This window comes from Aquarana catesbeiana, linkage group LG02 (assembly GCF_042186555.1).
Source record: "Aquarana catesbeiana isolate 2022-GZ linkage group LG02, ASM4218655v1, whole genome shotgun sequence".
Lineage (NCBI taxonomy): Eukaryota > Metazoa > Chordata > Amphibia > Anura > Ranidae > Aquarana > Aquarana catesbeiana.
Genome location: NC_133325.1, coordinates 55,289,721 through 55,361,809, shown reverse-complemented (window position 1 = coordinate 55,361,809; position 72,089 = coordinate 55,289,721). Strand labels below are relative to the sequence as shown.

At 44.4% G+C, this 72,089-nt stretch overlaps 1 protein-coding gene across 1 annotated transcript; it reads left to right on the top strand.

Annotated features, from left to right (window-relative positions):
- The first annotated feature begins 16,076 nt into the window (after positions 1-16,076).
- Positions 16,077-64,736, top strand: WDR73 (WD repeat domain 73). The gene is made up of 8 exons (XM_073612924.1): positions 16,077-16,287; positions 21,862-21,929; positions 23,400-23,488; positions 31,811-31,899; positions 42,477-42,544; positions 54,222-54,383; positions 56,559-56,912; positions 63,730-64,736. The coding sequence occupies exons 1-8, from the start codon at positions 16,241-16,243 to the stop codon at positions 63,963-63,965; spliced, it is 1,113 nt and encodes a 370-aa protein (XP_073469025.1). The 5' UTR covers positions 16,077-16,240; the 3' UTR covers positions 63,966-64,736.
- Positions 64,737-72,089: the final 7,353 nt, after the last annotated feature.

Below are 72,089 nucleotides of genomic sequence, written 5' to 3'. Positions count from 1 at the left end.
AAAATTGATGACATTAACTAAAAAGTCAAATATAAAATACAATTACACACACACACACACACACACACACACAATATATATATAAAAATAAATATTTAAAAAAACAAAAAAACAAAACTAATTTTCAGCCAAGTGCATCCTGCATTTTTGGTTTCGGCACATAGATCTCCATTCGGTGAACCTCTAGTTATAACCTGTCAGGTTTTTTTTTTTGTTCACTCCGTGTCCCATTGGGGGAGATTTCCGTTCACTCCGTGTCCCATTGGGGGAGATTTCCGTTCACTCCGTGTCCCATTGGGGGAGATTTCCGTTCACTCCGTGTCCCATTGGGGGAGATTTCCGTTCACTCCGTGTCCCATTGGGGGAGATTTCCGTTCACTCCGTGTCCCATTGGGGGAGATTTCCGTTCACTCCGTGTCCCATTGGGGGAGATTTCCGTTCACTCCGTGTCCCATTGGGGGAGATTTCCGTTCACTCCGTGTCCCATTGGGGGAGATTTCCGTTCACTCCGTGTCCCATTGGGGGAGATTTCCGTTCACTCCGTGTCCCATTGGGGGAGATTTCCGTTCACTCCGTGTCCCATTGGGGGAGATTTCCGTTCACTCCGTGTCCCATTGGGGGAGATTTCCGTTCACTCCGTGTCCCATTGGGGGAGATTTCCGTTCACTCCGTGTCCCATTGGGGGAGATTTCCGTTCACTCCGTGTCCCATTGGGGGAGATTTCCGTTCACTCCGTGTCCCATTGGGGGAGATTTCCGTTCACTCCGTGTCCCATTGGGGGAGATTTCCGTTCACTCCGTGTCCCATTGGGGGAGATTTCCGTTCACTCCGTGTCCCATTGGGGGAGATTTCCGTTCACTCCGTGTCCCATTGGGGGAGATTTCCGTTCACTCCGTGTCCCATTGGGGGAGATTTCCGTTCACTCCGTGTCCCATTGGGGGAGATTTCCGTTCACTCCGTGTCCCATTGGGGGAGATTTCCGTTCACTCCGTGTCCCATAGTCACAGCAGGAAGGTAAAGGAAATCCCTGCAAATTAAGGAATCCATTGGGCTCCCCACGGTCACCAGAACTAGTGTCCCCATTGGAAGATTTCACCTCTATTACTGTTCTGTTGACAACCCAAATTTTGGTATTTTTAATACAACTTTCACTTTTGATGAAACATGTTAACCAACTCTGCATCCACAACCAGGAGGGCATTTGGAATCATAGGGGAATAGTTACCAGGTGCCCTATAGGCACCTTAAGCACTAATATTTTGAAGCCATGCAGACAGGACCACTTTAGTTGCCCCTCATTTAATGCCTGTGATCCCATTTACAAAATAGTTTTCTCTCTAAATCACTGGATGAAGAGAGGGTGTCAAGATCAGCAGCAATAAGTCAATACGTTTTTTTACCACCCCACCAAATGCCCCAATTTGAGCTTAATCAAATGCATAACCAAAAATGTAATATATTGCAGCTTAGCAATCATTAGATTTGGTGGCTGCATTCCTCCCCCCCCCTTCTGTTTATATATACATACACATTGTATTCAGTTTAGCTAGATCCTGTTCTTCTCTTCCTAATATACTGACAGGCAGGCGTTTTTACAGTATTTCCAGTTACTGTACTGTGTACCCTGCACAGTTGCACCTACAGTATAGCTACCTGAAGACAAATGAAGGTGTTCTCTATCTAAATCTATATCTACACACACACACACACACACACACACACATCCCAGTTTTGTGCAGCTACATCTCACTGCAGGCCATTAGCATGTCTGGAAGGCCAACAAGGAGAGGCAGGCAGACCGCCACAAGCCAATAAAAAGAGGGCAAGCAGGCTCTGTGTCTAGAGGCAACAGTGCTGGTCGTGGACACGGTGCATCCTCATCAGCACGTGGCCGTGGGACATGCTTGGCCTTCTTTTCGGCAGCTGGCCGTGTTGAGCCCCAACATGCGGAAGACTTGGTCGAGTGGATGACCAAGCCGTCCTCATCCTCTCTCACCCAGGCTCAGGGTACTTTGGCAAAGCAGCTGTCAACGCGGCCTCTTCCCTCGGCTCAATGGCATCAGTGACTCCTTCCCTAGCCCCACCATGTCCTCCTGAGGAGTCCCCCGAACTGTTTGACCACAGTGTTGGGTACATGCTCCAGGGGGACGCCCAGCGTTTTGAAGGCTCCGATGATGGTACTCAGCTAGAGGAAAGCAGTAACGTGAGCCCAGACAGAGGGGGTGCCTAGGAAGGACAGCAATCTGGCAGTCATGTTCCCCCTGCTGCAGCATACTGCCAGGTTTGCTCCAGTGATGAGGAGGGAGGGGATGATGAGGTCACTGACTTCACATGGGTGCCTGATAGAGAGGAAGAACATCACCAACGAGGCAGGATGCCCTCCAGGGGCCAGCCTAAGGGCAGCACACTGACTGCATCACACCGCAGAGCTCCGCATGTGCAGGGCGCTGCTGTCTCTGCACGTTATTCCAAAAGTTCTTTGGTGTGGGCCTTTTTTTGAGACGAGTGCATCAGATCCCACCGCTGCCATTTACAACATATGTCTTAAGCGTATCTCGCGTGGCCAAAACATCTCCCGCTTGGGCACCACATGCTTGACCAGACACATGTTGACCTGCCATGCAGTTCATTGGCAAGCGTGCCTAAAAGACCCACACCAAAGAACAAAGAGGACCTCTCCTTGCTCCTCATCAGCTGGGATCTCCAACCCCACTATACCTTCAGTCCTCTCTGAGACCTGCACTGAGAGGAATGAAGGTATAGAATTAGGTGTGTCACAGCCAAGTACTTGCGGGCAATCTACTATCAGTACACCGACGTCAGATTGTACCAGGCAAATTTCCTTGCCCCAGCTGCTGCACCACCGAAAGAAGTTCGCTCCCAGCCAGCCACATGCCCAGCGGTTGAATGCTAGCTTGGCAAAATTGCTAGCACTTCAACTGCTGCCTTTTCAGTTGGTAGACTCTGCCCCCTTCCGTGAGTTTGTGGAATTTGCGGTTCCTCAGTGGCTGGTTCCCGAACGCCACTTTTTCCTCACGGAAGGCGATTCCGGCTCTCTACTGGCATGTGGAAGGCAATGTCTTGGCCTCGCTGGACAGGACGGTCAGTGGTAAGGTGCATATTACTGCTGACTCATGGTCCAGCAGGCATGGACAGAGACGTTACTTAAGTTTCACGGCGCGTTTGGTCACTCTGCTGGCAGCTAGGAAGGATGCAGGACAAGGTGCAGTAGAGTTGGAGGTTGTTCCGCCACCACGCCTCCAAAACGCCACTACTGGTGATTCTGACTCACCTCTCACCCCCTCCTCCTCCTCCTCCTCTTCTTCCTCCATGGCCTCTTCCTGTGCTTTGTCCTCGGAACCAGCGGTGCTCCGTAGGCATGCAAGGGGCTACGCAAGTACGCGGGCCAAAAGATGCCATGCGGTGCTTGAGCTGGTTTGCTTGGGGGACAAGAGCCACACTGGGGCAGAGATTCTGTCAGCTCTGCAGGGGCAGGTTCAGAGGTGGTTGATGCCACCTTAAGGTAGGAATGGTGGTTTGCAACAATGGCACCAACCTCCTCTCCGCCCTCCGACAGGGACAACTGACCCATGTGCCCTGTTTGGCTCATGTCCTTAACTTGGTGGTGCAGCAGGTTCTTGGGCAGGTACCCGGGCTTACAGGATGTCCTGAGGCAGGCCAGGAAAGTCTGTGTGCATTTCCGCCGGTCATAGAATGCCAGTGCTCGGCTGGCAGACCTCCAAAAAGGAATTTAACCTGCCCAAGTACCACCTAATCTGTGACATGCCCACCAGGTAGAACTCAACATTGGCCATGCTGCAGTGGCTGTGCACGCAGCAGAGGGCCATCAATGAGTACCTGTGCGACTATGGCACCAGGACAGGGTCAGGGGAGCTTGTTTTTTTCCCTTACGCCAGTGGGCCATGATCAGGGATGCATGCACTGTCCTGTCACCATTTGAGGAGGCCACGAGGATGGTGAGCAGTGACAGTGCATGCATCAGTGACACTGTCCCCCTTGTCCACCTGTTGGAGCACGCGCTGCGTGGAATAATGGACAGGGCACTTGAGGCAGAACAGAGGCAGGAAGAGGAGAACTTCCTTACCTCTCAAGGCCCCCTTTATCCAGACAGTGTTTCTGCGTGCCCGCCGATCACAGAGGACGAGGAAGAGGATTGTGTCAGCATGGAGGTGGAGCCTGGCACTCAGCATCAGCAGCAGTCTTTAAGGGATCATTTACAGTCCCAAGAAACCCATGGACTTGTACATGGCTGGGAGGAGGTGGCTGCGGATCATGTCGTCCTTAGTGACCCAGAGGACTCTGAACCGAATGCCTCAGCAAACCTACGCTGCATGGCCTCCCTGATCCTGCAAAGCCTGCGGAAGGATCGTCGTATTCGTGGAATCAAGGAGAGGGATCAATACTGGCTGGCAACCCTCCTTGATCCACGTTACAAGGGTAAGGTTGCGGACCTTATCTTTACCGCCGCAGAGGGAGCAGAGGATGAAACATCTTTGGGAGGCCTTGCAGAAAGGTCTGTGCAACGCATTCCCAGAGACTGGGAGGTTACAAACTCCTGTTTCTGGACAACGTGTTGCTGAGGCTTCGGTCAGTCAAAGAAGGAGCGGTGGAGAAGGTGGCTGTCTGACTGATGCATTCAGACAATTTTTTAGTCCGCAGCCCCAAGGTATGATTGGTTCCAGCAACCATCGCCAGCGTCTGTTTTACATGGTGCAGGAATACCTAGGGGCAAGATCTGACTTGGACACCTTTCCCACCGAAAATCCTCTGGGTTACTGGGTCTTGAGGATGGATCACTGGCCAGAGCTTGCACAGTATGCAATTGAGCTACTGGCCTGTCCGCATCCAGCGTTCTTTCGGAACGCACATTCAGCGCTGTTGGAGGCTTTGTAACCAATCACAGGGTGCGTCTGTCCACCAACTCGGTCGATCGACTGACCTTCATAAAAATGAATCAGTCTTGGATCACCACCAGCTACCAAGCACCTGATGCTGATGTAACCGAATAATTCTCCTGTAAGTTAATATGGGAAAAAAGTTTCTCCTTTCCACTGATGCTTTATCACCAATCCTTGTTTCACTAAAAACCCCAAATTTTCTAAAAAACATTTGTCATTGGGACAGAAAGTGAGGTGAAATCTTCTGAAAAGGAGCAGACAGCAAAACAAATGTCACAGGGGTGATAACCCTTCTCTATGTTTTCCAAAAAGCTTAAAATTGATTTTTTGGCTGGAGCTACACTTTAAAAATGTACCAGTTCAAAATTACAAAGAGATTCTACTTAACAACAATCCTACAGTCCCTGTCTTGTTTGCACCGCCTGTATACTGCTGTTCAGAGTATATAGGGCCTGGTGGCCCCACGCCTTTCCTTTTTTAATTTGGGTGCGGGGTTCCCCTTAATATCCATACAAGACCCAAAGGGTTTGGTAATGGACTGGGGGGTACCCATGCCGTTTGTCTCACTGATTTTCATCCATATTGCCAGGACCCGACATTACATTAAACCCGCAAGCCGTTTTTAATGACTTTTATTCCTTTAAAAAATGTCATTTTGTGCAGGGTCTGTTCTAAGCACAGGAAACACGCGCCACTTTACAGGCATACTATAGACACCCCCCAGGGACAATATTTAAAGGAATATTTCACTTTTTTTTTTTTTTTTACTTTAAGCATCATTAAAATCACTGCTCCCGAAGAAACGGCTGTTTTTAAAACTTTTTTTTGCATTGATACATGTCCCCTGGGGCAGGACCCGGGTCCCCAAACCCTTTTTAGGACAATACCATGCAAATTAGCACCTTTGATTTCAAACGTTCGAGACCCATAGACATCAATGGGGTTCTAACGTTCGTGCAAATTTTTGGTCCGTTCACAGGTTCTGGTGCGAACCAAACGGGGGGGGGGGGGTGGGGGGTGTTCGGCTTATCCCTAATCTACGCACATCTGTACATGATCATCTGCGTACATATGTCAGTGATCATACAAACCAATTACCATACGCTTAACAGGATTTTTTTTTTTTTTTACCAAAGACATGTAGCAGAATACATTTTGGCTTAAATTTATGACAAAATTAGATTTTATTGGATTTCTTTTAAAACAGAAAGTAGAAAATATAGTTTTTTTTTCAAAATTTCCGCTCTTTTTCTTGCTTATATCGCAAAAAAATAAAAAAAATTGATTTGTGAATAAAATACCACCAAAAGAAAGCTCTATTTGTGTGAACAAAATGATAAAAATTTCATTTGGGTACAGTGTTGCATGGCCGCGCAATTCTTCTTATTCAAAAGTGCAAGAGCGCTGAAAGCTGAAAATTGGCCTGGGAAGGAAAGGGGGTGAAAGTGCCAAGTATTGAAGTTCAAAACTAACAAACTGAAGCCAAATGCGAGCTGAGAATTTAAGCAGTTACAGAAGAAGTTATTTCTTTTGAGATAAAGGTTTTACTCAAATTAAACTGATCATGGTAAGCACCATTGTCAGTCGTAAATGGTCTGTCTAATCCCTGTAAACCAATACATCTGAAAGTGGCTCTAAACCCTTAGAGACCACTTTTACCTACAGGTAAGGCTAGATTAAGGCTTACCTGTAGGTGCAAGAAATCTCTCCTAAACCTACACGGTTTAGGAGATATTTGCAAAAGACAGGCACTGATGTCTACGGCGCATGCGCACTGAGCATGCCGTTTCTAATGGCGATCATGCCGTTAGTGGCGGCTCCCGCACGCATGCATGGGAGTGACGTCATCGCGGCTCCAGTCAATCACAGAGCCGGAGCCGCGATACCTGGAAGGAAGATGGACGCTTCGTGGAAGAGTGGACAGCGGTGACATTGCAGGCTCCTGTGTCAGGTAAGTGACACATAATGGGCTACTATACTACTACTTCTACCCCCCAGCATGTGAAGAGTGACAAAAAGCGTGTTTCTTCCAGAGTGATCTAGAACAGTGGTTCTCAACCCCGTCCTCAAGAAGTACTCCCAACTTTTTGAGATAGGATTGAGGGACACATATTAGCAAAAGTATACACCCCCTGCCACGAGGAAAAAAAAAAAAAAAAAAAAAAAAATTATATATATATATATATATATATATATATATATATACACACACACACACAATTTTTTTTTTTTTAACCACTACTATTCCTTTTATACTGGCTTTTGAAATGTACAAAATGCAGCAATTTAGAAATCGGATGAAAGGTTTAGCACTGGGAAACACTTTTTGAAAGATAAAAAGTGCATTTTATATACAGCTATATAGATCAGACCAAAATGAGGGACAAATGAGGAGGAAAGAGGGACATTGCTCCCAATCAGGGACAGTTGGGAGCTATGCCCAACAGGCCATGTTTGCAGGTTTTCCTTAATCTTGCACAGGTGCTTTAAATCAGAGTCAATGACTTTGTATTTTGGACAGCCATTTTATCTAAAGGCCCCTTTCACACTGGGGCGGGAGGTGCGTCGGCGGTAAAGCGCCGCTATTTTTAGCGGCGTTTTAACTGAGGTATTTGCCCGCTAGCGGGGCCGTTTTAACCCCCGCTAGCGGCCGAGAAAGGGTTAAAAACCACTGCAAAGCGCCTCTGCAGAGTCGCTTTGCCGGCAGTATAGCCGCGGTGCCTATTGATTTCAATGGGCAGGTTCGGTATACACACCGCTACAAAGATGCTGCTAGCAGGACTTTTTTTCCCCCCCATCTTGCCAGTGCACCGCTCCAGTGTGAAAGCCCTTGGGGCTTTCACATTGGAGACAAAGCAGCGGCACTTTCAGGACGCTTTGCAGGTGCTATTTGTAGCGCCTCAGTGCGAAAGGGGTCTAAGAGAAATTCCCAAAACATGTCCTGTTGGGGGTACTTGCGGACAGGGTTGAGAACTACTGATCTATAAAACACAATCTCCTGCAATAGTGGAGAACGATCGTCACTGATTTTTGGATCTCACTGATCAGATCAAAATGCTGCCTGAAATGCTCAGGCCTTGTTCACATGTGCGCCAGCCTATAGAAAGAGGTGGAATGTGCAACAAGCTTTTGCAAAGCATTTTAAATACTTTGGACATTCCCTTGTTAAAGGGCGATAAAATGATTCCCCCCCCCCAATCATCAAATCCATCCATACAGTACTTACTGTAGTTCTCTTTGTGGAGACAACTGATGGAGTGGCTGCAGAGTAATGGTGATAGTTTCCTGATCTCTCTAACACTCTTGGGTGTGTCTTGGACTTCTGATTACTGACCACCCGCAGCTGCTCCGTCTTCTACTGGCACCAGTATATGGCTGAGGGGGGGGGGGGTAGGTGGGACTTTAATGGCCCATACACACAATCCAAAAATCGGATGAAAAATACCACTTTTGACGCTATTGTACGATAATCCGATCGTTAGTACAGAGCTTTTGAGAGCCGATCACGACAGTTCATCTGATATTTTATCGGACAAGCACGAAAAATTTTTCTCGTGTGATACCAGATCGTACGATTTTCGTTTAATCAGTACAGTTGTCGTCCGAAAATACAATACAAATACATTACAACACATGACATGACTTCCCATTTTCTATTCTGTCGTATGAGAATTTTCGTAACTTTAGTAAACTCTTCATGTTCGATATACAACTAGCATGCATAAAAAAAAAAAACAAATAAAAAAAAAACTGGACAATCTGTTGTCCGATTTTCGGATCGTGTGTACGGGGCATAAGGCTGGGTTTACACTATCTTTCACATGCGGCTCACAGCAGGGGTCCGGTGTGTCCCCATTCACCGTTTCAGGTCCGTTTTCAGCCTGAATTTTTGGCTGAATTCGGACCTGAAAACAGACCAAAAGACGCACAGGGCTCCGGTGCAAATCGCACCGGAGCCGCACCAGGTATATGTGAACCGGCTTCATAGAGAGCCGGTCAAAATCTCCTGATATTGCGAATTGGATGCGGTAAATCCGCATCCATAGTGTGAACCCAGCCTGAATGAGGCAGTGAATGGGTAGAGTCATATGCCTCCATCCCTGGTACAGATAAAAGAGAAGGGACATTTGGGACTTTAAGCCCTTCAGATCCGCGTTATAGCCGAATGAGCGCCGAACAGCGCGGACCTACTTTGCCAGGAGGCCGTCAATAGACGTCCTCCCCTTTGCACGCTCCCCGCGCGTCCCCTGCAGAGCGCGCGCTGTGATCACCGAGTCAATGAGACTCGGGTGATCACAGATCGGAAAAAGGGGCCGCTTCCGGCCCCTTACCACGTGATCAGCTGTCAGCGAATGACAGCTGATCATGTGATGTAAACAGAAGATCAGTAATCGATAAATAATGAAGAAACTCCTGCGCTGTCAGAAATACCTATGCTAAGGGGCACTGCTGCAACACCTAAATGGCTGATCCAAACAGACAAAAGTGGTGTGAATAAATTAAGTGGTGATTGCGCTGTGATAAGAGGGGAAGGGAGGAAGAGGAAGGGGAAGGGGCTAGCTCAAATGTATAGAGAGGTGAATGAAAAATGAAAAAAATTATACAAAATATAAAGGTATAATGAGCATGAGGGCTAGTATCATACTAGCACATAAAAAATATATTTTGTAAATACTGAAACAGAAGAAAAGAAAAATCTCAGTGCAAAAGGGCTAGTATCATACTAGCACATATGTGGTAACTCAGCAAATACTTATTAGTGACTCCAAGAAAATAAATAAATGGTGAACAGTCCCACCACCTTGTAGTACAAAGTGCTCAAACAATGAGTCATCAGTTCCAAAAAGGCAAGTCCACAAGCCACAGGAAAGGGAAACAAAGTCTTCAGTGGGGACACCTCTGTGCTTGCAAGCAGCTCACCTTACTGCTGCAAGACAACAGCTTGTAATCCAATAACAAATCACCAGCAGACAAGGGTCCCATCCAGTAGTTCAGGCGAGTCGGGTGGTGGGTGTGCAGGATGGTATATAAAAAACATAAGCAGACAGTATATAGTATAACTCCGTGGCGGCCACAGTGGAAAAAGGGGACAGGACACAGAAGGGGGATGCACTCACTTTTGTAAAATGAGTGTGGGCGTCAATCCAACGAACGCCAAGTTCGTATACCTCAAAAGGGTGTCTTCAAACTGTCCCCGTTTCCTCAATGCTCGTCACAATGGGATGAATATATGTGGAGTGTTGGAAGAGAATGCACATAGCGTGATCCCGTATATAAATCAGTTTATTAGGTTAAAAACAACATGGTACACTTACATTTACCAGAAGGCTATAGTAAAAAACATCCACGAGCGCCAAGCTCCTATCCTATCGTCAGTCTGTGACAGTTCCCGTGCTCCAATCCTGACGCGTATCGTCACGTCACGTGACTTCATCAGAGGGGAAGTCTTGTGATGTGACAATACGCGTCAGGATTGGAGCACGGGAACGGGCACTTTGTACTACAAGGTGGTGGGACTGTTCACCATTTATTTATTTTCTTGGAGTCACTAATAAAAATTTGCTGAGTTACCACATATGTGCTAGTATGATACTAGCCCTTTTTGCACTGAGATTTTTTTTTTCTTTTGTTTCAGTATTTACAATATTTTTTATGTGCTAGTATGATACTAGCCCTCATGCACATGGACTTTGTTTGATTTATATATTTTTATTTGGTTCAATTTTTTTTTTTTTTTTGTACCCACACTGTATTTGTCACTCATTTTATAGCTTTTTATACGTTTTAGGCAATTTTGTTTCTTCAGTTTATTCGGATTTAGTGCCCATGAGATCGCACTTTATTACATTTCATTATACTTTTATATTGTGTATAATTTTTTCATTTTGCCTTTTGGAACTGATGACTCATTGTTTGAGCACTTTGTACTACAAGGCGGTGGTACTGTTCACCATTTATTTATTTACTTGGAGTCACCATTAAGTATTTTGCTGAGTTACCACATATGTTCTAGTATGATACTAGCCCTTTTGCACTGAGATTTTTCTTTTCTTCTGTTTCAGTATTTACAATATATTTTTTATGTGCTAGTATGATACTAGCCCTCATGCTCATTATACCTTTATATTTTGTATAATTTTTTCATTTTTCATTCACCTCTCTATACATTTGAGCTAGCCCCTTCCCCTTCCTCTTCCCCCCTTCCCCTTTTATCACAGCGCAATCACCACTTACTTTATTCAGAAGATCAGTAATCGTTTTTCTTTCTCCTCACGCTGACAGTGTAAGGAGAAAAAAAAGCCGATCACCGGCTTCTGTGCAAGGGACATCGGTCCCAAAGAGGAAGAGGTGATCAGGTGAAGCTGCCTCATCTGTGCCAACCAGTACCGCCTGCCAGTGCCCATCTGCCACACTTTGCGGATTGTCACTTGCCACATCACCTGCCACAAGTTGCGGATTGTCACTCGCTACGTCACCTGCCACACGTTGCGGATTGTCACTTGCCACATGTTGCAAATTGTCACTTGCCATGTCACCTGCCACAAATTGCAGATTGTCACTTGCCACATCACCTGCCACAAGTTGCTGATTGTCACTTGCCAGGTCACCTGCCACACGTTGCGGATTGTCACTTGCCACATCACCTGCCACAAATTGCGGACTGTCATCTGCCACAAGTTATGGATTGTCACTTGCCACGTCACCTGCCACACGTTGTGGATTGTCACTTGCCACACGTTGCTGATTATCACTTGCCACATCACCTGCCACAAGTTGCGGACTGTCACCTGCCACAAGTTGCAGATTGTATGAATGAATGAATGAATGAATGACTTGTATAGCGCTGCAGTTGCGAACTGAATCACCTCAAGGCGCTGGATCCGTCCTGTGTTGTCCAGCTTCTCAGAAGAGGTAGGTCTTGAGTTTCTTTCTGAAGGCCTGATGGTTTTCTTCCATGCGAATGTGAGTAGGTAGTGCGTTCCATAGCCGTGGTCCTTGGACTGCGAATCTTCGTTCTCCCTTTGTTTTGTAGCGGGTTTTTGGAATAAGGATTGTCACTTGCCACGTCACCTGCCACAAATTGCAGATTGTCACTTGCCACGTCACCTGCCACAAGTTGCTGACTGTCACTTGCCACGTCACCTGCCACACGTTGCGGATTGTCACGTGCCACACGTTGCGGATTGTCACGTGCCACACGTTGCGGATTGTCACTTGCCACACGTTGCGGATTGTCACTTGCCACGTCACCTGCCACAAGTTGCGGACTGTCACTTGCCACGTCACCTGCCACAAGTTGCGGATTGTCACGTGCCATGTCACCTGCCACATGTTGCGGATTGTCACTTGCCACGTCACCTGCCACAAGTTGCGGATTGTCACGTGCCAAGTCACCTGACACATGTTGTGGATTGTCACTTGCCACATCACCTGCACATGTTGCGGATTGTCACGTGCTATGTCACCTGCCATATGTTGTGGATTGTCACTTGCCAGCTCACCTGCCACAAGTTGCGGATTGTCACTTGCCATGTCTCCTGCCACAAGTTGCGGATTGTCACTTGCCATGTCTCCTGCCACAAGTTGCGGATTGTCACTTACCACACTTTCACAGTGAGAGATGATGTCATCTTTCTGCTCCCCCACCCGCCAGCTCCCTGATTGGCCAGCCACCCCCTCACCCACCGAGCGGCCTGGCCCGCTTGCTCTCTCACCCGCCCAGCCACCCGTCCGCTCTCTCCGCTGCCCACTCACTCGCCCGCAACTAATTTCTCAGGGGGGCAATTGCCCCGTTGCCTCCCCCTGGATCCACCCCTGTGACAAATAGAGAGGGTGAATCTCCCTATTTATTAGTTGATGGGCTCCTCTTTAACCACTTCAGCTCCGGAATGTTTACCCCCTTAATGACCAGGCCATTTTGTGCGATACGGCACTTTAACTGACAGTTGCGCGGTCGTGCGACGCTATACCCAGGTAAAATGTATGTCCTTTTTTCCCACAAATAGAGCTTTCTTGTTGCTTTTTTTTTTTGCGTTATAAACAAAATAAGACTGAGATTTTTTAAATAGAAACAACATTTTTTTACTTTATGCTATAAAACATATCCAATAAAAAAATGTAAAAAATATAATTTCTTCACCAGTTTAGCCAATATGTATCCTGCTACATATTTTTGGTAAGAAAAAATCCCAATAAGCGTAGTTTGATTGGTTTGCGCAAAAGTGGCTGAGCCCATTCCATCTACAAACTATGGAATATACTGTATTTATGGAATTTGTATTTTTCTTTTTTTTACTAGTAATGGTGTCAATTAGCGACTTATAGCAGGACTGTGATATTGAGGCGAACAAATCGGACAATAACTGACACTTTTTGGGGACCAGTGACACTAATACAGAGATCAATACTAAAAAATATGCACTGTCACTGTACCGGGAAGGGGTTAACATCAGGGGCAAATAAAGGGTTAACTGTGTACCTAGTCAGTGCTTGTGTACTGTATGGGAGGTGCTTTTACTAGAGGAAGGCATTGATCCATGTTCCTGCTTTGCAGGGACACAGGGTCATTGCCTTCCCTATCAAGAGAATGGGGATCTGCCTTGTTTACATAGACAGATCGCCGTTCTGTCTGTGGGCCTGGGTTCACACTTGAGCGATGCAGACACTGCATGTGATTCGCACAGTAATCATACTGCATTCCTATGCACATCACATGCGATGTCTGTGAGGTGCAATTTCAGCCATACAATTTGGTTTGGCTGAAATCGCATCTGGTGCAAGACCCCCCCCCACCTGAATCATATTGCGTGGGTGATGCGACTCCGGCAATCGCACTGCATTTCGAGATCTGTTTATGAGTATCTTTAACCACTTAGCCTACTGGGCACTTAAACCCCCCTCCTGCCCAGACCAATTTTCAGCTTTCGGTGCTCTCACACTTTGAATGACAATTACTCAGTCATGTAATACTGTACCCAAATGGATTTTTTGTCCTTTTTTTCATACAAATAGAGCTTTCTTTTGGTGGTATTTGATCACCTCTGGGTTTTTTGTTTTTTGTGCTATAAATGAAAAAAGACCGAAAATTTTGAAAAAAAAACGCACTTTTCTTTGTTTCTGTGATAAAATTTTGCAAATTATTAATTTTATTTCATGAATTTTGGCCACAATTTATACTGCTACATATCTTTGGTAAAAATAACCCAAATTAGTGGATATTGTTTGGTCTTTGTAAAAGTTATACAGGTTGATTTACTAAAACTGAAGAGTGCAAAATCTGGTGCAGCTGGGCATGGTAACCAATCAGCTGCTAACTTCAGCTTGTTCAGTTAGGCTTTGACAGACAAACTTGGAAGCTGATTGGTTTTTATGCAGAGCTGCACTAAATTTTGCACTCTCCGGCTTTAGTAAATCAACCCCATAGAGTCTACAAGCTGTGGTGCAAATCATAAAAAATTGATCACACCTGATGCACTGACGGCCTATCTCATTTCTTGCGACCCGAACAAGCCAGGAAAGCACAAATGACCCCTTTTTCGAAAGTAGACATTCCAGGGTATTTAGTAAGAGGCATGGTGAGGTTTTTAAAGTTGTAATTTTTTCCCACAATTCTTTGCAAAATGAAGATTTTTTTTTTCCACAAAATTGTCATTGTAATAGGTTATTTTTCTCACATGGCATGTGTATACCACAAATAACGCCCCAAAATACATTCTGCTGCTCCTCCTGAGTATTATGATACCACATGTGTGGGACTTTTTCATAGCCTGGCCACATAGAGAGGCCCAACATGCAGGGAGCACCATCAGGTGTTCTAGGAGCATAAATTACACATCTAACTTGTTGACTACCTATTACACTTTTGAAGGCCCTGGAGCACCAGGACAATGACACGTGACACTGCCGTGGCACTGATGTGGCACTGATGACAGATGGCACTAATACGTGGCACTGATGACACGTGACACTGATGACAGATGGCACTAATATGTGGCACTGATGACACGGGACACTGATGTGGCACTGATGACAGATGGCACTAATACGTGGCACTGATGACACGTGACACTGATAACAGATGGCACGTGACACTGACAGGTGGCACTGATGACAGATGGCACTGATATGTGGCACTAATGACATGTGACACTGATAACAGATGACACGTGACACTGACAGGTGGCACTTGGGAATAGGTGGCACTGATAGGTGGTACTGGGGACGGATGGCACTGACAGGTGGCACTGGGGACAGATGGCACTGACAGCTGGCACTGATACGTGGCACTAATGACATGTGACACTGATAACAGATGACACGTGACACTGACAGGTGGCACTGGGGACAGGTGGCACTGATAGGTGGTCCTGGGGACAGGTGGCACTGGGGACAGGTGGGCATGTGTGTTGTGTGTGTGACACTGTATTAGTGTTCACTTTTCACTGACGCTGCAGCACGGAATCTCTCCCGCCTCGCACACTGTCTCTGTGTGAGGAGAGAGATCCAGCGATGAGAGATGATCTCATATGTTTACATATCCCCCCATTGGACATGCCGATCGAGTGCTAAATGGCCACTGTGATTGGCCATTTAGCACGATCTGTGATTGGCTGTGTCCAAGGGACACGGCCAACACAGAACTTCCCCGATGCGCGCCCGCGGCGGTGCGCAGAGGGGAAGTACACAGGATGCCCAGGGACGCCCTCCTGGCAATTGGCGTCCGCGCTGTAGCCGTCTTTCGGCTATAGCGTGGGTGCGAAGTGGTTAAGATAACGTTGACACCCGCAGCCTAGTTAATTAGGAGCACCGCCTCTGATCAATAAAAAAAAAAAAAAGGTAATAAAGACTTCTGCAATAAGTTAAAGCATTTTCCAGGTATAGGGAAAGTTGCCAATAAGCAAAATGGCTGCCGAGAAGAAAATAAACACATGCTATGAGGACTTCCTGAGGTCAGGTTTCTCATGTTTTGCAGCTTTACTGTATTTATTGATTTCAGAGTGTAACTTTTTTACACAGAGTGATGAGGGCCTATGTGGACACAAGGGGCCAATATAAGTGTATGCTTGTTACTTCGCCCAAAAGTAAAATGGCCGCCAAGGCTCAAATGAGAACAGGAAGTCCACGTTTTATATATTTATTTTTTTTAAAGCAAACATATCAGTTCTCCAGTTTTAAAGAAATGCCCGTTTGACCTGTGTGTGTGCAGTGAGCTGAGATAATTTAGTTTTGTTCGTTACTCTCATCAGCTGCCCTGAAGCAAAATGGCCGACATGGAAAAGTGAACCAGGAAGTGAATGGTTTAAACTTGTACAGGCTGCAGCATGGAGGACGAGGAGTGTGAAGAGTGGATAGTGGAGTCTCTCAGGCTGTGAGTGAACAATAATATACCATTACCAGATTCCAATGCATGCACACTTACTGATCAGGTGTGAGCAGCCCAGGGACCACAGCTCCCAGTATGCCTTGCTAGGCAGAGGGTGCTCTGGATATACTGGGCTTTGCAGTTTTTCTTGCAGGCTTGAGGGTCACAGATAAAGACTGAATCAGATAATGGTCCCAGCAGCTCATACTGTATCTCAGTATAGAATTTTAGTGATGGACAAGTCTGCCTGGGTTCAGGTCTGCTAATCTTGTTCAGATTTTGGAGAACCTGAGCGAAGGATGATGTCAGGAGGCAATTCTGGCGATAGAGACAAGTCACCAGCGGCAGGATTGCTAAAGAGACAGTCCCTATAGCAGGGATAAGCAATTAGCGGGCCTCCAGCTGTTACAAAACTACAAGTCCCATCATGCCTCTGCCTCTGGTTGTCATGCTTGTGGCTGTCAGAATCTTGCTATGCCTCATGGAACTTGTAGTTCTGCAACAGCTGGAGGTCCGCTAATTGCATATCCCTGCCCTATAGAATTTCCCTGTGTAGCCAAATGCAGTGAGATGTCGCTGTCCTGAACCTTGATCGCTAGCGATAGGAGCGACTTCTTGCTGTCTCAGGTACAGAGGAAGTGGGGTTGCCACCTCATCCCTTTAAACCCGAACACATATTAATTACACAGGTTCTGTGGCTGATTAAGGTGGTAATTAAACTCACTTGTTGCCTTATCTGCATTTAATTAGCCTCAGACCCTGTGTAATTCATATGTGTTGGGGTTTAACCACTTCCCGACCAGCCGCCGCAGTTTTACTGCGGGCAGAATGGCACGGCTGGTCGAAACGACGTTATGTTACGTCGCTTCGCCCTGTGGCCACTAGGGGCGCGCGCCCGCTGCTCGCCCCCCCGGAGCCGATGCGAGTGCCCGGCGGGCGTGATGACTGCCGGGCTCCCGCGATCGCTCGTGACACAACGAGAACCAGGAGCTGTGTGTGTGTAAACGCACAGATCCCGGTTCTCTGAGGGGAGAAGAGACAGATCATGTGTTCATACATACAAAGTATGAACAGCAATCTGTCATCTACCCTAGACAGTCCCCTCCCCCCTTCAGTTAGAACACAGAGAGGGAACACAGTTAACCCCCTTGACCGCCCCTAGTGTTAACCCCTTCCCTGCCAGTGACATTTTTACAGTAATCAGTGCATTTTTATAGCACTGATCTCTGTATAAATGCCAATGGTCCCAAAAATGTGTCAAAATTGTGTCCGCCATAATGCCAAAGTCCTGATAAAAATGGCAGATCGCCACCATTGCTAGTAAACAAAATAATAATAATGCTATAAATCTATCCCCTATTTTGTAGACGCTATAACTTTTGCGCAAACCAATCAATATACGCGTATTGCGATATTTATTTTTTTTTTATTACCAAAAATATGTAGAAGAATACATATCGGCCTAAACTGAGAAAAAATTTAAAAAAAAAAAAAAAATGGGGATATTTATTATAGCAAAAAAGTACAAAATATTTTGTTTTTGTTTTTTTTTTTCAAAATTGTCGCTCTTTTTTTGTTTAAAGCGCAAAAAAATAAAAACCGCAGAGATGATCGAATACCACCAAAAGAAATCTCTATTTGTGGGGGAAAAAAAGAGCGTCAATTTTGTTTGGGTGCAACGCCGCACGACCGCGCAATTGTCAGTTAAAGCGACGCAGTCGCGAATCGCAAAAAATGGCCTGGTCTTCCAGAGCTGAAGCGGTTAAAGGGATGAGGTGGCAACCCTAGGAGGAAGCGATTCCATAGGGGACAGGCAGCCGGTGGCGAGTTTGACAAATCGGCAGAGTCAGCCGCCTAATATCCGCTCTGGGCTTTGTGTGCACGTGTGGTGACCTCTGAAGAGTGATTCACTATTCAGATTGCTCTTCAGAGGGTATTTGACAGGCATTTAGACGATGTTATGCCCCCTCCTCATTGTCTGATCTAACCCTGTAAATGCTGCACCCCCATGCTACAGTTGCCTGCATTGCATGCCCCATAGGCTTGCATGGGTCACGTATGGTGGCAGTAATTTCTGCCAAGTGCAACCTGCGGTTGAATTTTTGCCACAGGACCACAGCCAGAGCATTTGTACAGCCCTGAGCAGCTGCTTTTCAGTGTTCAGGGGGGCAGTCAGGGGGATATAAAAACGTGGCTCAACAACTTGGTTTACTGCCCCTCCCCCACAGTGTGAAAGAGCCCTTAGGGCCATCATACATTCACGTTATAATATTTGTACGATTGACTTTAGATTTATCAGAACAATGTAATATGAGTGAAATTAATGATAGATAGAGCTGGCTACTCCGAAATCCATATGAACCTTTATTTGTGTACATGAGTATAAAAAGCCTAACGCGTTTCAGCAGATAGTCTTAATCGCAGCAAATGACAAAAATGAAAAACAAGACATATATATAGTGCAAAACGTTGTTAGTAGATCTAAAGAAGATTGTAATGTGTGTGGCCCTATTAGCCCTCCTAAGCCTTCTGGTTACATAGTTACATAGTAGGTGAGGTTGAAAAAAGACACAAGTCCATCAAGTCCAACCTATGTGTGTGATTATGTGTCAGTATTACATTGTATATCTCTGTATGTTGCGGTCATTCAGGTGATTATCTAATAGTTTCTTGAAACTATCGATGCTCCCCGCTGAGACCACCACCTGTGGAAGGGAATTCCACATCCTTGCCGCTCTTACAGTAAAGAACCCTCTACGTAGTTTAAGGTTAAACCTCTTTTCTTCTAATTGTAATGAGTGGCCACGAGTCTTATTAAACTCTCTTCTGCGAAAAAGTTTTATCCCTATTGTGGGGTCACCAGTACGGTATTTGTAAATTGAAATCATATCCCCTCTCAAGCGTCTCTTCTCCAGAGAGAATAAGTTCAGTGGTTCAAAGGCGAAGCAATGCATTAGGGTTTTATCCCCCCAAAAAAATTCTGAGCAAATCTGAACATAAATTCACTGGGGACACGAATGTCAAACCCGCGGGATTCACCCCAAACCCATGCACCCCAATCCAGCACACGGCTCTGCTCATACTTCAAGTTAGGGCAGTTCACACCAGAACGTGGCGTGGGAAACCCATGTTCTGCGTGCATTTCCTGTATTTTGTTCAAAACGCACTGCGGTTGCGATCTGCACCAGGAGTCGGTGGTAAAGATGAGTTCCAGTGTGTAAAAAAAAAAAAAAAAAAAAAAAAAAAAAAAAAAAAAAAAAGCTACAAATACTGTAGTTGCTGACTTTTAATATAAGGACACTTACCTGTCCAGGAATCCCGCGCTGTCGGCACCCCTAGCCGATTCGTCCATCGGCTGCGGGTGCTGCCGCCGGCATTTGTAGTAAGGGAGACCGGAAGTGCAGCCTTGCGGCGTCACAGCCTGTTTCCTTCTGCACATGTGCGAGTCGCGCTGTGCTTTCTGAACGGTCCCACCGTCTTGTGGAACCTCTGTGTCCCAGAAGACAGCGAGGGGGGGGGAGGGGGGAGGGAGGAGGAGGGGCCAGAAATGTTGTAGATCGAGGTGTGGCGATCCTACCCAGAAGTGGGAGCGGGTACCTGTCAAAACCAGGTACCACCCCCCCCCCCCCCCCCCCAAAAAAAGTGCCAAATGTGGCAGTGGAGGGTGTGAAAACAAGCTGAGCTTCCCCTTTTTGGGTGGTTTCCCCTGCTTTAAGTTAATAACACCCCAAATGCAGGTCACAAACGTAATGGATTTGCCTGCATGGGATTGCATGGTGCAGAAGAATCATGCAATTGAGTTGCTCTGTGTTTTTTTTGCTGTTGTTAGTGTTGCTCTGTGTGCATACACTACTTTTGGTGCGATTCAGCCTGTTCAAAATGAATGGGCTCAAATCGCACCGCACTGAACCACGTAGGTGTGCAATTTCCTTAAAGCAAAGCTCTAGACATATATTTTTTTTTTTCTTTTAACCGCTTCAGCCCCGGAAGATTTGGCTGCTGAATGACCAGGCCATTTTTTTGCGATTCGGCACTGCGTCGCTTTAACTGACAAGTGCGACGTTGCACCCAAACAAAATTGACGTCCTTATTTTTCCCACAAATAGAGCTTTCTTTTGGTGGTATTTGATCATCTCTGCGTTTTTTTATTTTTTTGCGCTATGAACAAAAAAAGAGCAACAATTTAGAAAAAACAATATTTTGTACTTTTTGCTATAATAAATATCCCCCTTTTTTAAAAAAAAAAAAGCAAATTTTTTCTGTTTTAGCCGATATGTATTCTGCTACATATTTTTGGTAATAAAAATCACAATAAGCTTCACACTGGGGTGGGGGCAGCGTCGGCGGTAAAACGGCGCTATTTTTAGCTTTACTGTCGTTTTAGCGCCCGAGAGGCGGTATAGCCGTGCTGCCCGTGCAGCCGTGGTTAAAGCACCCCCCGTGATAGTCGCAGTTTATGCCATGAAAATTGGCGTAAGCTATCGCTTTGTGTTCCTTGTAAATGCAGTGCGACTCCCTGCCTCCTCTCGATCCTGTAAGAATCCATGATCAGTGTGGGCATCTGAAGCCCTGGTCATACTTTCTTCCAAGATACAGTACAGCTGGCTACCCAGCATGCACCACCCGATCTCACGCCTGCACTGTGTGCAAGAAAGCGAGGCACGTGCGCGGAGGATGCCTGTTGACTGCTGGGAATGATGACACGTATATCCCAGGAGCCAGTGGGTGGGAGGATATGCTATTTTTGCTATTTTATTAAATCAATTTTTGGGTTTTTACACGAGAACTGAACAGATTTTCTTGGAACTTTCCCCATCAATATAATTTACAGAATATCGATATTAATACCATAATAACGGTATTTTAAACACCCCCCCCCCCCCCCCCTAAATACTGTAGCTGAGCCCTGTATTGATCCAGCACTGTGTCTGTCTGCAGCAGCACTGATTCTCTCTCTCTCTCCCATCTCACAGGCTCAGAGACAGCAGCAGGAGCCATTGGCTTTTGCTTCTGTCAATCAAATACTGTGAGGAGGGGGGCGGGAGTCGAGCCACGCTGTGCAGGACGCACACAGCCCAGCTCGAGATTAAGCTTGCAGGTCTACCCACATAGGAAGCTGTTTCCTATAGAGGCACACAGAGGAGCTGAGAGTGCTGGGGGTGAACCCACGAAGAGGAGCTTCGGAGGCTGCTCTGTGCAATACCAGTATGGCATGTTTGTTATTTTTAAAAAAATGTAGCCTGCGGATATAATATATATATATATATATATATATATATATATATATATATATATATATATATATATATACATACATACATACATACATACATACATACATACATACAGCCCTTCCAGTCGTGGTAGTGTGCACCAAGCCTAAAGGGAGCATCTTCAAATCTGTCCAGGCATGGCTTATTGGAAATATGGCACAACAAGTAAGTAAAATGAAAACTAAATCACATCATTGTAAACTTTTTTTCTATGAAAGTAACCAATGAGGATTCAGCATGAGTAATACCTAGAAAATAAAATGACTTCCCTGTCATCCACTTTCTGTCTTTGCTACTTTTATCTCAGGTATAAGGATTTACACGATTTTGAACTTCAAGATCCGACCAGAGTCATCGAATGGATTGGTGAGAAAAGTAGGTGAATGTTGTGTTACTTAATGCAGACCTAAACTTTTGAGTATTACATCTGACCCAACCTTTTTTTTTTTTTCATTCCAGTTTAACCGCTTCAGCCCCGGAAGAATTTACCCCCTTCGTGACCAGAGCGTTTTTTTTTGCGATTCGGGCACTGCGTCGCTTTAACTGACAGTTGCGCGGTCGTGCGACGTGGCTCCCAAACAAAATTGACGTCCTTTTTTTCCCCTCACAAATAGAGCTTTCTTTTGGTGGTATTTGATCGCCTCTGCAGGTTTTTATTTTTTGCGCTATAAACAAAAAAAAAATAGCAACAATTTTGAAAAAAATGCATTATTTTTTAACTTTTTGCTATAATAAATATCCCCAAAAAATATTTAAAAAAACATTTTTTTTCCTCAGTTTAGGCTGATACGTATTCTTTTACATATTTTTGGTAAAAAAAAAAAATCGCAATAAGCGTTTATTGATTGGTTTGCGCAAAAGTTATAGCGTTTACAAAATAGGGGATAGTTTTATAGCATTTTTATTATTAATTTATTTTGTTTACTAGTAATGGCAGCGATCAGATTTTTTTTTTTTTTTTTTTTTTCGTGACTGCGACATTATGGCGGACACATCGGAAATTTTTAACACTTTTTCGGGACTATTGTCATTTATACAGCTATACAAATGCACTGATTAAAGTGAAATTGACACTGGTAGGGAAGGGGTTAACCACTAGGGGGCAGTGTAAGGGTTAAGTATGTCCTGGGGAGTGTTTCTAACTGTGGGGGGGGGCGTGGCTACGTGTGACACGTCACTGAACTCTGCTCCCGATCACAGGGAGCAGAGATCGAGTCCGCGGGACCCGCGACCCGACTCACGGAGCTCCCAGCCCGCCCGCCTGCGCGCGCAATGGCACGGCAGCAAACTTAAAGATAGGTACGTCCATTTGCCCAGCCGTGCCATTCTGCCGATGTACATCGGCATGCGCTGGTCGGGAACCGGTTAAAGTTAGAGCTAGAACCCTGTCAGATTTTTTTTTTTTTTTTTTTTAATGCTACCTGTGCCTCCTATCCATCGGCAGTCTTGGACCCCTGATGTTTCCCCTGCATTGTGCTGAAACAGATCGAGGACAAATAGTCCCAGATCTGCTTTTCTATTGGGCTTCAGCTGACGGGGATCTGACACAGCAGACATTCCGTTGACAACTATCAAATATGGAAACTCCTCGCTTGTTGGGGATTTCCTTTCCTTTTTGTTGCGCCTCCAGGGCAGGATGTGCAGGGAAATCTTTCCTGCAGGACCGTACTTTTATATCCTTTATTACTCTATCCAAAGCAGAAAATATGTTAGTTATACTGTGCATACCCTTTAACTTCCTTTTTGCCATTCTGTACCACATATCTCTCTAACAACAATTTGGGTACATCATAGCATTTTTCCATTATAGCTAAAGGTTTATTATGTTCTCTTACACATTTGCAGGTATTTGTGTAGCCGGCTACGATGGCACTAAAACAAATGAAATCCTACAGCTGCTTGTTCCACAAAAATTGCAAGTTAAAGAAAACCAGGTAAGTTGCACATTTTCATTATTAGCAGCGCCAGGGTCTTGTGGCGTCCCCTCTTCTGTTCTCAGCAGAGACATTTGTCCATTCTCTCTGTGTTTGTATGGGTTTGCTGCCTCCTCCTACACCATGAGAAGCCGCATACCTCCCAACCTTTTGAGATGGGATCGAGGGACACCTATTAGCAGGAGTATGTAGGCATAGGACACACCCCCTGCCACGCCTCCTTAACCACTGGCCTACAGGGCACTTACACTCCCTTCCTACCCTAGCCATTTTTCAGCGCTGTCGCACTTTAAATGACAATTGCGCGGTCATGCTACACTGTACCCAAACACATTTTTTTATCATTTTATTCACACAAATAGAGCTTTCTTTTGGTGGTATTTAATCACTGCTGGGTTTTTTATTTTTTACAAAAAAAAAGACCAAAAATTTTGAGAAATATTTTTTTTTTTTTTTTTTTTACTTAGTTTCTATTAGTAAAATTTGTAACCAAGTCATTTTTTCTCCTTCACTGATGTGCACTGATGAGGCACTGATAGGCTGAACTGGTGGGCATTGATGAGGTGGCATTTATGGGCACTGATGAGGAGGAACTAATATGCTGCACTGATAGGTGGCACTGTTAGGCGGCACTGGTGGGCGGTACTGATGGGCATTGATGGGTGTCACGGATGGGCATTGATGAGCAGCACTGATAGGCGGCACTGATAGCCAGCACTGACTGGCATTGCTAATGGGCACTAATTGGTGGCACTTGCGGGCAATGATTGCTGCCACTGGTGGGCACTGATTGCTGGCACTGGTGGACAATGGTGGGCACTGATTGATTACACAGTTGGCGCTATATTGTAATCGGGGCACTGATGATCAGTGCCCTGATTACATGTGTAGATGTCCCCCTGCGTGGAGATGCCGCTGATCGGCTCTCCTCGCCACACACTCTGTCACTGTGAGGCGAGGAGTGCCGATTACTGGCATCTCCGTGTTTACATGTGACCGGCTGTGATTAGGCACAGCCGATCACATGGTTAAAGAGCCGTGGACGCGACACTTTACAGAGATCTGGGTCACACTGTGTCCTAGCAACACGGCGCGACCGCTCTGGGACATTTCTGTCCAGCAATGTCCACGAGTGTCTCAGCCATCCGAGATTCTCCTTACTAATTGGCTGAGACACAGCAGTGGCGCCATTGGCTCCCGCTGCTGTCAATGTCAGCTAGCCAATCAGGGGTGAATGGGGGCGGAGCTCCGTGTCTGAATAGACAAAGGGAGCTGTGACTCTGCTCGGGTGCCCCTATAGCAAGCTGCTTTCTGTGGAGGCACTGAACCAGAATGAGGGACCAGAGAAGAGGGGAATCCGGGCTGCTCTGTGAAAATCCACTGCAACAGAGCAGGTAAGTATAACATGTTTATTTTTATAGGAAAAAAAACAAGAATTTACAATCACTTTAAAGGAGCATTATACAAAAAATAAATCCACAAGTGCTTTTTTTTTTTTTTTTTTTTTTTTTCTCTAGCACTATTATTCCTTTATATTGGCTTTTGAAATGTACAAATGCAGCAATTGAGAAATTGGATGAAAGGTTTAGCACTGGGAAACATTTTTTGAAAGATAAAACGTGCATTTTTATATACATCACTATAGATCAGACCAAAATGAGGGACTAATGAGGAGGAAGGCGGGACAGAGGGACCAAATCGGGCACAGTCTCTCGAAATCAGGGACAGTTGGGAGCTATGAACCAGTCATGTTGGGGCTTCTGAAGTCTAAGCATTTAGTCTAAAATTCTAATTCTGCATTAAACATTTATGGTCACCCTCCTTATTTAGCTTTACTTGGTTTTGATTAGGGTTGCACTGATACCACTTTTTTTAGACCGAGTACAAGTACTCACAGATACTGATTACCAATACTTTTTTTTTTAATGGTCATGTGACAGTGGCACTAATATGCAGCACTGATAGGTGGCACTGATGAGGCATGGACTGTGTCAGTGTTTTTTTTCAATTTTTTTACAATTTTTATATATATAGTTTTTTGTTATTTTTTTACAATGCTTTCTTTTTTGGGGGGGGGGTGGGGGGGGGTGTCAGTGTATTTTTTTTAATTTTTATTATTTTTACGAGTTTACCTTTTAAATATTTATTTATTACAATTCTTTTACTTTTTATTGGGGGGGGGGGTTGCTTTGGTGAGATATCAGGGGTCTAAACAGACCCCTGACATCTCCCCTTTGAGACACAGAAAGGTATTAAGGACACAGATTCCCCAGTCCCTTTCTCAGCAGCCTCATCTGCACTGAAAGTGAATAGACAGGAGACTCCTCTCCGTTCATAAACAACGTAAACAACAAAAAACACAGTTTACTATCACTGACTCTGTTCATTCAGAAAAGGAAGGAGCTGGTAAATGACAGATTTACCGGCTCCTTAGTCTGCTCTCCATCCTGACAGATCCAGGACAGGGGAGGACCCGGGGAGAAGAGAGGGAGGAGGAAACGGGAAGCTGGGGACCCCGAGAGAGGGAGGAGGACCCAGGGACCCGGAGAGAGGGAGGAGAACACCGGAGAGAGGGAGGAGGAGCCGGGGACCCGGAGAGAGGGAGGAGGAGCCGGGGACCCGGAGAGAGGGAGGAGAACACCAGAGAGAGGGAGGAGGAGCCGGGGACTCGGAGAGAGGGAGGACACCGGAGGAGGACAGTCGGGGATGATCGGTGCGGTGGTGGGGGCCGTTACAAGCACTAATCTCCCTGTATAACTTTTAATAAAGCAGCCGCGGGAGGGAGAGGAGGAGAAGTGGCTTTCAGAAAAGCTATACAGGGAGATCGGTGCTTGTAAAAGCCCCCACTGCCGCACCGATCACCTGTGAGGCTGCCCGCCCCCCCTGCCGAACTTGAGGATGCCTGGTATGATACATGAAGTATCGGATTAGGCATCAGAGCATTTGCACAGATACCGATACCCATGCAAATGCTTGGTATCGGCATCGTGCATCCCTAGTTTTGATGAAGAGGAAACTTGAGGCCAAAGGGTTAGAAGTTAGCGATCCGCTGGGCCCAGGCAGTTGCTGGCCTTTCAAGTGCATGGACCCATACCTATAACACAAGTTGTCTACCAGCCCCTAAGTAACCTTAATAGTATCAGACACAATCCTGTAGATTTTTGCAATGTCTTTAATGCTGAAGTGTAGGCAAAAACTTTATTGGGGCATTAGCTAGGTACCTCTAATGATGTGTGCCCCACTGGTGGTTGCTGCTTTCTTGAAAAAAGTTATTTACACACAAGGGACAGACAACAGTCAGGTCTGGAGCTCAGCAATCACAGCAGGTCACTTGCTATGCCGTGCCTCTATTCAGAAAATATCTTGTATTCTTTCCATGAATACAAGTTGTTCAATGATTGGACAAAGGGAGATTGTGTCATTCATAAGCCCTTGTCCAGTCAGGAATTTTCAAGGAGGTGACAGGATCTCTTTAAGCAGCTTGGAATGGTGTGCTTTTTTCACAAATATCACATTCATTTACTGTATATTAAAGCAGAATTCCATCCTAAACCTAACTAGTCTTAAGAATGTTCTCTCCTAACACCTATGCTGACTAACATGTGTAAGACAGGCCTGGGAAAGTACTTGTCTATTTTCAGCCTGCTTCGGTCTGGTCAAATGATCTGACCCCCCTGTGTCAGCCAGCAGCAGCTGCAGGGGAGATGAAGGAGCACGGATGATGGCTGGGACATGGGAGCCTATGGGTGATGTCTCAGCCACTGTTGAGTGCTTTCTCCCCTACAGCTGCCACTGGCTGATACAGGGGATCATGTGACTGGACCGGAGCAGGCTGAAAATAGCTAAGTATACAAGTATATAGATTTTTTTTATAACCAGGTGAGTCAGCATAGGTGTTGAGGAAGGGGGGCATTTTTTTAGACTAGTTAGGTGTAGGCTAGAATTCAACTTTTAAAGGGGCATCACCTGAACTTTGTTAAATCCCTTAGGGGGGCCAAGTGCATGTTGCCCGTTATTCTGGTTCATGGCTGCAATGAGTAGTCAAGAAGCATGTCTGCCTGTGCTGGTCAGCTCCACCCCAGGCTGAAGCCCAATTTATATGCTTCTTTATCGCGGAGCTACAGCAAAGCATAGTAGCCACTGCCTCCTCTTCATTTTTAGACCCTGTATCTATACTGTGTGTGTCCCTCCCCTCCTGTCAGAAGTGAAAGTAAATAGAAAGGGTGGGGGGATGTGAGACTTTAATGGGAGCAAGGGTGTAGAGATGAAGTCAGTAATGTAGTAATTTTAAATTATTTTTATTGAAACAGGTGTAAAACAGAGACAATAGGGTACATTTACAGTGCATTTATCTTTCACATAAGTATAATCATACAGAACTCTTTTGCAAACCAATCCTGATATGCACGTTTTAATAACAAAGAAACACAAAATTATTGATTATCGTTACTTCAAGCATTGGTTACAGTGAGATCAGAAGAAGACCACACATCCTACACCTTGTTATATTTAGCTGGATAACCTCTGTGTTAAAAAACAAGCTTCTCATAAGGCAATACCTGATTTACTAACCAAAGCCATGTATGTATAGATGGAGGAGTGGGCTGAATCTAATTCAAGGTGTTGTAAACTCTCGTGTTTTTTCACCTTAATGCATACTATGCATTAAGGTGAAAAAACACCTAGCAGTCACCGGCCCCCTAGCCCCCCGTTTTACTTACCTGAGCCCCTTCATCTCTTCGGGGACATGCTGTCCCTCTCCACGGGGTCCTGGCTCTTGATTGGATAGTTTGATAGCAGCGCTGCCATCGGCTCCCGCTGCTGTCAATCAAATCCAATGACGCGGGCATCGGGGGGGGGGCTGAGTCCGGCATTCGTGTCTGTGGACGCAAATGCTTGACTCGGGGGCGAGCCCGCAAGGTAACTCCCTCGGGAGGACGCTTCTCCTAGGGGGTTATCTGATGTGGGAGGAGCCGCCGGGGGACCCCAGAAGAGGATGTTCGGGGCCACTCTGTGCAAAACGAGCTGCATAGTGGAGGTAAGTATGATATGTTCGTTATTTAACAAAAAATTAAAAACGATCCTTTACAATCACTTTGAGTGCCATAGCTTTACGAGCCATAAATAATGTTTCCATGAACATGGTTTTAGTATGTCTCGGCCAGAACTCTTTCGTCTAGGACTCACAACAAACACACCAATGGGGTACATGGAACAGGGATTGACAAAACTGCACTCTATATCTCCGTCACCTGCTGCCAGTACCTTGCTATGACTGGGCAAAGCCACATAATGTGCAAAGTCCGCATGTGGGCAGGTACACCTAGTGCAGGTAGAGGTAGGTATATGATGCATTGCATGCAATCGAACTGGGGTCAAATATGACCCATGGAACATATAAAGATGGATCAGTTTATTATTAACAGCTGGGGACACAGATCAATGAGATGAGCAAGCCTCCTCCCAATCCTCGTCAGATAAATCGGGGATACGTTTAGTGCGGACCACCAGCGGAGCCCCGCCAGTCGTAGCAGACAACAAATGCATATACAGAGTTGATATAAGTCCGTTAGGGCCCTGAGACCTCAGCACCCCTCTCAGTGGGTAATCAGAAAAGTCAGTGTCATGGATATCAAACTGAGCCTGGATCACATGCCTGAGTTCGAAGATGCCTGTAAAAGGCGGTTCGGGGTAGTTCATACTTCCTCTGCAAGTCATCGAAAGAATCCAAAACATTGGCCTCGTAGATGTAATGTAGTAATCCTAATAAACTTTATCAACAATGTGGAGCCTGAGCTGCGCTGATATTGTAGCCACAGGGTAGTTGCTTTATAGGCAGCTGCATAGAAAGCAGAGGGACTGGAAGGGAGAAAGGGGCTGGATATGAGTGAAGTACGTGGCTGTCGGGAAAGTATCAGAGATGTTGAATGGTGGAGGAGAGGAGGGCAAGCAAGGATGGAGTGTAGGTGAGAGTACAGTAAAGTGGGGCTGAACAGGGGGTGAACAGGGGGATCTCTCTCTCCGATGTGTTTGTCTCCCTCAGAGAAGTCCCGTCAAACAGCAGTGGGTGCGCAGACACGCTGGCAACCACGGTAGCTCAACAACCACACCATTATTACGCTATACATTAGAACAGGACCAAGTGCTACATGCACTAGATCTTCAGGGGATTCAGCAAGAATTTTCAGTTTGTAGTGATACTTCCTAAATGTGAACCCAATCGCAGAAATCTCCTATAATCTTTTATCACCATTGTCATTTGAAAAGTAACGTTCAATATTTTTAAATCTTCAATCTAATCTTTCCGTAAAATAATACTTGTAGGTCCTTGTCCTGGCATTTCCCGTTATAAGGTGGCTATGCTGATTCTCCTGACTGCTCTCCTACATTGCCACCCTGTCACATGCACTTCAAATGGAGACTATAATGCCCCGTACACACGATCGGACATTCCGACAACAAAAACCATGGATTTGTTCCGACGGATGTTGGCTCAAACTCGTTTTGCATACACAGGGTCACACAAATCCTGTCGGAAATTCCGAACGTCAAGAACACGTACGACGAGCCGAGAAAAATGAAGTTCAATAGCCAGTGCGGCTCTTCTGCTTGATTCTGAGCATGCGTGGAGCTTTGTGCGTCGGTATTGTGTACACACGATCGGAATTTACGGCAACGGATTTTGTTGTCGGAAAATTTGAGATCCAGATCTCAAATTTTGTGTGACGGAAATTCCGATGGAGCATACACACGGTCGGAATTTCCGACAACAAGCGCCCATTGGACATTTTCCGTCGGAAAATCCGACCGTGTGTACGGGGCATAAATGTCCATGCCAGTCCATCCAAGTGTTCCGCTGTACTATCCAGAAGTACATCTTGAGAACTGACCTGCAGCTATTGCAGGGACAAGTGCATGGAGACGGGAAGTGGTCGCAGGAAATCAGCAGCCATGAGATGCAACAAGAGAAGAAAACAATATGGAAACATTTTTGCTGTAGCATTTAGGGTTTATACCTACTTTTGAAGGCTGAAGTTTAGGTATTTTCATGGTTATATTGGACATTGGTTCACCACCCCACCCCCCATTATAATTACCCTCCCCTGCACTCCGCAGTCTCACATTGCATACAATTCCTCTGCACCCCCCTCTCCCCCAGGAGGGTCTTGAGCCTCTCACCTGGCCACCATCACTCAATCCAGTAACCCATTACCAGGACAATCGGGGAGAGCGTGATAACGTCACTTTGTCCAGGAGGGGGGAGCAAGCTGGACTTGTCCTGCAGTGGGGGGGGAGGGGAGATGAGGCAGGGCAGTCCGCGAACTGACCGTTTATGTCCTCCCTCCTCAGAGGTCACCACCCCTTCTCCAGTGTTGTCACCTGATTCCAGTCAAAGCCCAGAAACCTGGTGCTGCAGCAAATCCCTCCCCTCACAGGACAGGAAGTGAGGAGAAATCTCCACATTGGGTACACACTGAGACAAGATCTCCGCTGTGTGCTGTCTATTATTGGTGATGGTGGAAGTATATGTATATGATGGAAGAAACATGCTGGACCAGAGTAGGGGGCCCCTCACACACATATATACATACAAGGGGCCCCTCACACATCTATCTATCTGTGTCACTCGGGACCCCTATAGCGATGCCGATGCTACTACGGTGATCTCCACTAGCTTCTGCCTCCCGTCCTGAGCAGCTGCATAGTAAAAACAGGAGATCACTTACTCAGCACAGGTGCCATTTAGGAAATATTTTGTATTTTGTCAATGAATACAAAGCTTTCTCTGATTGGACAAGGTGGAAAGGCAGGTGGAGAGGCACCTTGTCCAATCAGAGAACTCTTTGTAATAACTAGGAGAGTGCAAAGTGTTATCTGAATGGTGACCTATGTTTACTGAAGCAGCAGGGCAGCCGCTCAGTGCAGGACCCGGAAGGTAGTGGTGATCGTTGTATTACCAGGGGTATCCCACATGTATCGCACATACATATTTATATTGGTCCTAGCTGTATCAATGTAAATGTGTAAAGAAAAAAAAAATGCCATACGTAAACTTCATTTTTAAACTACTCAGGCTATAGTTTCCTGTTCATTCCAGAGTACACTTGAACCCACTTAGTCATCTTTGTATGAATAATGGAGCACCACTTAGTATACAGACCATATTATTTTGTTTATATTGCTGTCATTTCAGGTCTGTCCTGCTCACCATGTGACCTTCCTGTCTGCTATTGTTCTCTCCTGCTCGTTGGCTATATTCCAGCCTGTTAATTTCCAGGTAGTCACCATCCAGGAATTCCCTTTCACTCTTTTGCTTTCCAGGGTTTGTGTCCAGAGAGAGATCTGAAGGTGGAACATGGCGGATTCTCACAGTATCCTGTATACAGCTTGAAACATGTCCCAGAGCACAGGTATTGTTGCTTAACCCCTTCATGACCAGAGGTCGTTGACACCTAGATGTCCACAACAAATTTAGTGGCATCTATTAACTTGAGAAGAAAACTGACCATCTAATCTGCCTATCTAAAGCTGGTCATAGACGGTTTGAATTCCTGCTGAACCGGCCGAGGTTCAAAGCATGTATGGGCAGGCTAAATGTACCCAAGTTTATCGATCGATCTACTTGGGTACAACCAGCCTGCTGGATTTTACATGCAATTATTGTTAGCGGTTGTTATAGCCGCTAGCAATAATCACTGTGTTCTCCCAGCAGGGATGGCTTCCCCTGCCTCCCCCCTTTGCCGGGAGAACACAATGGCTCCACAGGAGGGATTCCCCCATCAACACAGTCAGCGCTGCAGGAAAGAAAATTGCTCTGTCTATAGCCGGCTTAAAGTGGTTGTAAACCCGGGAAAAAAAAAAAAAAAAAACACACACCCTGTAAGACAAAGGCATAATGAGCTAGTGTGCATTGCATACTAGCTCATTATGAAATACTTACCTTAGATCAAAGCTGTTGCAGCGGTCCCTGCACACCGCTGTGACTGGCGACATGTCTCCCGGAGTTATTTCCGGGTTTGCGGGCTCTGGTATGTGATTGGCTGGAGCCGCAATGACGTTGCGCGTGGAAGCCGCCAGTTATGGCACGGCTGCTAAAGAAACTGCACAAACGAGCTGTTTTCTTCAGTGCACATTTTTGTGGTGTGAATGGGCACTAACAGTTCATTTTTTTTTTTTCTAGGGGAAGCTTTCAGGGTCTACTCCTTCTTCTAGGTCCAAAGAATAATGATACAAAGAGGTTTACCAAAATGTTGAAGTACAGCCAGAGCTAGTTTGGCTGTACTCCTCCTGTGGATCACAGGAGTACAGTTTGTTCTGCACTCCTGTGACCCATTTTCAGCAGACAGCGGGCTGACGTCACAGAGTCGGCCACGATCGTGACAATGGAGTCGGGATACACCCACATGCCTGAACCGGCACTCTGCTCAGGCTCACAGCCGGCCGCTCCTGCCCCTTCCATAGCCCAGTGCTCCAGTGAGCGAGGGGGGAGGGGGGCAGAGCAGAGAGCTGGTGACTGACACCGGCTCTCTGTGCCCCCCCCACCACAAAGCACCTTGTCCCCATGTTGATGAGGACAAGGGCCTCTTCCCGACAACCCTGGCCGTTGGTTGTCGGGGTGTGCGGGCAGGGGGCTTATCAGAATCTGGAAGCCCCCTTTAACAAGGGGGACCTCAGATCCCTGCCACCCACCCTATGTGAATGAGTATTGGGTACATTGTAGGGCTGGGAAAAAAATCTATTTAAATCTTGAATCGAGTTGAGAGGTCAAATCGATTCAAAATTTAAGCAAATCGATTTTTTTTAGATTTTTTTTTTTTCACCACGCCGGTCCCGAGGCGCTGCGGGCATGAGTTTTTAGGCAAGGCTTCGGCCTAGTCCGCAGCTACGGCCGGACGCCGCAGACTAGGCCGAAGCCGCGGCCTCGCCTAAAAACTCATGCCCGCATCGCCTCCGGACCGGCGCGGACACCGCGCCGGGCCTGAAGAGCTACGGGCAAGGAGTTTTTAGGTGAGGCCGCGGCTTCGGCCTAGTCCGCTAGGCCGGACGCCGCGGACTAGGCCGAAGCCGCGGCCTCGCCTAAAAGCTCATGCCCGCAGCGCCTCGGGACCGGCGCGGTTTCCAAAAAAAAAACTCGATTCGAATCGTGAATCAAGTTTTTTTTTTTTTTTTTTTTTTTTAAGAGAATCGAAGATTTTTTTTTTTTTAAGAAAATCTCCCAGCCCTAGTACATTGTACCCCTACCCATTCACCTAAAAAAAAAAAAGTGTCAAAATTAAAAACACAGTACACATGTTTTTAAAGTAATTTATTAGGCAGCTCCGGGATCTCTTCCGGCTTCTTCTACCCTCTCCGGCTCTTCTCCGCTGATGTCTTCTAGCCCTCTCTCTGGTTCTTCTCCCTCTGTCCGCTATCTTCTGCCTCAGCCAGGTCTTCTCCGCTATATTCTCACTCTTTTGCTGGGTCTTCTCCACTGCCTCGTTTTTTTTTTACATTGTGCATGGAGTTCCCCCTAAAGATTCATACCAGACAGTGCCTGGTATTGTTGGGGATCAAAGTCGGATCCCTGATCATTGAAGTCGGACTTCAAGTCATAGGGCAAAGTCGGATCGTGGCAAAATCGGGTGGCTTTGAAGTCGTACAAGTGTTAAAGGGGCCTTAATAGTTAATTGATAAGAATAAACAAAATGAAAAGTAACTGAACAGAAGAGAAATCCAAATCAAATCAATATTTGATGTGAACACCCTTTGCTTTGAAAACGGCATCAATTCTTCTAGGTACACTTGCACACAGTTTTTCAAGGAACTCTGCAGGTAGGTTGTTCCAAACATCTTGGAGAACTAACCATAGATCTTCTGTGGATGTAGGCTGCCTCCAATCCCTCTATCTCTTCATGTAATCCCAGACAGACTCCATGATGGTGAGATCAGGGCTCTGTGGGGGACAAACCATCACTTCCAGGGCTCCTTGTTCTTCTTTATGCTGAAGCTAGTTCATAATGACATTGGCTGTATGTTTGGGGTCATTGTCATGCTGTAGAATACGTTTGGGGCCAGTCACACTCCTTTCCTGATGGTATGTGGTGATGGATACGTCTTCCTATATTTCTCAGCATTGAGGACACCATTGATCCTTATCAAATTTCCAACTCCATTTGCAGAAACGCAACCCCAAACTTGCAAGGAACCTTGGCCGTGTTTCACTGTCACCTGCAGACACTCGTTATTGTACCGCTTTCTAGCCCTACTGCAAACAAACTGCCTCCTGCTACAGCCAAATATTTCAAATTTTGAACTCATCAGGCCAGAGAACCTGCTGCCATTTTTCTGCCCCCCCCAGTTCATCTGTTTTCATGCATAGTTGAGTCACTTAGCCTTGTTTCCGTGTCGGAGGTATAGCTTTTTGACTGCAATTTTTCCACTGGTTTCCCACAGTTCTGTGCTGATGGCACTGCTGGACATCTTCCGATGCCTAAGGGAAGTAAGCATGATGTGTCTTTCATCTGCTACATTGAGGGCAGCACAGTGGTGTAGTGGATAGCACTCTCACCTAGCAGCAATAGGGTCGCTGGTTCAAATCCCGACCACGGCACTACCTGCCTGGAGTTTGCATGTTCTCCTTGTGCCTGCGTGGGTTTCCTCCGGGTACTCCGGTTTCCTCCCACACTCCAAAGACATGCTGGTAGGTTAAAAAGCGCCCTGAGGCGATTTAGTTCGCATAGGTAGCGCTGTACAAGTCATTCATTCATTCTTTGGTCAACCACTGAGCCTACGCTCCTCAATGTTGCCCAATCAATGGTGTCCCCAATGCTGAGACATACAGGCAGATACTTATCCATCAGGCCATACCATCAGGAGGCATGTAAATGGCCCCAAATATTCTTCTGCAGCACAAGACCCCAAACATACAGCAAATGTCCTTAGGAACTATGACCAGTGTAAAGAACAACATGGAGTCCTGGAAGTGATGGTTTGGTCCCCATAGAGCCCTGATCTCAACATCATGGTGTCTGTCTGGGATTACATGCAGGCTACACCCACAGAGGATCTGTGGTTAGTTCTCCAAGCTGTTTGGAACAACCTACCTGCCGAGTTCCTTCAGAAACTGTGTGCAGGTCTACCTAGAAGAATTGACAGAGTTTTGAAGGCAAAGGGCGGTCACACCAAATATTGATTCATTTGGATTTCTTTTCTGTTTACTTTCCATTTTGGTAATTATGAAAATAAACTATGAACACTTCAATTCCTTGAAGTATTCTTAATTTATGGAATTTTTCCGCACCTGCTTAAAACTTTTGCATGGTACTGTACATCTTCTAAGATTTCACAGAGCTTCTAGAGGTGTCTTTTGGGTTGAATGGTGAATCTTCTTCTGTGCCCTAAAAGGGTAATACATACAATAGTAGTATTAGTTGGTATGATGGTCAGTGGAAGATTTTGTATAATGCCATTAGTCAATCTCCTATCGGGGCCCATGTGGAACCATAGAAGTAGAGGGAGAAGAATACAGAGAGGGTACACCATATATCACAGGTCAATAGGGGGGGAGGGAGTAGTCATCGATGAGAGCTGAGCTCTGATAAATGCAATGCTATTCCTGGTAAAAGCAGCTTGCCCTCTGACTCTTTGAAGCTGATTTACTAACTGCGTTGAAAATCCTTAGACTTCGTTCACATGGGTGTACTACAGCATATGCCTGTGCAAGGGATGGGTTTGCCTGCATGGCGATGTAAAGATGTTCTGTGCATCCCCTTGCAGGCAGTCCCATTAATGTTAATTGGGATGTAGCAGCTGCATGGACACAGACTTTTCCCAGTTTGACAGCCGTGCAAGTGCAGGTACACGGCCCCAAATGCACATCGTCTACCTTTTTTTTATACTGGATTGTAAAATATAATTTATTACTATTGCAATTTTGATGTTATAAAAAAAAGTGTATGCTGTGACCATAAAGCTTCTAAATATTTAAAACCTTTTTTTTTTAAGGGGCAAATGCAGTTTAATACTGAACCACCACATCTTTTTATCTATATCCATAAAATGAATTATGGCTCCTGCCTTATAAAGTCAAATAAACATAAAACATTTTATCTTGATGGCTGTACAGGATTGTTTGCTCAGGAATCTGGAATGGTTCCTGATCTCAGCCCTTCCTGTTATTAAACTCCATTTCCCTTCTCTTTATATTTTCACATTCAGGGGTAGTCAGTTACAGACCTGGTTTTCTACTACTGCACGTCCATCGGAGGGAATGGTCCGCCCAAGCAGACATTTTAGCCTTTCGTGGGGACATTCCACATACTCAGAATTTGATATAAATAACAACATGTTAAAGGGTAACGCCAGCCAAAACTATTTTTTAAAGTTTTGGATCGAGAACGAAAGACTTGAAATTTCTATTTTACTGCTGCCTGTGTCACCACTGGGTAGATTTGCGTGTTAAGGTTGTAAACAGAACAGGAATTGAGTGTAAATCTCCCTAATGGGAACTTGTGGGACATTTTATTTCTTATTTACTTCACTAAGGCCTGCCATACATTTCAAATTTCTTTCCTGCGCATATATATATATATATATATATATATATATATATATATATATATAAATAACAAGTGCATCTCAAAAAGTTAATTTACTGTATTTCCCTAATTCAGTTCAAATAGATTCATTACACACAGAGTGATATATTTCAAGCATTTCTTTCTTTTAATTTTGATGATTATGGCTTACAGCTAGTGAAAACCCAAAATTCAATATCTCAGAGAATTAGAATATTGTGAAAAAAGTTGAATATTGTAGACTCATGGTGTCACACTCTAATCAGCTAATTGACTCAAAACACCTGTAAAGGTTTCCTGAGCCATTAAATGGTCTCTCAGTTTGGTTCAGTAGGTTACATAATCTTGGGCAAGATTACTCAGTTGACAGTTGTCCAGAAGACAGTCATTGACACCCTCCACAAGGAGGGGAAGTCCCAAAAGGTCATTGCTAAAGAAGCTGGCTGTTCACAGAGTGCTGTATCCAAGCATGGTAGTGGAAAGTTTAGTGGAGGGAAAAAAGTGTGGTAGAAAAAGATGCGCAAGCAACAGGGATAACTGCAGCCTTCAGAGGATTGTAAAGCAAAAGGCCATTCAAGATTTTGGGGGAGATTCACAAGGCGTGGACTACGGCTGGTGTCAGTGCTTCACGGTGCCACCACAGACGTTTCCAGGACATGGGCTACAACTGTTGCATTCCTTGTGTCAAGCCACTCCTGAACCAGACACATCGTCAGAAGCGCCTTACCTGGGCTAAGGAGAAAAAGGACTGGACTGTTGCTCAGTGGTCCGAAGTCCTCTTTCGATGAAAGTAAATTTTGCATTTCATTTGGAAATCAAGGTCCCGGAATATGGAGAAAGAGTGGAGAGGAACAGAATACAAGTTGCATGATGTCCAGTGTGAACTTTCCACAGTCAGTGATGATTTGGGGAGCCATGTCATTGCTGGTGTTGGTCCACTGTGTTTTATAAAGTCCAAAAACAGACAAAATGACCAATACCTGGTTTAAGGATCATGGTATCACTGCTGGCTAATCAAGCACAAACTCGCCTGACCTAAACCCCAAAGAGAATCTGTGGGGGGTTATCAAGAAGAAGATGAGACACCAGACTCAATGCAGTCGAGCTGAAGGCCGCTATCAAAGCAACCATAACACCTCAGCAGTGCCACAGGCTTATCACCTCCATGCCACGCCGCATTGATGCAGTAATTCATGCAAGTAATTCATGCAAAAGGAGCTCTGGCCAAGTATTGAGTGCATACTATACTGTACATGGACATACTTTTCAGTAAGCCAACATTTCTGTATTAAAAATCTTTTTTTTTTTATTGGTCTTATGTAATAATCTATTTTTCGGAGATACTGAATTTTTAGGTTTTCACTAGCTGTAAGCCATAATCAAAGTTAAAACAGAGAAATGCTTACAATATATCACTCTGTGTGTAACACATCTATATAAAATAGAGTTTCACAGGATGCCCCACAGATGCTCAAAAGGGTTTAGGTCTGGAGACATGCCTGACCAGTCCATCACCTTTAACCTTTAGCTTCTTTAGCAAGGCAGTGGTCATCTTGGAGGTGTGTTTGGGGTCGTTATGATGGAATACTGCCCTGCAGCCCAGTCTCTAAAGAGACTGGATTATGCTCTGCTTTAGTATGTCACAGTACATGTTGGCCTTCATGGTTCCCTCAATGAACTGTAACTCCCCAGTGTCGCACTCATGCAGCCCCAGACCATGACACTCCCACCACCATGCTTGTCTGTAGGCAAGACACACTTGTCTTTGTACTCCTCACCTGGTTGCTGCCACACACGCTTAACACCATCTGAACCAAATAAGTTTATCTTGGTCTCATCAGACCACAGGACATGCTTCCAGTAATCCATGTCCTTAGTCTGCTTGTCTTTAGCAAACTGCTTGAGGGCTTTCTTGTGCATTATCTTTAGAAGAGGCTTCCTTCTGGAAAATCTGGGATGACAGCCTTGCAGACCAATTTGATGCAGTGTGTGACGTATGCTCTGAGCACTGACAGGCTGACCCCCCACTCCTTCAACCTCTGCAGCAATGTTGGCAGCACTCATATGTCTATTTCCCAAAGACAACCACTGGATATGACGCTAAATAAAATATTTACAAAAATGTGAGGGGGTGTACTCACTTTTGTGAGATACTGTGTATATATAGTGCAAAAAAGGTGCTCAGATTTTCTAAACTTCAGTAGTCCCTCTTTGCCGTAAAGGAATGATAACGTGCACCAAAGAAAGAGTGCTCCGAAAAGGAATCGCAACAAGTGATTTAAATTAGCTCCTTATCAGCTGCTCTGATCCCACAAGGAGACCATCAGACGCCTTGCTGCATAGCAGCCATAAACACCACGATCTTGCATGCAAAGGTTTCACGATCTCATAAGCCAAGATAGACTCCATGGAGGAAGTTAGGGTACAGAAGAAAATCCACATAGTGTAGTATTTCACCAAATTTGTAATAAAATTATAAAAATCACACTTACAATTTTGAAGGAATTACCCAGCATGTGTTACAAACAACCAGCAGGTCCAATCGGTCAGGCCGACTTGGAGAATACCGTCATGCGCGAGGCACCTTCCAACATGCGCGTTTCTCTGTAACCAGCATCATCTGGGGATGTGAGACCCTTTAAAGCTGGCCCTGTTAACCGCTTGCCGACCAGCTGCCGCAGTTTTACTGCGACAGAATGGCTCGGCTGCGCTAATCGCCGTCATGTCACGTCACTTCTTATTGTGGCCACTAGGGGTGCGCTCCTGCTGCTCGCCCCCAGGGCCGATGCGAGTGCCGCTCCTGCGATTGCCTCGTGACACGGCGAGAACCCAGAGCTCTGTGTGTAAACACAGAGCTCCCGGTTCTCTGAGGGGGGAAGAGACCGATCGTGTGTTCATACAAAGTATGAACACCGATCTATCTAATCCCCTAGCAAGTCCCATCCCCCCCTAAAGTTAGAACACGTAGCAGGGAACACAGTTAACCCCTTGATCGCCCCCTAGTGTTAACCCCTTCACTGTCAGTGACATTTTTACAGTAGTCAATGCATCTTTATAGCACTGATCGCTGTATAAATGCCAATGGTCCCAAAAATGTGTCAAAATTGTCCGATGTGTCCGCCATAATGTCGCAGTCACGAAAAAAATTGCAGATCACCGCCATTACTAGTAAAAAAAAAAAAAGAAAAAAAAATTGCTATAAATCTATCCCCTATTTTGTAGACGCTATAACTTTTGCGCAAACCAATCAATATCTGCTTATTGCGATTTTTTTTATTACCAAAAATATGTAGAGGAATACATATCTGACTAAACTGAGAAAAAATTTGCTTTAAAAAAAAAAAAAATGGGGATATTTATTATAGCAAAAAGTACAATATATTGTGTGGGTTTTTTTTGTTTTTTTTGTTTTGTTTTTTCAATATTGTCTCTTTTTTTTTTTTTTTTCGTTTATAGCGCAAAAAATAAAGACCACAGAGATGATCAAATACCACCAAAAGACAGCTCTATTTGTGGGAAAATAAGGACGTCAACTTTGTTTGGGTACAACACCGCACGACCGCACAATTGTCAGTTAAAGCGACACAGTGCCGAATCGCAAAAAATGGCCTGGTCATTCAGCAGCCAAATCTTCCGGGGCTGAAGCGGTTAATCAATGTTGACTGTTATATAGTGAATTGTAAAAGTGCTACCCCTCTACTGTGGCTTAGTGAAGTGCCAAATAAAACAATAATCAAAAGTGAATAAGGTTAGAACATGTGCAAGAATAATACCTGAAAAGGGCATGGCTACTGACAAATAATCCTTATTATATAATGTGAATCATATTCATAACAAGTGAAAAGAATACAATGGTGAATAAAGACATCAAATATGCAGCATATCCTCATATGATACGTCAATGCAACCAAACTCAAACGATATTAACCACTTGCTTACTGGCCGCTTAAACCCCCTGCCCCGGCCAATTTCCATCTTTCAGCGCTGTCACTCTTTGAATCACAATTATGCGGTTATGCAACACTGTACCCAAATGATTTTTTTTTTTTCCACACAAATAGAGCTTTCTTTTGGTGATATTTAATCACTGCTGGGTTTTTTTTGTTTTTTTGTTTTTTTTTTTACAATAAAAACCATTTCACAGTTATAAAATTTTGCAAACAGGTAATTTTTTTTTCTTCATTGATGTGCGCTGATGAGGCTGCACTGATGGGCACTAATAGGTGGCACTGATAGGTGGCACTGAGAGGTGGAATGCATTATGGGAAGATGGAACATGTCATTTGCTATTCTTCTTCTTTTTTTTTTTTTTCTAAGCACACACCAGTGTAGTGCATTGGTGTGAACTGAACCATTAGGACATAAAGCAAGGCAATGCAGCCAAATGCTGCTGGTAAGAATAAGCCCTTATACTCGCTACTCTGACCTTCAGTCTCCCCTCCCTTCCCTCCATTCCAGCTCTGCTTCCTATATCAGACTCTTGCATTAAGTCCTCGTTCACACTGAACATGGCTTTGAAATCGTGCGACTTCATCTGAACGTGCAGTTTTTCAAAACCTCATGTCAGTCCGACTTCGGCGGCGACTTGAAAGACATCTGTAAACAAGAAATCCTGGACAGCCGCACTCAAAAGTAATCTTCGATCTCCATTTAAATATAAATATAATATAATCATAAAAATACATGCCACAGCATCACAAAGCCGGAAACTGACGCGTTTCACACCGTAGTCAGTGCTTAATCACAGCTATGATTAAGCACTGACTACAGTGTGAAACGCGTCAGCTTTCCTGTTTTGCGATGCTATGGCATGTATTTTTATGATTATATTTAAATAGAGATCGAAGATTACTTTTGAGTGTGGCTGTCCAGGATTTCTCGTTTACCTCTCAATTACCAGAATTGCCTGCACCTGTTACTTCCAGCATGGAGAAAATGTTTGTTCCTCACAGACCTCTTTCAGAGTGGTGATATTTTTCTCTCCCTTGAAAGACATCTGTGCGGGTTCATGCACGGATGTCTATTGAAGTTGCCCCCGAAGATGCAAAAAGTATCAACTAGTTTTGTAAATTGGTGCGGTGCTGCAAAGTCGGCGTTGCACTGATTAGGAGCGATTATCTGTGAATGATCGGCTCTGGGTGCAGACTGTTTGCATGTAATCGTTCCTTGAGTGATTATATGCATGTGGCTGCTATTGGCTGTCAGCCTCCCATTCCTTTCAGTGGGGCTGCCTCCCATAGCTAATCGCCAGGAACCTTTGCTGGGTCTCCCACATGTAAATACTAAAGACCCAATTCACAAATTTCAGATTTCACAGCTTTTAATTCCAGACCTGTCTAGGACAATAAAATATGAACTGTGCAGTTGAATGCTGATTGGTGCATATCTTTTTTCTAATCACATTGAGTGACTTGCCTTTTTTTTTTTCCCAGTCTGCTTCTTACAAGTGGCCCAGCTTCAGGACTAGTGCAGGTCTGGCAGATAGGAGCAGAGGACAAAGGTAAATAAATAATGGGCATAAAGCGGGGATTTTTTTTTTTGTGGGAACGCAGTTCCAGCACTGAATATTGTTGCTGCACCCCCAGAAACCATTGACCCACTAGCAACATAAGGACCCCCCCATCTTATGTTGCTAGTGGGTCAATTGTTCCTGAGAGGGAGCTACTGTTGAGGGAGGGGTCTATTATTGCTGGCTGCTTGGGGTAATGTATTGTTGAGGGAGGGGTCTATTATTGCTGGCTGCTTGGGGTAATGTATTGTTGAGGGAGGGGTCTATTGTTGCTGGGGAGGGGGGGGGCTTATTGTTTGGAGAATTTACTGTTGAGGGAGGGGTCAATTGTTGCTGGAAGCCATCTACTGTTGAGGAGGGGTCTATTGTTGGCTCCTGGAAGATCTATTAATGCTGGCTGCTGGATGGTCTAATAATGCTGGCTGCTGGATGGTCTAATAATGCTGGCTTCTGGAAGGTCTAATAATGCTGGCTTCTGGAAGGTCTATTGTTGCTGGTGGGGTCTCTTGTTTTTGGGGGGGGGTCTGTTGTGAGATGGTATTTCGTTGCAAGCAATCTATTGTTGCTGGGGGAATCTCTTTGCTTGGGTGGCAGGGGGGGGGGGGGGGGCTATTGTTGCTGGCTGGGATCCATTTTACTGCTTTTCTTATTATAATTACCAAATTCCATACAGATTACTAAGCACCACAAAATGATACTGAAAAAAAAGGTGGTACTGGGGAGGTAGGTAGGTAGGGGTGGAAACAATGGATGTTGCTTGGAGGTGGGTAGGGGGCGAAGACAAGGGTTGACTTGGGAGAGTTGAGTTCCTGCAACTATTCTCTGAGAAAATAAGCCCTTGGCATAAGTTGGATTCAGATCACTGGTTTGGGACTTTCTCTGTTGAAAGGGACCTATAACAAAATTGTCTTCATTAGGAACTGTCTGAAACTCGCTCAGTGTATGGCCAGCTTTGCTGTTGGTGCTAGGTGTGGGGGTTGCATAGTCTCAGAACTTGTTGACCTTCCAAAATGTTTATATGCTGCAGTCTCTACAGTTTTAAAAGTGGTGTAAAAAGCACGTGCCAATGCTACAATGTTTTGTATACTTTCACTTTAAAAAAAAATAAATAAATATATATATATATATATATATATATATATATATATATATATATATACCCGTATTTATCGGCGTATAACGCGCACCCCAAGTTTAGGAGGGAAGTTTAACCGGTTCCCGACCGGCTCCTGTAGATATACGTGGGCAGAGTGGCACGGCTGCGCAAAGTAACGTACCCGTACGTTACTTTGAATCTGCCGCCGTGTGCGCGCGCGCCTGCCGCGATCTCCGTGAGTCGGGTCGGGGGTCCCGCGGACTCGATCGCCGCAGGCATATCGCGATCGCCTCACGGAGAGGACGAACGGGGAGATGCCGTTGTAAACAGCATCTCCTCGTTCTGCCTAGTGACAAGTGTCACTGGATCTCTGCTCCCTGTCATATCGGAGCAGAGATCAGTGACGTGTCACACACAGCCTATCTCCCTGACAGTTAGAGATCACTCCCTAGGACATACTTAACCCCTCCCCGCCCCCTAGTGGTTAACCCCTTCACTGCCAGTGTCATTTATACAGGAATCAATGCATTTTTATAGCACTGATTGCTGTATAAATGACAATGGTCCCAAAAATGTGTCAAAAATTTCCGATGTGTCCGCCATAACGTCGCAGTCACAATAAAAATCGCTGATTGCCGCCATTACTAGTTGAAAAAAAAATTATTAATAAAATGCCATTAAACTATCCCCTATTTTGTAAACGCTATAACTTTTGCGCAAACGAATCAATAAACGCTTATCTGGGGCTGAAGCGGTTAAGGAAAAAACTTACATATTAAATGCCCATCAAGGCAGCCTTATCAGTGTCCATCTGCAGCCTTACCCAGTGTCCATCTGCAGGCTTGCCCAAAATTGCAGCAAGATAGTTTTTTAAATTTTAGCGCAGCCGAGATACACAGAGCCGGATGTCCTGTGTATTAGGCTCCTCAAAGCTCTTCTCGCAATCATACCCTGTCCTGCCCCGTCCCGGGGGGGGGGTGTAAAGACTAGGAGGCGGGACTGGGCGTGACTGCGGGCGGAGCCGAGCCTAGCCGAGTACACGGTACTCAGCTAGGTCTATTTCGGCGGCGCTCGCTCCTCTTCCCCTCAGAGAGAGCAGGGATCCGCGTATAACACGCACCCACGATTTCTCCCTGATTTTAAGGGGAAAAGGGTGCGTGTTATACGCCGATAAATACGGTGTGTGTATATATATATATATATATATACACACACATACATACATACATACATACATGACTCACTGGATGTTTGGGGAAGCATCACAGATAGGCACCCAGAGAAAAGGAGGAGGTCAGAAACAGTACTGTGTGCCTTTTGAGGTCAAATACTGCAAAATAACTTTATAATAACTACAATGCACCAAAAGGAAGCATTAATATTGCAGTGAGGGCCTAATACTACTTTCAGCCAGCTGTAGCTCTTAAACAGAGTGAAGATTGGAGAAACCAGTGGCGAGCCTTAACTTTCCAGCTTACCATGTGTTGTATGACGGTCACATGATTGTTAGTTTAAGTTCTTTGAGGGTTTTTATTCGATATGTGCAGATCACACAAATACTTAAAAGTATAAAATTTTTTTAAAAGTAATGACAGATACAGATAATATTAGAAAATATAACAAGAAAACTAAAGATGCTGTTTTCGCCATGGAGTCCCCCGGCTTTTCATACAGCATGGCCAAGTAATCTGACAGATGCGTGCCCAATGGCAGCTCTGTTACGAGACTAGCCTATTCCAGTTTGGGCTGTGGTAGGTACCGGCCAGTATTTGAATAAATGACCAAAGTTGTTTGGACAGTGATATCACCTCTTAAGGGGGACAGTGGGCTCGGTCATCCTGCATTCCTCAAGCTTTACATCAGTAAGATAAAACAATACATATGACCTTATATGGTTCCTTGACCAAGATTAGGATGCTTAAAATTCATTAGTGAGCCACAATATGAACCAACAATAATAAGGAAATATAAAATATACAGTTTCCCCATCAATGTGCCAAGATACTTTGCTCCATTTTTGTATAATCTTCCTCTGAAGTGTGCTGCAGGAGAGCCCATCTCTTGGGTCACCTGCTACATTTACTGGTCAATCCCTCCACCTCTGCTCATTACACGAGACAGGAGGATCAGCAGGAGGAACCAGTGAGAACTAGGAGATTGGTGTTTTGGCTTTCCAGTAGACTTTGGGGAGACCATCTTAAAGCGTTAGAGCAGGTTTCAGAAACGCAGGCATCTGGGTTTCTTTTACGTGTATATCTTTGCTGGGTATGTGTTTGTTTTTTGTTTTTTTTTGTTAGAGTCAGGGTTGCTTTAACATTACACAGTACTAGGCTTAGACTTTGCGTGATTTTCTGCATTGAGCTCTTCTGCAAAGTAGTGAGAAGAGTGTTTGAAACATATACAGAACACTTCCTCTTAGAACTCGTAGATTCAAGACCGAATGTTCCCTCTGTTGGTAAATCTAGCCTGGAAATGGCATCTCAGCTTTGTGTTTCCTGAAGGAAAAGCCTTTTTTCTTGGTCTCCATCACAATACTCCAGCATCTTTGTTGCAAGGTCAATCCAGAAGTGCTATACACTTAGGAAAACTGTTACTGAAGGAGACCTACAGGAAGTATACCAAAGACCTAAAATGTCATATTTAGAAATATTACTTTATTGCTAATTAATAACTTTCAATCAAAATGTATTGTTTACAGAAATATTACTTCAAAGGAACCTATTGTAAAAGAAAAGACTTCTTCCGGTGTCCTCTTCTACTAAAACTGCTAGTTACTTGGCTGCCATTCTGACTATCTTGTTTCAGTGTTTGAAATCAATGACCTGGAGTTAAAGTTGTAATAACCCCTGAGAGTACCCCTGCATCTAAATGATATGGCATTCCACCAGCCATTCATTTACTTAGGAAATGCTTGAGGAATATAAGAACTAGATAACTTTTTTAGCTCATATTGGGGTAATGTGACCTTTTTTTCACTACAGCATGTCCTGGGCTGGAGGCAGTTCTAGGCCGGAGCGGATCACATGTCCTGTGACATGGCATCAGCTTTCAGGCCCACCCCCAGGCCATTCAAAGCGGAATGGAGCTGTAGGTCAAGGATATGATACGCCCTTCAGTGCCTTTCAGAGGATCAGATCCTTCACTGGTGGCTCCAATGCACTTTGCATGGCCTGGTGGAAGGGCCTAAAAAAGCGGAGGCGATGTCACAATACATGTGACCCCCTGTGTCTTAGCCCCACTCCCATCCTGGGCCATAGTGACATAGCCAGTTAGGGGATATTGTTGTAGAATCTCATATTAGCCAATGTATTTCATATGATTCATATTGATTTGCATGTATTTTATTGATAATTATTATTATTATTATTATTATTATTATTATTCATATTATTATATAGTAGTGGTGTTATCAATATTATTATTCAATAAGTAAAGCAACAATTATTAATCTTTAATAATGTATACTGTGTTTTCCAGATTTAGAAAGTCTTCATTTTTAAGTGTTGAACTTTAAATGACCTCTGCTTTATGACAAGTACTTGTAAACAGGTGTTCTCGAAAATGTATTAAGATAGTCTACTGGGTGAAAGTTCATTAGAATAGATTCAAGTAATATAGAATTGTCTCAGACAGATAAGAAAACAGGTGGTTAAAATAATTAGGTGGAATACAGGAAAGTTATGTACAGAACATTAATTAAGTTTGACAGGGTCAAACAAAGGTCTGCTTGTGCCCTCATTAAAACTGTTAAAATACATGCATATAGTGAAACATATAAAACATCTGGTGGGGTTATTGAAAGTTAATTATCTCAAAGTTGTAAATCTGCAAATCCTTGAAGCTAGTTAAATCTTATCAAGATAAGGAGAGTTTGATAACACAGCTGGGTGCCAGACTGGTTTAATTGGACAAAAACAGTTATAAATCACTTTAATGAACATATAGGAATTTTGGGAATAATTAAGTTTATCTGGTTGTAGAACAGGTGTCAGATTTATGGTTGGTTACTTTGACGTAGATCTTAGCGACCAATCATATGTAAGAGATATGTTAAGATAAGACTTGTAAAAGGGTATATAAATGCAAGCTCTACAATTGTTAGACAGACAAGTCAGATAGGAGCTCATAAGGCTGAACTCTATGTATGCTGCCCTATTGCACGGGTCATAGAGGTCAGAACCAATGGGCAAGTATCTGTCCTAACTTGTCCCCTCGGACAAGTCAGATAGGAGCTCATAAGGCTGAACTCTATGTATGCTGCCCTATTGCACGGGTCATAGAGGTCAGAACCAATGGGCAAGTATCTGTCCATAACTTGTCTCCTCGTACGAGTCAGAGAAGACTTCTTAACTTGTTCCAGAATGTGGTCTCAGGTGAATTTCCCTCAAGAACTTGGTCGAGCTGGAACCCAGAACTCTGTGAGGGGACCAGACCACCGTCAGGTCGGCTGGTCCCTATCAGGTGAGAGGTTCCCAAGAATTGGCAGTAAAGACCCATTCTGGTTCAAGGTGAGAACAATTCACAATTGTTTAAATTTGGTTAGAGGATAAGAATATTTATATCTAATATGCTTGCTTGTAAGAAACTGTATAAATTAGATCTGTATTTTGTAATACTTTGAACATAAACCTGTATGTTATCAGCTGTTAATAAACCTGCATTGCTGAAGTTCTGCCTGGTTCGATACTTTACTATTCTACTTCAATATCCTCCACAGTGAACTGGTATATAGACATGGCTTATTATATAGATGATGGGAGCATGCATAGTGTGGTGGCAACAGTGCAGAGGCTCTTGGAGCCTGCAGAATATTGCCACCACCAATAAGAATCAGTTGCTGACTGGCAGGTTGCACTAGTAGCTTATTTATAAAAAATAGTTGCTCCTGATTTTTAATAAACACTTACCAGTCCAGGGATCCAACGCTGTCCTCACCCGGGCTGGTTCTTCATTGGTCTTCAGGTCCTTGGTGCCGCCATCTTGGATGTGGGAAGCTGGCTGTGACTACATGTGGCTTCATAGCCAGTTCCCTACAGTGCAGACGTGAGCTGCGCTTGTGAATAAACCCCCATTGACGTGACGTGTCCCAGGAGGTTGCATGCCAGGGGGGGGTGGCTGAACTTCTCCTTGGGCCACCTAGGCTATCCAAGTGGGAGCAGGTACCTGCAAGAAATAAGTACCCACTACTCCCTATTTCAGAAAAAAAAGAGAAGGAGAAGAAAAAAGCAGAACTTCCCATTTTCCCCTTTCAGGAACATAAACATTATAGTGATTTTTGGCAAAGATTTCTTCTTCTTTTTTTTATGTGATGCTTCTGTGTTCCGAGCATATGTCTCAGAAAGTATAGAGGCCTAACCGTGAGTACTACTCAGTACAGCTGCACCTGTGCCTCCCTGGTTCCTGAACACCTAGTGTACATAGAAGATAAAACGAATGATAGAGCCGGCAACTCCAAACATCCTTGCAAATGCTTTATTGGTTACATGATGGTGAGTAAAAACGGGCTAACGCGTTTTGGCAGGTAGCCTTGATACTAGTACATGTTAAAATGTCACACAGAACACACATATGTATATATATATCTCTATAGATATATAGATATAGATATATCCATATAGATATATCTATATATCTATAGAGATATATATATATATATATAGATATAGATATATATAGATATATATACCGTATTTATCGGCGTATAACACGCACATTTATTTTAAGAGGGAAGTTTCAGGAAAAAACCTTACATTTTAAATAAGGAACTTTGAAGCAAAATAAGGGTCAGTGCCCATCTGCAGCCTCACCATTGCCATCAATGCAGCCTGATCAATGCCCATCTGCAGCCTCACAAGTGCCCTCAATGCAGCAACCTCACCATTGCCATCAATGCAGCAGCCTCACCATTGCCATCAATGCAGCAGCCTCACCATTGCCATCAATGCAGCAGCCTCACCATTGCCATCAATGCAGCAGCCTCACCATTGCCATCAATGCAGCAGCCTCACCATTGCCATCAATGCAGCAGCCTCACCATTGCCATCAATGCAGCAGCCTCGCCATTGCCATCAATGCAGCAGCCTCGCCATTGCCATCAATGCAGCAGCCTCGCCATTGCCATCAATGCAGCAGCCTCGCCATTGCCATCAATGCAGCAGCCTCGCCATTGCCATCAATGCAGCAGCCTCGCCATTGCCATCAATGCAGCAGCCTCGCCATTGCCTTCAATGCAGCAGCCTCGCCATTGCCTTCAATGCAGCAGCCTCGCCATTGCCTTCAATGCAGCAGCCTCGCCATTGCCATCAATGCAGCAGCCTCGCCATTGCCATCAATGCAGCAGCCTCGCCATTGCCATCAATGCAGCAGCCTCGCCAATGCCATCAGTGCAGACTGATCGATGCCCATCTGCAGCCTAGAGGGGACAGGGAGGGGGGCGGGACGAGCGCCGACAGATTACATACAGTGAGAATCTCCTGTGATAGACAGAACAGTAGTCCGATGGCGGCCCAGGAGATGGGACTTCTTATTACAGAGGCCGCCAAGTAAACAGAGGATTCTCACTGTATGTAACCTGACGGCGCTCGTCCCACCCCCCTCCCTATCCCCCTCGAGGCAGCTAAAATTGAAGTATTGGCGTATAACACGCACACGCTATTTGCACCCGATTAGATACAAAATGCAGTTTTTAAATGATGGTTTAATTTAGGCAAAAAAGCTGCCCAAACCTGCCTGGCTTTATGTGAAAATGTAATTGCCCCCTAAACCTAATAACTGGTTGTGCCATCCTTGTCGGCAATTCTTGCAATCAAGCGTTTGCGGTAACTGGCAAGGAGTCTTTCACATCGCTGTGGAGCAATTTTGGCCCACTCTTCTTTGCAGAATTGTTTTAACTCAGCCACATTGGAGGGTTTTCCTGCATGAACGGCCTGTGTAAGGTCACGATACAGCATGTCAATTGGATTTAAGTCCGAGCTTTGACTAGGCCACTCCAAAACCTAAATTTTGCTTTGTGTGAACCATTTGGAGGTGGACTTGCTGTTGTGTTTTGGATCTGAATCATTTAAAGTGGTTGTGTAAACCCTTATGCCGCATACACACGAGCGGACTTTCCGGCAGAAAAAGTCAGACGGAACAATTCCGTCGGACATTCTGATCGTGTGTGGGCTTCATCAGACCTTCATCGGACCTTTTCTGTCGAAAATTCCGACGAACCTAGAAATAGAACATGTTTCAAATCTTTCCGACGGACTCGATTCCTATCGAAAAAAAACGTTCGTCTGTATGCTAGTCCGACGGACCGAAAATGACGCAAGGGCAGCTATTGACTACTGGCTATGAACTTCCTTATTTTGGTCCGGTCGTACGTCATCACGTTCGAAACAATCAGACTTGGGTGGGATCGTGTGTAGGCAAGTCCGTTTCGTCCGAACTCTGTCGGAACTCCGTCGAAAAGTCCTTCGGAGTTCAGGCGGACGAGAAGTCCGCTCGTGTGTACACGGCATTACAATCCACTTTTTACTACAGGTAAGCCTACAATAAGGCTTACCTGTAGCTACCCAGGTTTAGGAGATATGCCCTATATCCGCATGTGCCAACGTCATTGGCACATGCACACTGAAGCATCATGCCGTTGCTTCAGCTAGTGTGCCGTTACCGGCGGCTCCTGCACGCATGCGCGGGAGTGACGTCATTGTGGCTCCGGCCAATCACAGCGCCACAGCCCGCGATACCCGGAAGTAATTCCGGAGAGAAATGTCGCTGGCCGGAGCTGTGTACAGGGACCGCTGCAGGGGTCTTCAATCTAAGGCAAGTATTTCATAATGAGCTAGTATGCTATGTATACTAGCTCATTATGCCTTTGTCATGCAGGTTTTTTTTTTCTTTTAGTGCGTTTACAACCACTTTAAGTGTGAGAAATATGCAAAAAAAAATCAGAAAGGGGGCAAAGTTTTTTACAGCACTGTGTGTGTAATAAATTATATATATATATATATATACAGGAGGTCCCCGAGTTACGAAACTCTGACTTGCGAACGACTCCTACTTACGAACGGGAGGCTGCGTCGGCGGAAAACATTGAAAAACGGCGTCTCCGCTGTTCTGCGCATGCGCTTCCGACGCGTGTGTATGTATATATATATATATATATATATATATATATATATATATATATATATATATATAATCTATCAACACAGTTGCGTAAATAGCAGCAATGTTTATGGCCTAATGTAACCTTATTTAGGCTTTATTACTGTTTTTTATTTCTATCTTTAAACAATTTAATATTTAATCTTCTGTTATTCTTAGTTTGTTTTTACAATAATTTTTAAGGGTCACTTAAAAAAATGTGCAAGCTGTGGGGAAAAAAAGCCATTTCATTTGTAAAAACCTAAAAACCTTTACAATACTTTGTAGCAGGGTGAATTTGATTTAAATCAACTCAATTTAAATCATAGTTTTTAAAGAGCGACTGTCATCTCTGTCCCGCAGTGGCTCCTCCTCTGACCCGCTGTTGACTCACCGACAGTCCCATTCACTTTAATGGGACGGCTGGTGATGTGGCAGTGACACAACAAGGTGAGGGACGTGGCGGCAGCAGGTGAGTGGATGCCCGCTAACAGGCGATGCCATGATGGATCTGAAATGACAGGTGCTCTTTAAATGTAAGGACTTATTCTTGCTGGTAGTTAGAATCTTTAATATTTGCAAACCAAATGAAGGTTTCCTATTTAGAATAATAAGCTGTCAGGTTAGTAAAAAAGCAATATCAGAACCGATTGAATCATACAGTTTGTAGTGTACATAGATTTACAAAACAATGGGATAAAGGAATATTCCTGAACTTTGTTTTATCTCATGGTTACTGTGAAATTCTGTGAATACATCAATGCAGTGCATGTTATCTCAGCTTGCAGAGCTTGGATTCATTGAATAAATTTACAATCTAAGGTCCCTAACTCGCATTCATACATATACATACTAGGGCCAATTTAGACAGAAGCCAATTAACCTACCAGCATGTCTTTGTAGTGTGGGAGGAAACCGGAGTACCCGGAGGAAACCCACGCAAGCACAGGGAGGACATGCAAACTCCAGGCAGGTAGTGCCATAGTTGGGATTTTTATATTGTAAGTTATGAGAACGTTATTGTCAAATAAGCAGGCTTATATCACAAATGTAAAAATGAGTCATTAGGCGGTATAAATGTGTGAGAGCTAAACTGGTTAAAACATAACTGAATATTTAGAATCCATTAAATACAAAACAAAAGGCTTGCACAGTCTTAATTTTTTTTTTTTTTTACTGTAAAGTAGCAACAGACAAAATAAATGAGCCATCGATAGCGGCGGAGACAATCGCGTCCTCTGCCCTGTGAGGCTGGATGCCGAGTGAGGGAAAGATGGCCCCCGCTCGGCTCCATACCATTGGATGATGGAAGCAACGTCAAACCTCACTTCCGCCCAATGGTGTTAGAGGGTCATTTTTTTTTTTTTTTGCAAAAAAAAAAGACTTTTTTTTATTTTTATTGCATTTAAGTGTAAATGTGAGATCCTGAAGTCTTTTTGACCCCAGATCTCACATTAAAGAGGTCCTGTCATGCTTTTTCTCTATTATAAGGGATTTTTACATTCCTTGTAATAGGAATAAAAGTGACCCAAAACCATTTTTTCAAAAGGACAGCGTAAAAGTAAAAAATGAAAAAAAAGTTGCGCCCCCACATATGAAAACGGTGTTCAAACCACACATGAGGTATCGCCACGATCGTTAGAGCGAGAGCAATAATTCTAGCACTAGACCTCCTCTGTAACTCAAAACTAGTAACCTGTAGAAATTTTTAAACGTCGCCTATGGAGATTTTTAAGGGTCAAAGTTTGTCGCCGTTCCAGCAGTTTTAAAGCGTGACATGTTGGGTATCAATTTACTCGGTGTAACATTATCTTTCACAATATAAAAAAAAAAATTTGGGTTAACTTTACTGTTGTCCTATTTTTCAGTTCAAAAAAAGTGTATTTTTTCCAAAAAAAATTTTGCTTATAAGACCGCTGCGCAAATACAGTATGACATAAAGTTTTGCAACGACCGCCACTTTATTCTCTAGGGCAGTGGTGGCGAACCTTGGCACCCCAGATGTTTTGGAAATACATTTCCCATGATGCTCAACTACACTGCAGAGTGCATGAGCATCATGGGAAATGTAGTTCAGAAACATCTGGAGTGCCAAGGTTCGCCATCACTGCTCTAGGGTGTCTGGAAAAAAAATAAAATATATATATAGATATATATCTATATAGATATAGATATATATCTATATATATCTATATCTATATAGATCTATATCTATATCTATATCTATCTATCTCTAGATATAGATAGATAGATATATATAGATATATATATCTCTAGAGATAGAGAGAGATATATATATATATATATATATATATATATATATATATTTGGGGGTTCTAAGTAAATTTCTAGCAAATAAAAAATATTTTAACTTGTAAACAACAAGTTTGAAAAATAGGCCCGGTCCTTAAGTGGTTAAACCTTATATTTGTGTAATTGTAGATGTCATTAAACCCACAAGTACCATTCAGTCGGATGTCGGGAAGGACACGTGGACAAAAATAGCCACAACGGCCGCAGCAACTCCTCAAGTTCTTCATGGATCTCACATCAACAACGTCCAGATCACAGAGATTGAGTCCAATAAGCAAATATATACACTGGGTAGGTACCACCACAGGTTCAGGATTATTATTGACCCATGGTGACCAATCGGCAGCCATCTTTCATCTATTTGACTGTAGTGAAATCCGGTTGCTGTGCACGGGATCCTTGCTTACTGCTTCCTTATTGAGTTTATAGTTGCATTGGGCATGGTTACAATAGGGACAATAGGTTTGGTGGTTTTGTAAATAGTATTGGTGGGCTTTCTGACTGCAATATTATTGATTTATTTTTTTAGTTTTCAATTGCAAAATAAGTGTATTATTCAGTAGGTTTTGCGGCATGTCTTACTGTATACAGATTTCCTAATGAAGTCGTTTTTTTGGTAAGTTTTTTTTTTTTTTTCTTTATTCTGCCAGAACCAGTACTTCCTGTTGCAGGTTGACAACACTACCCACAATTAGCAGTAGTGTTGTCAGCCTGCAGTGTGTGTGCGTCTTCAGTTGAATTCTGGTCTGCTGCTAAGTGTGAAATAGCATCTTGGCATTGTCGGCCTGCAACAGGAAATGCTGTTACTGGCAGGGTCTTGAGGAGAACAACCGTTGCATTGCTGAACCAGGAACGCCCTGAATCACCTGCCTGACTGGCAGTTTGAGAAATGTGTGTATTTCAATTTAGTTTTGCTTTAAAACTAAACGTCAGATTTTTTTTTTCTTTTTTTTTAAAGCAAAACTGTAATCCTCTTCTCTGTAGCACTGTGGTATCCCGGAGCTCCCCACAGGTCAGCTTCCGGGTGCTGATCTTCAGCCATTTTCATTGTGGGATATGTGGTATTTCAGTCATTTTGGCATTGCCAACATTGTACACTGAACTGTGCATGCATACAGGTAGGTAGGGAATTTTTAATGCAAAAGAAACTTACTATGCCTCCAGGGCTCGACAAATACCAGGCACCATGGCGACTAGAAATTGCGTCCTGGGGCCTGGGCTTTTGTAAGCCCATTCAGTGTTGAAGGGATGCACAATTTGTATTGCCTGATGCCCGTGACATGCAGTAACAGGCCTCGGGCAGGTTTTTTTTCTACATTTAGCCCTGCTCCAGGCAAGCAGCATGGCTCACATGTCATGGGAATTATTTAGGTATCTCTGCTGCCGCCTGATTGCTTTCACACAGGCGGGTAAAGTGCCCCCCTGCTATGTATACCAGCTCAGCTTTGCTCATCTGCGTGCCCGGGACTGGCATAGCGGGCGCCTCAGGGTAGAGGGGAGGGAGTAGAGTGGACACACCTCTGCATCTTTCACTTCCACTACAATCACTCCTTGTAGTTCTTCAGCCCACTGAGCTCCCGGTCTCTCACTAGACCCACTGATTCGCTGCCACTGAATCCCTTCAGCTCCTCCAATCTTCACGGTAGTATCGTCCTCAAGTGTCACCCCCGCCTCTCTGCTAGAACCCTAGCTTGGCACTCAAGATACCTCTCAAGATTCACCCCACTGGCCTGCTCGGTCCCTGGCTTGACACACAAGGCTGCTCTGCAAGCATCACCTCCGCTGGTTGGGTCCCCGTTGATGGTTTCCCTGGCCAGCATGGCCAGGAAAGAATGTAATGCAGTCTGCACTGCATTACGTTGAGTGGAGCACAGGGGAAACAGGCAAAGTCTTTTAGACCCTGCATGTCTCCTTAAAGAGAACCTATCGCCAAAAAATCATGACATAGGGGACTTCTCCCTCCCCTCTACCCTGCCATGCCAGTCCCGGGCCCACAGATGGCCGATTAGAAGTGCATTTAACATTTGTTATTTACCTGTAAAAGCCTTTCTTATGTAGACATCCAAAAGCCCTGTGACTACCACTAGGTGCCGCCATATTGGATGTGATGTCAGCAGACTCAGAGCTGTCACTCAAGTGACACTTTATAGCAAGGGTGCTCAACCTGTGGCTCTCCAGCTGTTGCAGAACTACATGTCCCATCATGCCTCTTCCTTTGGCAGCCATTCTTGCAACTATCAGCCTTTGCAATTCCTCGTGGAATTTGTAGTTCCACAACAGCTGGAGGGCCACAGGTTTTGCACCCATGCTTTATAGTATTCCTCAGCACTCTTCTGCCAGCAGCTACATAAAAGGTTTTGTAAGAAGGTGAAGGGAAGCAGAGTTAGGTCCTCTTTGGAATAATTTGCTTGCTGATACCTAAGCCAGTGTTGGTAATAAAAATGTTTGTTTCCTTTTGTCCTTCAGCTACATCAGGCAGTGAGGGGCTTGGCTCTCTCTCCTTTCTGGATGAGAACACTTTCTTGATGTGCGGTCTGAGTGGGAGACTGATACTTGTTGATGTCCGACAAATTGGGATTGCCAGCGAGGGAAGTTTGGCCCTTTCTGCCCCCTGTAGCAGCCATTGGATTGCAACAGTAAAACCAGGACATCGGGGTATTGCCAGCCTTTCCTCTGAGGGCCATATCACCATTACAGACTCCCGGGACCTCGGGGTGCCTCTGAAATGTGCAAGAGGAAGAATTTCTGAGCCGTCTATGCCGGAGACCTTTACGTGCCTCAACTGGGCACCTAGGCTGGATAACTGCGTCTCTATATCAGGTATGAGAGAGCTTGGTGTGTGAACTGGACATGTGTCTGTCTTTTTTTTTTTTTATACTTTGTGGGGTATCTATGTAAAGAGGACATTTTGTCCACTTTATTGTTGATTCAAGTGGTCAAAAAAGCTACCCTGGGTTTGCCATAGCTGATTTACTCATATATACAGTTATTCTCATAAGTTTACATACTCTGGCAGAATTTATGATTATAGAAAATAAAAAACCGCGCTATAGATCTAAAGATCCTATATAAAAAGTCCAGCAATCACAAATCCCAAGTAGATGACGTGAGAATCTTTAAAATTCAAGTCCTGTAGGTGAGTAATCAAGTGAAAACATATGAAGGTTGTGCGCTTACCAGAAGTAAGCCAAAATAGAGCGAGTGGCTTAAAACCCAGCCGAGGCCTCTGGAAATCGACCACAAGTGGAATAGAGTCAAACTCCAACAGTGGGGGCAGATCCGTCAAGGATTATCCAAAAATATATGAGAAAAAAAACATAGCATAATACTGATAGCACAACAAATGAAAAAAAAGGGAAAGAGGAAAAACAGCACACCACCAAACAAAAACCATATATAATCATAAACCACATCCAGTGCCTCAACACAAATCGGATAGGTAAGTGGGTGCCATGCAATCATGCAATGAGTGAAAAAAACCACTAATTGTGTGTAGGTAGAGCCTTACAAATAATCTGCTTACCAGATACTTCAAGGCTGGTAAACATATAACCATCACCAGGTGAACGATATGGAAAAAAATCCCTCTGGGTGCAACAAGTGACTTATAGAATCTGCTTACCAGATATCTAATAAGAATAGGCAGGTTCAATGGGCTAAAATCCACACACCATAGGGAATGATACAAGGTAAGAAGTTCCGCATACCAGGTGAAAGTTCTGCTTACCAGATGTCAGATATAGGCAGGCAGATAAACTCATACACAGAGCAAAGTCCCGGCAGGAAGAGTGTAGATACGTCCTGGTAATCCTGACTTACACTCGGCAGTGCGGAATAATAGAAGAAAGGATAACAAACGTTGCCGGCCGGCACAAATAGCAAAGCTCCCGTCCTCAACAGGGCGACGTGGTGACGTCAGCACGTCCCTCCCAGACGCGTTTCGTCATACGTTGACGTTCTCAATGGGGGCTGCGAAACGCGTCTGGGAGGGACGTGCTGACGTCACCACGTCCCCCTGTTGAAGACGGGAGCTTTGCTATTTGTGCCGGCCGGCAACGTTTGTTATCCTTTCTTCTATTATTCCGCACTGCCGAGTGTAAGTCAGGATTACCAGGACGTATCTACACTCTTCCTGCCGGGACTTTGCTCTGTGTATGAGTTTATCTGCCTGCCTATATCTGACATCTGGTAAGCAGAACTTTCACCTGGTATGCGGAACTTCTTACCTTGTATCATTCCCTATGGTGTGTGGATTTTAGCCCATTGAACCTGCCTATTCTTATTAGATATCTGGTAAGCAGATTCTATAAGTCACTTGTTGCACCCAGAGGGATTTTTTTCCATATCGTTCACCTGGTGATGGTTATATGTTTACCAGCCTTGAAGTATCTGGTAAGCAGATTATTTGTAAGGCTCTACCTACACACAATTAGTGGTTTTTTTCACTCATTGCATGATTGCATGGCACCCACTTACCTATCCGATTTGTGTTGAGGCACTGGATGTGGTTTATGATTATATATGATTTTTGTTTGGTGGTGTGCTGTTTTTCCTCTTTCCCTTTTTTTTCATTTGTTGTGCTATCAGTATTATGCTATGTTTTTTTTCTCATATATTTTTGGATAATCCTTGACGGATCTGCCCCCACTGTTGGAGTTTGACTCTATTCCACTTGTGGTCGATTTCCAGAGGCCTCGGCTGGGTTTTAAGCCACTCGCTCTATTTTGGCTTACTTCTGGTAAGCGCACAACCTTCATATGTTTTCACTTGATTACTCACCTACAGGACTTGAATTTTAAAGATTCTCACTTCATCTACTTGGGATTTGTGATTGCTGGACTTTTTATATAGGATCTTTAGATCTATAGCGCGGTTTTTTATTTTCTATATTCTGTTTTGGTGTGCCACACTTATAACCGCAGCTTTTATATATACATATCTTTTTTCTATTAGCGCAGTTTTTATATTTTAGAATTTATGATTTCTTGGCCATTTTTCAGAGAATATGAATGATAACACAAAAACTTTTCTTTCACTCATGGTTAGTGTTTGGCTGAAGCCATTTATTATCAATCAACTGTGTTTACTCTTTTTAAATCATAATCACAACAGAAATTTCCCAAATGACCCTAATCAAAAGTTTACATACCCTGGTGATTTTGGCCTGATAACATGCACACAAGTTGACACAAAGGTGTTTGAATGGCTAATAAAGGTAACCATCCTCACCTGTGATTTGTTTGCATGTAATTAGTGTGTGTGTATAAAAGGTCAATGAGTTTCTGGACTCCTGACAGACCCTTGCATCTTTCATCCAGTGCTGCACTGACGTTTCTGGATTCTGAGTCATGGGGAAAGCAAAAGAATTGTCAAAAGGATCTGCGGGAAAACGTAGTTGAACTGTATAAAACGGGAAAGGGATATAAAAAGATATCCAAGGAATTGAGAATGCCAATCAGCAGTGTTCAAACTCTAATCAAGAAGTGGAAAATTAGGAGTTCTGTTGAAACCAAACCACGGTCAGGTAGACTAACTAGAATTTCAGCCACAACTGCCAGGAAATTTGTTTGGGATGCAAAGAAACACCCACAAATAACTTCAGGTGAAATACAGGACTCTCTGAAAACATGTGGTGTGGCTGTTTCAAGATGCACAATAAGGAGGCACTTGAAGAAAGATGGGCTGCATGGTCAAGTCGCCAGAAAAAAGCCATTACTACGGAAATGCCACAAAGTATCCCACTTACAATACGCCAAACAGCACAGAGACAAGCCTCAAACCTTCTGGCACAAAGTCATTTGGAGTGATGAGACCAAAATGTAGCTTTTTGGCTGCAACCATAAACGCTACATTTGGAGAGGAGTCAACAAGGCCTATGATGAAAGGTACACCATTCCTACTGTGAAACACGGAGGTGGATCGCTGATGTTTTTCGGATGTGTGAGCTACAAAGGCACAGAAAATTTGGTCAAAATTGATGGCAAGATAAATGCAGTATGTTATCAAAAAATACTGGAGGAACATTTGCATTCATCAGCCAGGAAGCTGTGCCTAGGACGTACTTGGACATTCCAGAATGACAATGATCTAAAACACAAGGCCAAGTCGACCTGTCATTGGCTACAGCAGAATAAAGTGAAGGTTCTGGAGTGGCCATCTCAGTCTCCTGACCTGAATATCATTGAGCCACTCTGGGGAGATCTCAAATGTGCAGTTCATGCAAGACAGCCCAAGAATTTATAGGAACTGGAGGGCTTTTTCCAAGAGGAATGGGCAGCTTTACCATCTGAGAAGATAAAGAGCCTCATCCACAAATACCACAAAAGACTTCAAGCTGTCATTGATGTTAAAGGGGGCAATACACGGTATTAAGAACTGGGGTATGTAAACTTTTGATCAGGGTCATTTGGGTAGTTTCTGTTGTGATTAGGATTTAAAAAGAGTAAACACAGTTGATTGATAATAAATGGCTTCAGCCAAACACTAACCATGAGTGAAAGAAACGTTTTTGTGTTATCATTCATATTCTCTGAAATATGGCCAAGAAGTCATAAATTCTGCCAGGGTATGTAAACTTATGAGCATACAGCTTTTTAAAACAGAAGCGCGGGATCCTAAAAAAACAACATATATACTCCCCTAGATGGCTGCAGCATTGATCCGAGCTGCAACTGTCCCCCACCGGCTCTACACTGAGAAATAAGCGATCAAAGACAGCTGATCGCTCAGTTCTTGGGTCTACTCTGAGCACAGAGCGGTGACTGCTAGTCGCCGCTCTGTGCTCTGCCCTGAGGGCTGGACTGTGGCTGGGGGGAGTGGCCAACCCAGGCTTTCAGTGGCACGTTAAGGGGCTGAACCAACTGCCAGTCAGGCATCTGAGTGGATCCTGAAATTATTGTCAGATTCCTGCAGAGTCCAAACTGACTATAGGACATCAGCGGGCTTTAGCTGAATCTGGATTAAAGAAGTATGGGCAAAGCTCTTTTAGACATACTTCTCCTGTAAGACACAGGAGTGCACCTAGTTTTGCACTCCTGTGACCCACAGGAGACGTATGACTAAAAAAGCTTTGGCCATACTTCTCCTTTATTCCTTGCTTAAGTTCCAAATAAAACTGATGCCATAATTGCTGCCCCAGGTTTCCCGTTTCAGGGTGGCTCCTTTTTCTTGCAGCATCCTATGGAGCCATACTAGTAGGCAGGGACTCCCCTAGTGCTTCAAAAGAATAGCAGTGTACTCCCCTGATCCTCCCTCGTGCAAGCTAGCAGACGGACCCCAGACTGCACTGTCCACTGTTAACTCTTCCCTGAGAAGAACAAGAACCAGTAGCATTGTAAACTGCAAGTGCTGGGGTAAGAATTTTAACAAAGAGTATACTGGGGAATGTATACTTTATTGTGCTCCAATGTGTTGCATTGAAAATGCAGAGGGTTTAATACTGCTTGATAGTGCAGCAGATACAGTGCATCCGGAAAGTATTCGCAGCGCTTCACTTTTTCCACATTTTGTTATGTTACAGCCTTGTTCCAAAATGCATTAAATTCATTATTTTCCTCAAATTTTTATAAACAAAATGATAACGCGAAAGAAGTTTGTTTTGAAATCTTTGCAAATTTATTAAAAAATAAAGGGAAAAAATCCCATGTACATAATTAAAGTGATTGTAACATCTCGTGTTTGTTATTTAAAAAAAAAAAGTTATACTCTGTGCAGTTGGTTTTGAACAGAGCAGCCCAGATCCTCCTTCTCGGGTCCCTCTTTACTGCTCCTGGCCCCTCCCTCCTATCGAGTGCCTCCACAGCCAGCAGCTTTCTATGGGGGCACTCGAGCCGAGTCAGAGCTCCGTGTATCCATTCAGACATGGACCCCCGACCTGGCTACACCCCCTTTCTTCCCTGTTTGGCTGACTGACTTTGACACCCGCGAGAGCCAATGGCGCCGCTGCTGTGTCTCAGCCAATCAGGAGGAGTGTCCCTGATGGTTTAGACATTCGTGGACATCGCTGGAGAGAGAAGGGGCTCAGGTAAGTAATTAGGGGGTGCTGGGGAGTCTGCTACACACAGGTTTTTTTTTTTAGAATGCATTAAGATAAAACGCCTTCTTCCTTTACAACTCCTTTAATCACAGCCTTTGCTCAATACTTTTGGTGGAGCACCTTTGGCACCAATTACAGCCTCAAGTCTTTTTAAGTATAATGCTACAAGCTTGACATACCTATTTTTGGGCAGTTTCTCCCATTCTTTTTCGCAGGACCTCTCAAGCTCCATCAGGTTGGATGAGGAGCGTCGGTGCACAGCCATTTTTCAGCTCTCTCCAGAGATGTTCAATCGAGTTCAAGTCTGGTCTCTGGCTGGGCCACTCAATGACATTCACAGAGTTGTGCCCCGTAGCCACTCCTTTGTTATCTTGGTTGTATGCTTAGGGTCGTTGACCTGTTGGAAGATGAACCTTCACCTGAGGTCCAGAGCAGGATTTTATCAAGGATGTCTCTGTACATTGCTGCATTCATCTGTCCCTCAATCCTGACTAGTCTCCCAGTTCCTGCCACTGAAAAACATCCCCACAGCATGATGCTGCCACCACCATGCTTCACTGTAGAGATAGTATTGGGCAGGTGATGAACGGTGCCTGGTTTCCTCCAGACATGATGCTTGCAATTCAGGCCAATAAGTTCAATCTGTGTTTCATCAGACCAGAGAATTTTGTTTCTCATGGTCTGAGAGTCCTTCAGGTGCCTTTTGGTAAACTCCAGGCAGGTTGTCATGTGTCTTTTACTGAGGAGTGGCTTCCGCCTGGCCACTCTACCATACAGGCCTGATTGGTGGAGTGCTGCAGAGATGGTTGTTCTTCTGGAAGGTTCTCCTTTCTCCACAGAGAAATGCTGGAGCTCTGTCAGAGGGACCATCAGGTTCTTGGTCAACTTCTTGACTAAGGTCCTTCTCCCCCGATCGCTCAGTTTGGCTGGGCGGCCTGTTCTAGGAAGAGTCCTGGTGGTTCCAAACTTCTTCCATTTACGGACAATGGAGGTCACCGTGCTCATTGGGACCTTCAATGCTGCAGAAATTTTTCTGTACCCTTCCCCAGATCTGTGCCTCCATACAATCCTGTCTCAGAGGTCTAAAGACAATTCCTTGGCCCTCATGGTTTTGTTTGTTCTCTGACATGCACTGTTAACTGTGGGACCTTATAAAGACAGGTGTGTGCCTTTCCAAATCACGTCCAATCAACTGAATTTACTACAGGTGGACTCCAATTAAGTTGTAGAAACATCTCAAGGATGATCAGTAAAAAACAGGATGCACCTGAGCTCAATTTTGAGTGTCATGGCAAAGGCTGTGAATACTTATGTACATGGGAATTTTTTTTTTGTATAAATTTGCAAAGATTTCAAACCAACTTCTTTCACGTTGTCGTTATGGGGTATTATTTGTAGAATTTTGAGGAAAATACTGAATTTAATCCATTTTGGAATAAGACTGTAACATAACAATATGTGGAAAAAGTGAAGCGCTGTGAATACTTTCCTGATGCAGTGTAATGAGCAGTTTTTCCGTTTTGTTAATCCTCATGCAATTGCTGATGCATTATTGAACATCTTCCATCCTGTGTACATCTGTCTCTCTTCCTCCTGCTGCAGGATTTGATGGAACTGTACAGATCTATGACACACAATCCTGGGATAATGATGTCAAAGAGAGAGATGCGCTATTCACTCACAGAGGCCACTCTGTCATGGGGGTGTGCGAGGACGGCCGCGTCCCCCGGGTCACCTGTCACACTTGGCACCCATGGAAAGAAAGGACTCTCATATCGGCCGCAAATGATGGTTCTTTACATATGTGGGACTGGCTGGACAACTGTACTGGGCTCTGATAATAAAATCACTATAAGACTGATTTGCTATCTTATAGGGAACATCTAGAAATGGTAATTTGGACCTTTTATGTAGTAATATGAAAATTGCATCTTTTCGTCTGGAATTCCTGAAAAAATTGCTGTGTGCTTCCTGGTGTGTGAGTGTGCCTAGGCACTCCCTGTACCTACAATCTCATAGCTGTATATCAGCAGTGTGAGATCTAAGGCACTGCTGGCTCTGATTGCTAGTCTCAGGAGATTTGGGGATGTCACTACTGTGCTGATCACTGTTCTCTTTGCTGGAGGCTCTGATGTGAGGAAGAAAAGCCCTGCCTTCACCAAGATGGCTGCCTCTACGAATTAAAACAATGCAGAATAAGGCACTGTAATGTGGAAGGGATCATCTGCAGGGAGACCTCAGAATGGACAGGAAAGTGTACACTTTTGCAGGACATAACGTGGACCCTGCTGAGGCAGCGTGGCATTTTTGTACAGGCTCTCAGAATACGGTGCAGGAAAAACTTCCGCTTGGCCTTGAAGACCTTGGAATCCTCCCAAGAAAGCCACCAATCCATGGCTGCACAGTGGGAAGCCATTTGTTATAAGATAGCATATGTTAGCCATTTCTTATCATTGCGGTATTTTCTTATGGATGTCGTTTGTGCTGTGTCTGCAGATTGTGCTCAGCGATGTGTGACCTTTCTATGACACGTCATAATTCTGAGTGTCTTGTCCTCACAAGACTCTCGGGCACAAAGGAAAATAAAACAAACGTTTCCTTTATATATACATGGTGGTTTTAGGCTGTTCTGTATGATGTTTCCTTCCTTTACCAAAGATCCTTGAAATACAGATTCTGTATCTATTTATACTGGTTCTCAGCAATGCAGGTGGCTTTTACGATGATGTGCCAAATGTTAAAAATGATATACAGTAATACCCCGGACTGTGAGTAATACGGTTTCACAAGCGTCTCGCAAATTTTTTTTTTTTTTTAAATCCTGACTCGGTTTGCGAGCGTTGTCTCATAAGACGAGCAGAATTCAAGCCTCTGGGGTGTACAGTACCGCATTTGGCCAGAGGTGTGGGGGCATCGGAGCCGCTCTGAGACACTCTGAAACACAACGTCTCCGAGTTTCTCCGAGTGTTTCTGAGTGTCTCCGGCGCCCCCCCCCCCCCCCCCCCACCTCTGGCCACATGCAGTACAGCATACACAAGCAGTGGCTGTGGAACGAATTATCTGAGTTTCCATTTATTCCTATGGGGAAACTCGCTTCGATATACGAGTGCTTTGGATTACAAGCATTCTTCTGGAACGGATTATGCTCCTAATCCAAGGTAGTACTGTAATACAGATCACAGGATAATTAAAATGTACCTAAAGCAAATACTTTTTATTATTTCGTTAGTGTAGTTTTTATTTTATTTATTTTTGCTGTTCCCATTAGGGAGATTCACCCTATTTGTCCTAGTGATCATTGTCCCTTAGACAGTCTATACAGTGTGGAAAATTAATTATTTGACCCCCTGCAGATTTTGTAGGTTTTCCCTTTTACAAAGAAATGAAGGGTCTATAATTTTTATCCTAGGTGTATTTTAAATGATAGAGACAGAATATCAACCAAAAATCCAGAAAAAAACACAACATGATACAAATGTTATAAATTGCGTTGCAGTTCAGTGAGTAAAATAAGTATCCCCAAGCAAAACATGACTTAGTACTTGGTGGAGAAACTCTTGTTGGCAAGCACAGAGGTAAGAGGTTTCTTGTAGCTGGTAACCAGGTTTGCACACATCTCAGGAGGGATTTTGGTCCACTCTCTTCTTTACAGATCTTCTCTAAATCCTTAAGGTGTATTGGCTGACGCTTGGCAACTCAAAGTTTCAGCTCCCTCCATACATTTTCTATAGGATTAGGGTCTGGAGACTGGCTAGGCCACTTCATGACTATAAATGTGCTTCTTCTTGAGCTACCCCTTTGTTGCCTTGGCAGTATGTTTTGGTTCATTGTCATGCTGAAAGACCCATCTATGACCCATCTTCAGTGTTCTGGCTGAGGGATGAAGGTTCTCATCCAAGATTTTACAATACATGGCCCCATCTATTGTCAAAGTCAGCTTGTACCTTTATCAGAGAAACAGCCCCAAATCATAATGTTTCCACCTCTGTGCTTGACTGTAGGGATGGTGTTCTTAGGGTCAACATTTTTCTTCCTCCAAACACGGTGAGTCAAGTTAATGCCAAGGAGCTCAATTTTGGTCTCATCTGACCACAGCACTTTCTCCCAGTCCTTCTCTGAATCGTTTAGATGTTCATTGGCAAACTTCAGATGGGCCTGTACATGTGTCCTCCTTGAGGAAGGGGACCTTGCGGGCACTGCAGGATTTCAATTCGTGGCGGCGTATTGTGTTACCAATGGTTTGTTTGGTGACTGTGGTCCAAAATGCCTTTAGATCATTCACAAGCTCCTCCTGTGTAGTTCTGGGCTGATCCATCACTTTTCTCATGATCGTCCTTACCCTATCAGGCGAAATCTTGCATGGAGCTCCAGACCGAGGGCGATTGTTTTTTTTTTTTTGTTTTTGTTTTTTTGTTTTTTTTTTATTAATTCCATTTACAAATAATCGCTCCAACAGTTGTCTCCTTCTCACAAAGATTCTTGCGGATAGTCTTGTAACCCATTCCAGCCTTGTGCAGGTCTACAATCTTGTCCCTGACCTCCTTTGCCAGCTCTTTGGTCTTGCCCATGACGTTGAGGTTTGAATGGGAGAAAAAGATTCTGTGGACAGGAACCAGCCAAGGTGCGATCCATCTATGGCCAGCTTTAGGAAGGTGAGGTTAGGACCAATTATTTGAGCTGTCAACAGAGGAGAAACCTTCCAATCAGGACGCTTGTTCTGATTAAAGCTGGCCATATACTGAGCGTGTTTTAGCCGGTTCCTGAAGCACGAGCTGAAATTTGACGAGTGGGTGGCCGTGTCCGCACCACTCCACCCAACATCCTTTTAATTGAAAAATCAAAGGAGCCATAGTTGGCTGCATAGTACTTGCCTCCAATCAGAGGGTGGAGGCAAGCACTGTCAGAATACTATAGTTGCTGCAGGAGATTCATCCATCCACATTGTTTCGTGAGGAATCTGTTAGATTTATCGGTGTATTGGTGACTTAATGGGGGATTTCTCTCATTTACTGCTCTGTCTACAGGGCACTACCAAATCATAGTTAAGAGCCCATTCACACTATTATTTCTGCCAGTAAATACCTTATACAGCCCACTTCCTGTTTCTTGTCTGGTCATTAGCCTAGGCTTATGACATCATGCACAGCTCTCTCACTCTCGTGAAAGTTTGCCAGGAAGGGGGGATGAGTCATAAGAGGGCCAATGAGAGCTGCAGAGCTAGAGGTGTGCCTCTGTGTAAATCCAGGAAGTGAACAGGCAGCAGCTTCAGCTGCCCACAGTTAAAATGGCTGTAGCCAGACTCAGTGGAGGGAGATTTTTGCAGCATATTTGTCAAGTACAGCATCACAGTATATATAAAATAATATGCAAAGTGGTTGGAGGGAAGCTTCAGAATGGCAAAGATGTTTTTTTTACAAATGACGTGAGCAGACTGCAGTTCCTCTTTAAGGACACCCCAAGCGCAGGTCGCAAACACAGTGCATTTGCCCGCACTGGACCCCATAGTACAGAAGTACCATACAATGCGGTTGTTGAATGTTTCAAAAAGTAATGCAAGCACTACTTTTTGTTGCAGTGCGATTTCAGCCTGTTTTAAAACGAATAGGACTGAAATCACACTGCACATAACTGCATGTGAATCGCACAGTGTTCCTGTGTGATTCACATGCAGTTCCTAGTGTGAATGGGCCCTTTAACTTTTTTTTTTTTTTTTAAGGCTGGTTTCAAATATATGCATTGCTGTAATGAACCTCCATGCACTGGAGTGCACTGCATTACCAAAAACGCGTCGGTAACATCCTTTTTCATGACAGCCAGCTGAGGCTTGCCATTCAGAAAAAGGGGGTGAAGAGCTGAAGTTACACTCTACAGAGCTCAGGGAGGGGAACTCTGAGAGCTGATTGGAGGGAAAGGACACACCCCCTTCACACAGGAACAAAGCTGCGGCTGTCAATCTGCTGGAGGTCCCTCCCCCCTGTCACCTTTTTTCTCTTAGGGTCAAGAAAACTTGTCAGAAGTGATTCATGCTGATAGCAGAGGAATGAAGCAGAAGACAGAAATTATACTATAGAAGGATATGCTTTGTTCATATTTCATGACTGCGGTTTACAAACACTTTAATCGCTTGCCCACCAGCTGTCGTCGTTATACAGCTGTAGCTGTACTGCAGCTGCTTTAAGGAGCCGATGCACGTGCCCGGCGGCCGCGATGTCCGCCAAGCACCTGCGATCGCGCCTGACAGAGACAGAATGGAGATCTGTCAATGTAAACAGACAGATCTCTGTTCTGACAGGGGAGGAGAGACAGATCTTCTGTTCCTAGTAATTAGGAACTGCGATCTCTCTCCTCCTCCAGTCGGTCCCATCCCCCCACAGTTAGAAACACCTAGCAGGGAACACATTTAACCCTTTGATCGCCCCCTAGTGTTAACCCCTTCTCTGCCAGGGACATTATTACAGTAATCGTTGCATTTTTATAGCACTGATCGCTGTATAAATTTCAATGGTCCCAAAAATGTGTCTGATCTGTCCGTCGCGATGTCGCAGTCTCGCTAAAAATGGCAGATCGCCGCCATTACTAGTAAAAAAAAAATGCCATAAATCTATCCCCTATTTTGTAGACGCTATAACTTGTTTGCGCAAACCAATCAATATACGCTTATTGTAATTTTTTTTTTTTTACCAAAAATATGTAGAAGAATATATATTGGCCTAAACTGCGGAAGATTTTTTTTTTTGGGGGGGGGGGATATTTATTATAACAAAAAGTTGTTTTTTTTAAATTGTTGCTTTTTTTTGTTTATAGTGCAAAAAATAAAAACCGCAGAGCTAAGCTAAAACACAGATCTCTCTTTACCTCCTGTGAATCCGTCCCCCACACCGCTAGTAAGCACCTCCCAGGGACACGCATAACCCTTTGATCGCCCCCTTCCCTGCCAGCGTCATTTATACTGTGACAGTGCATATTTTTTTTTAGCACTGATCACTGTATTAGTGTCACTGGTCCCCAAAAAGTGTCACTTGGTGTCCAGTTTGTCCGCTGCAATGTCGCAGTTCCACTGAAAGTCGCTGATCTCTGCCATTACTAGTAAAAAATAAAAATGTCATAAATCTATTCCATAGTTTGTAGGTGCTATAACTTTTGCGCAAACCAATCGGTATACGCTTATTGGGATATTTTTTTACCAAAAATATATAGCCGAATACATATTGGCCTAAACTGATGAAGAAATTTGATTTTTTTTACATTTTTTTTATTGGGAATGTTTTATATCAGAAAGTAAAAAATATTGTTTTTTTTTATTCAAAATTGTTGGTCTTCCTTTGTTTATAGCTCAAAACATTAAAACCGTAGAGGTGAGCAAATACCACTAAAAGAAAGCTCTATTCGTTGGAAAACAAGGACATCAATTTTGTTTGGGAACAGCGCCGCACGACCGCGCAATTGTCAGTTCAAGCGACGCAGTGCTGAATCGTAAAAAAATGGCCTGGTCAGGAAGGGGGGCAAATCCTTCCAGGGGCTGAAGTGGTTAGGAAGTAATGAAGTCTGTGGCAGTTATTCCCCTTTCACACCGTGGGCGTTTTGCAGGCGCTATAGCGTTAAAAATAGCGCCTGCAATCCGCCCTCAAACAGCTGCAGCATTGTCTCCAGTGTGAAAGCCCGAGGGCTTTCACACCGGAGCGCTGTACTGGCAGGACGTCAGGAAAAGTCCTGTCAGCTTCTTTGAAGCGGTGAAGGAGCGGTGTGTTTACCGCTCCTCCACCGCTGCTCCCCATTGAAATCAATGGGGCAGCGTTGGGATACCGCCGGCAAAACGCCGCTATTGCAGGCGATTTTAACCCTTTCTCAGCCGCTAGCGGGGGGTAAAAGCACCCCGCTAGCGGCCGAAATGCGCCGCAAATCCGATGGTAAAATGCTGCTATATATAGCTGCGTTTCACCGCCGACGCTATAGGCGGCTCGGTGTGAAAGGGGTCTTACAGAGGGAGGACGATAAAGGGAATGTTGATTGCCTGGCTGTCATACTGATGCGTTGGGTTTTAATACTTTTTGCATCAATAGATCCATAGAAAGTACGGGCCGGCAACTCGACAGCTTTTCCATAGAAAATATTTAAGCGTTACAGCAATAACATCATCCAAAAATATGACGCGTTTCGGCCTTAGGCCTTCATCAAAAGCATAAAAAATGTTGATTAAGGCCGAAACACGTCAGAATTTTTGGATGATGTTATTGCTGTAATGCTTTAATAAATATTTTCTATGGAGAAGCTGTCGAGTTGCCGGCCTGTACTTTCTATGGATCTTTTGTGAGCTTAATTAGGCAGAGCCCTGACTACTCTACACACCAACTATACTATATAGCGGTAGAGCTTGGGTGAGTTTTTCTCTTTTTGCATCAATGACTTGGAACAAGTGTAAAGCCGTTTTCATTTGCTGCATGCTTGTCTGGGACACATCAAGACCATTGGCATTATCAGAAGAATGCCAGCAATGGCATTTCTCAAACAATAATATTTTCTGGACTGACTATGCTGTACTAAAGTTCACGTCTCGTGCTGTACTTCATTTGAGTGTCTCAGCTGGAGTTTGTTCTATAGGTTACTGTACTTGGCCTTCATCATCGGACCTTGTGCTATCTTATTCATTATAAGAAGGAAATCTCCCAGACTCACCCAGCGGGTCACCCTGTGTTTCCGCAGATTATGTGCTAGAAGTAAACATAGATAATTGGAAATATATCTCCCTCGTATCCATGCTGACGTTGGCCCATTAAAAAAGGAAGTATCTGTGATGTGATTTCTAAATATATAACTATAGGTTTTATCTATTGAAAACTTTCCACGGAAACAAAAGCAGGAATGGTATAAATGTAGGCAGAGGTCGCACATCCTGATTTTTGCACTTTAGGGTTCACAGAGTTTAAGATTTTTTTTTTTTTTTGTCTAGCCTGCCCGCCCCCCTTCCAAAAACATGAAGGCAGCTATAATAGCCTTTTTCTGTCTTTTGCAGTGGTGGTCAACATACCTGATACAAGGGAGACTGCAGCCATGCTACCAGAGACATTTAGCAACTGCAGCAATGCTACAGGAGAAAGTCAGAGACTGCAAACATACTAGTGGAGACCGTCAGATACTGTAGACCACGGATATGCAATTAGCGGGCCTCCAGCTGTTGCAAAACTACAAGTCCCAGCCAGGGCCGTCTTTAAGGCAGGGCAAAAGGGGCAGCTGCCCTGGGCTCTTTCATTGTTGTAGGGCCCAAAGCAGCTGCCTCATACTTGCCAACTTTCCCTGTTTTAAATGCCCTTGTCCCTTGAGGTTTTAGTCCTGTGCTGTGTCCTGATATCTCAGTGTGAAGTTCTGTTACTAATGCTTCCCAGTTCTGCCCTAGACACTGTTTACATGTAAATACCGGTATTCATATGTAAATAGCAGCGGACCGGCAGCATTCAAATGTAAATAGATTTGATATTCAAATGTATATTATGCCCCCCTGAGGTCATATCCACCATCACCTATACTGAATGCTGCCCACTGGGGAGATAAAGGGGCGTGCTTAAAAGTCCTGCCTACAACTGTGGTCATTAAGAGTACCATCAGCCTGTACCAATCGCAATCGCTGCCTGATCCGAATCAGTAAATGGATTTTGAGTCTAGCTGCTATTTATTATGTCTCAGAGCAGGTGGAGAGTGATGCTGCATGGAGGGTGGGGGGGCCCCAAGAAAATTTTTGCCCAGGGTCCAATCAATATTAAAGATGGCCCTGGTCCCATCATGCCTCTGGGTGTCATGCATGTGGCTGTCAGAGTCTTGCTATGAATCATGGGACTTGTAGTTCTTCAACAGCTGGAGGTCCGCTAATTGCATATCCCTGCTGTAGACCACATGTCTAAAAACACAAGGCCCGTGGGCCAAATGCGGCCCGCCAGGCCATTAAATGTGGCCCTTGAACCTCTCCTGCA

What these genes read in the sequence shown, in the direction of transcription:
- WDR73 (XM_073612924.1), top strand. Translation starts at nt 16,241, where the DNA reads ATGGAGGACGAGGAGTGTGAAGAGTGGATAGTGGAGTCTCTCAGGCT. An exon ending in AAACATGTCCCAGAGCACAG is followed by an intron (nt 31,900 to 42,476) that starts GTATTGTTGCTT and finishes TTTTTTTCCCAG; the next exon opens with TCTGCTTCTTACAAGTGGCC. An exon ending in TAAGCAAATATATACACTGG is followed by an intron (nt 54,384 to 56,558) that starts GTAGGTACCACC and finishes TTTGTCCTTCAG; the next exon opens with CTACATCAGGCAGTGAGGGG.